The following is a 72,089-nucleotide window of genomic DNA, read 5'->3' on the forward strand; positions in this document are numbered from 1 at the left end:
TCTTATACTTGTAAGAGATGGTGAGACATATGAATGATCCCTCACTTGCTGAGAGTAAGTGTTAGTATTTTTGTAGCCACGTGAGAGATCATTCTCACCTGTGTTTTCAACCAAGGTTTCTCTGAGCATTTTTTACTTGCTGGACTAAGAGACTTCATCTTGCCTTCATTTTTTGATCGTGTTCTAAAGAAGAAGTGTTGTCCTTCTTGGGTGTCTTATTCGGTTGGATGGGTATCACGTGCTAAACTCTTTTCGGGCTGCTTATGCCTATTGATCTTTTTGTTAACCATCTTAGTTATTTCTGTCATTCTACACATGTTCCCTTCCTCAACTCTCGTATCATTTGTAATGAGCTACAATGTTTTATTTAATTCCGTCAATATGGTTTTTGCTATGGTTTGTATTAAGTGAATATCGATAATGATATGTCGTGTAATGTCTGGCATCTTAACTACGGACACCTCAGCTTGTGCAATCATCTTAGTTTGGCGAAACCCATAGCATTTTGGAGCTCTGATAAAAGGTTTACATGTAATAAGCGTGAGATATGCTACAGCATCAGTTCATGTATTAGTGGTTCTCATTTTCATTTTGTATCTGTGAGATACTCGAAGATCTCTTATATTCTGTATCTGAACAGTAAAGTGATGGAATTTCATATAATTTTGATTGATTGATTATTTAAAACCAATAATCAGAAGTTAGAGATCTATGTATTTGTTTTGACCTCTTAGTAAAAGGATCTATCTTTGGTGTGGCTGAAATTTTCCCTCGAATAGAAGGGTTTTCCCAAGAAAAATCTTTATTTCTCAGGAGGCTAATGTGTTTTGATTTTTTCCTGTTATTTATTTATACTATTCTGGTTCTCGTAAATTTAACACCCATAAGATCTCATAAATTTAACACCCATAAGATCCATCCTTCGAACAAGCTTTATCAGTTCAGTTATTCTTGAATGGAGATTAAATTCTGAATGATAAAACAATATTACCAATGTGAATTCTATTAAATAGATAAGTAATCTTTCTAGTCCCACTGTGAATTCTATTAAATAGATAAGTAATATTTTTAGTCGTCCATTTCAATTCAGCAATTTAACTTGTGCAAAAAGGTATTCAACTGTGTCTCTTACATCATCACAAATTACGCATATATGCTTAAGTGATGAATCCTTGGTAGGATGCGTTAGTTCATATATAAGGGTAAACATGGTATAAGAAGAAAAATTCAAAAGAATCTAATCAAATCTGTTATAGGAAGATACAATAAACAAACAAATATGGAATATGTAATAGACATCAAATATGGAATACAGTTTATACTCTGACAATCTCTCTTCTTTGCATACCTTTACTTTTCTCAGAACAAATATGATAGACCTCATCTTTAATACATGACTCAGAAGATGCATATCATCACAAAGGGGAATTTATACTTCTGAGACAGTCTCTCTTCTCTACATACCTTTACTCATATCATCACAAAGGAGAATTTATAATTCCGAGACAGTCAATCTTCTCTACACACCTATACTTTTCTGAGAACAAGTTTGATAGACATCTTTAATACATTACTCAGAAGATGCATATCATCACAAAGAGGAAATATAGTAATAGCTCAAATTGGAGAAATTGGCAATAAAATAGTACCCAATGTAGCCCCTCTTCCCGAGTTATTCCTCTGTTTACAACTGTATTAATTATATGTTGCTTCTTGTTTATGGCCTTAGATACCGCTTCTCACTGATTTTCCCCAGATGCTGATGTTGGTGCGTGCGGATGCACTCATGCATCTGGGTTTTGCACCGGTGCGCCGAGGAAGTGCATCCTGGGACTGTGGGTTATCTTGGGATGCGCTGAAGAGCATCCAGAGAGCATCCAGGCGCATCCGGACAGCACCTGCAGCCAAAAGGTTATTATGACCTCCAAAGTCATTTAGTAACTTTTTCACGTGTTTAATTCTTTTTTGCACTGATTTGTTCAGAAACCTTATGATTCTGAATGACTGAATTTGATCAGTGAATCTTGACTCTTGACTCTTGACTGATCAACATTGAATCATGAACTAAGTTTTGATTTTGTAATTCAAATTGCATTGGAATCTTGAAGTTGAGTAATTTACTAATTAACTATTTCAATTTGTATACTTGCCACTTTGTGTTAGTAAAATTTGAAGGTGAACTATCAATGGTGAAGTATCATGCTATAGAATGGTTTATTTTTGTATATTTCTTGTACTTCATTCCAAATATATATATATATATAAACCCATCCCAAATTTTTTTTTTAAAATCGCACATCTGCATCAGAATCAAAATCAGAATCAGTAACTTAATTTATGGCAGAATCAATCTCTATTATTTATGTGGATGTAAATGGTGTACCATGGTCTAGGTAAAGTCATACGTATTCTCTTCACTTACATTGTATCTTGAAGTAGAGTAGTTTACTAATTAGTTATTTCAATTTGTACATTGTTCCACTTTGTGTTTGTATAATTTGAAGGTGAACTATCAATGGTGAAGTATCATGCCATAGAATGGTTTATTTTTGTGTATATCTTGCATTTCTTCCCATATATATATATAGACCCATCCAAAAAAATTAATAAATAAAAAATCGCACAACCACACATCTGCATCAGAATCAGTAATTTAATTTATGGCAGAATCAATCTCTTTTATTTATGTGGATGTAAATGGTGTACCATGGTCTAGGTAAGTCATAGGCTTTCTCTTCACTTCCATTGTACTACTGTTGCAACATTTGTTAGATAATGACAACAAATAAAGAAAAGCGGAAAAACAAGATTGTGAAAACAATCTTTCTTTATGTTGGTGTTTTGAAACATCAGAGTTTCAAATTACCCTAATGAGAACAAAATACATCTAGAGGCAGCTACTTCCCATCTGCAACATATCTATTTAGACACCAGGCCAACTATAAGGCTAGACCCTTCTTCTACTTCAAGCTCTGAAAAACCTAGACGAGTATACCTATAGATTCTTCATATGGTACCAGTATTCAAAGCATACAATGAATCATTTACAAAGCAGATAAAAACCCTTAAATCTTTTGTATTTATGCAAAGATCATAGACATGAAATAACTAATAACATGACCTAAGAAATTGTAAACTAAGTGAGGGCATCCTTTCAACTCTTAGAGGGAAAGGGAAATGGATGATTATAATGTTGATTTCAGCAAATCTCCAAATATGCAACAATAAGAACAAGTTGATCCTGTAGCTGATCAGTGTCTTATCTATTGGGCAATTCCACAAATCACACACATACATCTATGATACCAGTGACATTGCATGTATCAAGATATTAGATCTATCCTCTCACTCTGTGAATTAGACATCGGTGTTCAAAAAGACCTCATTCTCATGAAATATCCTTCACAAATAACCAACAACCCTATCAAATACATCAAACATTTACTTGGCCCTTTGTTCCAACAAGACATACAACCTTAAGGAGATGCAAAAGGGTCTAAGTTCTTTGTCCCTAAGCCACAAAACATTGCAGATTACAGAGAGAGGAGATGAGAATTAGAATGAAACTAAGAAGATTTTTGCTCATTGTATTCATTTCTTTGAAACTATACATTCAAGATGCATGTAAATAACTCCTAAAACTACTAAATAGATCAGAACTATCTATATTAGCTTTATTCACTGTTGTTCATACAAGAGAAATATGTTGAAGAGAATGGTATTGTTGCTCAATTTTCACACATGTTCGAATGGAGGAAAACATATATGCTTATTACTTTCAAGCAATTCTCAGAAATGCATTAAAGGAAAGCATTTTATTTATATTGAAATAATATACAATGTTCGTATGATGGAAATAAAGTACTGAAAGTAAATTTCTACCACACATTTGACTGTGAGAGTAGTCCCTATGTGCTGACATACACCTATACTCTACTGAAATCAGTAACATGAAAGAGGAGTAAAGGAGAAAAAGGTCATGGGCACCAGTCATTGCCTGTAATGACTGGTGAAGTGGCATCGATCTGCATCCACCTTCTTGCTGTTTTGGATCTCGCCCTTTCCGTGCTTCCAATCCCTGCATTTACAAAGGAAAAATTGATTAGATCCAATGGATCTAAGCAATGCTGATAGCTCACCTCATCTCGCATTCACCATCCTACACGCTATTCATCTCAGTAAAATACAAGCATACATCAGTAGATAGAGAAGTCAATCACGAAGAATAAAAGTATTAAAAGGACAATTCATTTTGTTTTGAAACTTTTTACTTATAAAGCTGGTGAAAACAGGATAGGCGTAGCAGGTGGGATTGGTATGCATACAAATAACAGCAAATAAAGTATTAAAGGGACAAACTATTTTTAGTTTTTGAAACCTTTTGCTTTAACAGGTGTAAAAGCAATAAAAGCAAATCAAGAATTGCATGAACAGCTAAAAGAGAGCAAAGTGAACAATCTGAACATAATTCTCAAATGAAGACAACGAGCAAGCAATGCATTCAGAAGTGAAGGAAAGCACAGTATATAAGGTTTGAAATGATGCAATATCAAGAAGCAATGTGAGGATGCAGAAATGGTACTTATGAAGGTGTTATCAGCGTTTTGTTTTCTCACTTCAGTCATCATAATAAAAGTGTCATTTCAAATCAATATAACAATTACAAAGTGGAAAAGTGAAAAAAGGGAAAAAATGTGTGAGATCATTTCAAAGCAACTCCAAACAGTATTAGTACGCAGATTTTAGAGAAATATATTCATGAGTATCAGGTGTGCTACTATCTCAACAAGCAACCAGCAAAAGTGAGAGTGAAAAGTAAGTTCCAGCATTGAAAATACTTCACAAACATTTATCTCTATGTAATTCTGATATGCTACAGCAGGGTCAACAATATCTTGTTTAGTAATCCACATTGTGCATATCTGGAATTATGAAAACTACAGATGAACATGAGGGAAAAAGGATGCCATTTGATATCATATCACAAAAGAAGTATGATACTTCCAGAATAAAATAGGGGTGCTCATATTTTATAACAGCAGCAAGCAAATTACCAAGAGATCTGATACATCTTCTAAGAAGGAAACAAGCAATGTTACTTTCAGCAAAGCATGGTAAAAGCATAACAGAAATGGATCTTCAGACATAGAAATATGCAGTAGATATGATCAAGATATAACGCTAAAGCAATTTCCAACAAAGACAAAACAAGAAATCTGGTTCCTTGGTGCAATCAAATAGTATCTCTGTCTGTCACTTCTAAAGAGCAGTACATTGTCACTGACAAACTTTTTTCAACTTAACAGCTCCATCATTATGAGTTTGGTATATACTTAGAGTGAATTGAATTAAAAGTAGCATTCATGCATGGGGAGAATACAATGTTGGATTCAACAAAAAAAAATCCTAAGGAGAGAAGTTCAATAGATTATTTTACAGCAAAAGCAATGGCCACAATTATAGAGCAAAACGAGCAGAAACCCTTGTAGAAAATCACAGATATGAGGTAAATATGGCGCCCAGGTGTTACATTCTTCCAAAATAAAACCCGTATGGAGAAAAATTACCACAGCAAACTCATAGAGATATCCAAACTCATAAAATGGCACCCAGCAAATCTGAACTGTAGTCAAGGTCTAAAGTAAATGGCACACAGATTTTTATACGGCAGGAAAAATCCATGAGAAAGCAGTGTATCTTTTAGAGAAACCCTTTTCTTTTTCTTTATACCCATGAAGTAAATAAAATTTGCAAGGAAATAAGGTAAAAAGATCACTTACAACAGAGAACAACAGAGAGCCACGTTTTTCTTGATTTCAAACATGTGAAATGAGTCTCATGGCGTCCAACAAAGCCCAGCAAATGAGAAGAAACCCACAAGTCAAATGCCAAAAGGAGCAAATTTCAACTTCAGATAATAGCAAATATCAGTCGGCTCCCAGTAAAAACCCTCCATTTTTTTAAAATCCGAATCTCAAAGATTACGCCAGGCAGCTGGATACAACAGGATGCACCAAATAGTGGCGTCATGGAAGCAAAAAAAAAAATGCGGGTTCTGAGAATACTCCATGGTGGCCAATAAAACCCAATGAACAAAATGCGGATTTGGCTTTCAGATAAAACACCAAATCACCAATTGAAAGCCCAAAAATCCATGCATTTTCATGCCAGCAGTCACAAATATGCCATAACAGAGACCAGCAAAGGGCAAATACATAGCAAATGGCGTTTCTAGCAACAAGAAAATCGCAAGTTGGACTCCATGGCGGCTAGGTAACCCTATTGTGTTTAGTTTACACATGCTCTCAAAATGCATTCGAAATGACAAATAAACCTTTGCCTTCCTTTTTATCAATTCCTCAAATGTTTTGAATAAGTTTTCGGGTACGTTGCATGGTAAAGAGGTTTTTTGTTTTAATTTATTAAAATAGTAGCATGGACTTATCACATAATGTCTATGTATTATTAAATTGCATTGCATTAACATGCATTTTGTAAATATTATTATTCTTTAGTTGATAGATTATGCAATCAACTAAATGATAATAATAAATTTTAAATGCAATTTGATAATAATACCAATTAAAAAGGGAAAACTCATTCTTGACTTTCACTTTTATTTTATTTTTTCTTAATTGCATAGTATTAAAATTGTAATTATTATTTTATAATTGATACTCTATGAATCAATTATTTAATAATAACATGCATGCAATTAAGAAAAATAATAAGTCAAGAATCAAAAATGAGTTAAAGGAGGGTTGCATTATAATATCAAGTTCAACTAGGAGTATCAAGCAGTTAAAGGGGCAGTCTCAGTTGATATTTTAAGAGGCCCAATTCAGACTTATGAGTTTAGAGTGCATTATGGAGTGATTTGTGGCAATTTGAGGGTCTTTTTTAGACTTTTCTTATGCATGGATGGTAAAAGCTCAGTTAGAGATATTTGGAGCATATTTTTGGAGTTTTTAGAGGTTCTTGATGATGAGTTAACTCATTATTTCGACCCAGATTTCCTGTTTTGAGGTAGATGGTTTTGTTGTTATATACTCTCTTATTTTTGAGGAAGGGGTTCAGATTTTGAGAGAAGGATGCTTATGTGATTTTGCCCTTAGTATCTTTTTCTTCATTATTCAAAGCTATTATGCAGATGTATTATTTTTTGGGCCTTTGATTGGAATAAAGTTTTCATTCGAACCAGTTTTGGACTGAAAGATTTGGTAGTATGCTTCAAGGTGATTGATGTTATTCAAATTGTGTTTTTATTGATAGACCTTTCTGAATTATGTCTTGTCTTGCATCTTCCTTATTTAATATATGTTTCATAGGTTTTGAGTTGTGTTTCCATTGTTGATATATTTGATCATGATTAGTTTCCTTTCATATATTTTCAATTTTGTAAACCTTCTCTTAAATTATTGATATGAATTAGCAGATCTTCAAGCAGGGGTTTTTGTGATTATCTATTTAAAAAACTTTCATTGTCTCACGTATAACAATACTTTGTGTTATCAATCTTGGTGTATCACCTTATTTTAAATCTTTTAAGCTTTTCGTGTTCAAGGTTGTCTTTTTACCCTTTTCCATATAAGTTTTCATGTCTCCATTAGTACAAGTAAGGTATCAGATATATCATACAAGAACTGGCCTAGAATTCAAAGGTTCAATCAAGTCATAGGTTATTACAACTTTTGGTTGATCCAATGTTTCTCCAAAATCACTGCGAGTTTTAGGAGATAACAAGTATCACAGTCATGACAGAAATTTTCTCTAAAAACTAGAACCAACTAGTCTCACAGTAAAAACTGGAACCCTTACAATGAATCAAAAAGATAAAGATAAAGGAAAGGAATGAAATCCCGGATCTGATCTGGAAGTGACGTGTCCACTTGAATCTTCATTCCCTGTTGTTGCAAACAATCTCTCATCTTTCTACAACTGAAATCAGAATAGAATCTCATCATTATTCTGTAAGAAACTGAAAATCTCCTCTAACTAATGAGAAAACCTTGTTCTACCAAAATATCAGACAAGCATCTGAAATGCTGATAATATCTTCATTAAATTGACCATGAGAGTGAAAAACTGTTCCTAACTGCATCCCTACTGCCTCTAGCATTCACCTAGTTCACCATTTCATCAGAAATCAAATCTGAACTACCCTAATTGAACGAGGTTGAAAATGAGTATCTGGTACAAAACCCTGAATAACTTGAACCAATGGCTTCCTCTGCAAAAACAAACCACAAATATGGAAAGTTTTCTCTCTCCTAGTTCTGACGATATATAATAGTGCTATGTTGGCATATCAGGAATGCCTAGGGGATCAGTTTGAAAAACAAGCTCCTGGACTGATTCACAGGTCTACATATGCTTTTAAAACTTTATGCAAAAATTTAATCATATTCTAAAGTTTAAACTTTAGGATATCTCATGTTTGAATTTAAAATGCCTATACGCTCTTTTTAGAAGAAAATAATTAAAATATACTTTTTGTGCATTTTGAAATTTCCTTCTATCCATCCGAGTCAAACCTAGGTTTGACCATCCACGCCAAGTGGCAGCAGGCCATTAGTTGGGGTCTACCATGTCACCTGCCACCGAGCACCACATGGCACCTTCTAATTGGTCGACTAGTCCGCCACATGGCAATCTCTTATTGGTCCTCCTTACACGGTCAACTGTGCCACTTCATCTCCTATTGGGCGTCTACCACATCACCGCTACGTGATACCTTGTCATTGGCTGGAACTCTGCCCCTCCCACATCATTGTTGACCGGGGCCCACTGCCACGTGTTGGCTAGGCGCTTCCCCGCCTTGCTTAACCTCCGCACATCTTCACAATGCGGGGAAGCGCCAACTGTAATCTAGAGCTTCAAATTTGAATTGCCATGTAATCACCTCTCCTCAAAATGCGTACCAAGTGTCGTCATTTGATTTGTTCGATGGGTCCAGTCATCATTTCATTTTGCGTGTGGGCATTCAAAATTATGTTTTGCGCATCCAGCTGGCCATCATCCACGCCTATGATGGGCCCCCACGCAATCCTTTGGCTTCTAAAAGCCCGTGTCTTTTCAGACACTAACCATGTGAGTGATGGTATATTTTAAGAACTAAGTGTGTCGTCACATGACCAATGTGGGATAAATGACATCCCTCTTCCTTGCATATGTGATCCTCCTTCATTACATATGATGAACAGGTGAGCACGGGTTTCTCGCTTTAGAGTTTCTTCTTTGCATCTCTACTCTTCATAGCATCTAGCCTCGAAACCTTCTCATGGTTTAGACTACATTGATAGTGTTCTTTGGAGACCAGGCATCCGTGTTCAAACCGAAAGGATATGCATGTGAGAGGTTTGCCTTTAACTATTTTATTGCCAACATATCACGTCTTGTAGTGGTTGTATGAACATCTATCAAATTCTGGTAATCTTCATTGGTTACACATGGATCTTTTCAAACAAATAAGAGCATCTCCAATTGATTCCAATCCTCATGTTTGCTTGAAAACAAAGAAGCAATCTCATTTCAAACAATGGGCAGTGTTTACTTCCTCAATATTCATTAAAAAATGTGGCTGGGGTCATACGGCTAACAAAAAACCACTTCTTCTCATTCGATGTGACCAAACACCATTTCCCTCTATCGTGCATGTTCAAACAGATTTACTGTGGACAACAAATTTGCCATATAGTTCTATTCTTTGCCTCAACGCTTGCTCTTCTCACAAAATCCGCCACCTTTGTTAATCGTCCTCCATCCTCGATGAAACACTCCACTGCTCTCCTTCATGAATCTACATTGGCAAAATCGTTGCTTTTTGCTGACTTCCTATCCGTGGGATCGATTTGAATGGGACACCCTTACTTGTTTGGTGAATAGGAATTCAAGACCTTCCACCTGTCATTGGCTCTGATCCTCCTACTCGGCAGCGGGTCCTTCCTCACACCGTATGCTCTCTACGCTATTTCAGTGGTGTCCACTCGTCTTGAAGGCATAACACTCCTTTTATCCAATAGAAACCTATTAATTGCAATGGAAGAGAAGTCAAATGTATTGGAGGACAAGCATTAAAACAAGATCACATGGATAATCAAGCAATTGCAAACCGTTATGCTTTGAGCATGCTACAATGTTTTCACTATGTTGACCTTTTTGCATTTCTTACTCCATATGGCAGGCAGAGTTCCATTTTATTTCAAATGGTGAAAGAGCTAAAATATAAAATGCTGATTTTTTTATTCAAATTTTCTAGATACATTCGGATACAAACATAATTGATACTGAAATGATATATACATTGATGTCTGAGCATCTTTATATAGCCTTATTTTCTCTTACAAAAACTACTTATGGGAATAACTTCCCAGCAACTATATATTTAACTAATTTATTTATTTAAACTTAACTTAGAAACTGACCTAATTAATGTAATAAATCTAACATTCCCCTTTATTACATTAATCCAATAGATCTAACATTCCCCCTTATTAGAAACTAACCTAATTAATGTAATAAGTTCAACATTTCCCCCTTATTACATTAATCCAATAAAAGTGAAAGCCTTCACCAATATTATTCCTCTAAAAACTTTGATGAAGCTCCTTCACCAATCTTTGAAAGTAGATTTTCTCTCTGCAACTTCCAATTGCAAATCCTAATCCTGAAGTTTCCCTCATATCCCAACTTCAGACTACAAATCCTGAAATTGTCCTCATAATAACATTGTTTCCTCCTCCCTTACACAACAAGACATAGTTCCTCCAAAATTTCACATCTCCATGGAGTGTGCCTGATGCCTCCTCTGGTGCTGCACATGAAACACCTTTCCTCTGAAATTTCACATCTCCTCTGAGTGTATCTAACGCCTCCTTAAGTGTCATAGAAACAATTGCCACTAATATGTCTGCACATGGACGCCTTTCCTCCTAAAGCCTCTGGGTGTTTCTAACACCATTCTTCAAATCTTGCCCCCCTCACTCCATAGAAGGACAATCACGCAGCCAAGCCCCCTCTTTTCTTCAAGGACACAAATCTATCAAGTCCCCTCTTATCTTCAAGGATGAGTTTGCCAAGTCCCAACTTGACAAGGACACAAATAGGTGCTTGTCATGCAATAATCATCTCTAAGTGAGAAGCTAGCTTGAGATGATAAAAATTCTCCAACCTCCATTGCCTCTAGCCTCCTATTTTATTCACAAAAAATAGGGTCTGGACATCCAAAATCCATTAAAAGCACTCTTCTCCCCATTGATCAACTCGCTCTAATACCAAATGAAAGAGCTAAAATATAAAATGTCGATTTTCTTGATTCAAATTTTCTAGATATATTTGGATACAAACAAAATTGATACTAAAATGATATATACATTTATGTCTGAGCATCTTTATATAGCCTTATTTTCTCTTACAAAAACTACTTACGGGAATAACTTCCCAGCCACTATATTTTTAACTAATTTATTTATTTAAACTAAAATTAGAAACTGACCTAATTAATGTAATAAATCTAACATTCCCCCTTATTAAATTAATCTAACAGATCTAAAATTCCCTCTTATTAGAAACTAACCTAATTAATGTAATAAGTCCAACAAACAGAGCAGACGTGTTGAAAATGGCAACCTTTTAACACTTTTGAAAACAATTTTTTTGAGTGCAATGATATTTCAGCCCACTTGCACAAACATTCTGTCACATCTTTTATGACGTAAGCCACATAAAGTTTGAGTGCTTCTTCATGATGTCACAACTCTATTTGACCTTGAATGTGCTATGTGACATATTAAAATGATTTGAATTATCACAACATCCTTTAAAACCTTCATACCCCACCTTATCGTCCTGATGAAGTCAGTCGAGCCCCAAAGTGGGTCCGACTAAAAAAAAAATTGTTTTCAAACAACTGATATTCCAAACTGATCTATTAATCGCCTGACACTAATTGAAAACAAACTCGATCACTGAACAAAAAATTTAAACTCATTTCACCTCTTTCTGCAACTTGTCAATTTTATACAAAGGGGTCCTTTGATTGGCCTTAAAAACTGATAAAAAGACCCAACTGAAATCTGAAATCAGACATACTGATTCTCTGTTCTACTATCTCTTATTGTGTTAGATCTCATCTTATGATGACTTTGGGGTAAAAAGATATTGACAGTCAAAATCGCCTTCTCAAAACTGCGTGCAAGCAAATATGTCAAAAAACCATGAATCACATTTGGTTTTGGCTTCGGAAACAAGTCAAACTGACACTTGAGGGAATGAAAACTAGGGCATTGGTTCGCTGTCACGAGGAGAGTATAAATCTGAGATTTGAGCTTATGACGAATAACTAGGCGAATTTGGCGAGTGGTCAAAGTGGGCTACTTGGATTTGTAGAACTAGAAACACTGGCAAAAAAGTGATTTTCTCAAACAGAATGGATCTGGAAAAGTGTGCAAACGGATTTGTCAAGACTTGCAAATTGGCACACTTAACGAATTTTCAGAGTAGAACGCAATGGTACAATCTATTTAATCTCACCTATCATGAATTCAGAGTTATGACATCTTGAATAGGGGTACCGATCAATCTGCACTTCTTGACACCAATAAAACTTTACAAATTGCATATGGAATTGCATTCGAAAACTGATCAAACGAATTCATCATAAGCTCAAATCAGAAACATAACAAGTCTCTGACCTCTCAAATGTAATGCAAAAAGAATTATCTCATTTTGGTCAATTAGGTCAAAGTTATAATAGGTCAAACAGGGCCTCCCAAAATTCTGAACAATTAACATCAGCATGACAACAGCAAATAACCGACTTTGAGGGATTCAAAACCTAATCAAAATATGTCAAAATAACTTGAAATCTGAAACATAGGTTCTTTGATATGCATACTAAACATTCCCAAAGTGGCGAGTCATGAAACATAACCGGGTGCAATATATTCAATTGCAAACAAGGCCTCTTGTCGTTGTTTGACACTCGGGCAAAAATGCAGATTTAGACATTGCTCAAAATAAAACTTCACAGAATGACTCGGAATGACAATTTATCTTCATGGAACGCATGGATATGTTGAATGCAAGGTGTTAGAAACATTAAACACCTCTTAGGCATCAAAAGGACAGTTGGGTACACATGCATTAAAATGCACTCATAGGATTACAAAGCTTGGAATGGTACTCAAATCGGAAAGGCGATTTTGAGTCCCAACACTTTATTTTAGAAAAAAGAATACTTTTTTATCCTCAACGGGAAACTTTAAGTTTTTGAGGAATAAATCAATTTTTTTTGATTTTCTATGTTGAGAAGTTTTTCTCTTATCTTCAAGAGGTTATATCTTTTTTCTTTGTTAAGGCAGATCATAATATTTTCAAGAGTTCTATTGCAGCAGCAACATTGGAGTTGGACATGTAATAGAGTTTGTTCTGAGCAATAAGATTACCAATATTTACCCCGTGGATGTTTCTTTGACATATAGTCAAGGGTTTACCATGTATATCTATGTAATGTCAGTTGTGTTATTATTTCTTTGCATCTAATTTGTGTTGTAAGTTTATTGCTTCTGGTTAATGCTTTCACTTTCATAACAAGTGGTATCAGAGAAATGTCTTTTTGCAGTAGCTGTGTTAGAATTTGGTGTTGAGTTTTTTGCAGCATCAAATGGGAAAGGTTTCAAATGCAAGATTCAAGGTGGAGAAATATAATGGCAAAAATAACTTTGAGCTATGGAAGCTCAAGACACGTGATTTGTTAGTGTAGTAGAAATTGCATAAGGCATTAGCTGGAAAGTCAAAAAAACCAATAAATATGATAAACAATGATCTGGAAGATTTATATATGAGAGCCCCAAGCACAATTTGATTGTGTTTGGCAGATGAGGTTCTCTTTAATATTGTTGAAGAAGATTTAGTTGCAAGTTTATGGGGTAGAATGGAGAGTCTTTATATGAAAAAATCCTTAACAAAACGAATCTACTTGAAGAGGCAACTATATAGCCTACGAATTAAGGAAGGTATAAAAATTGTTGATCATTTAAATGTTTTCAATACTCTAATTTGTCAATTGGGTAGTATGGATGTAAAAATCGAAGATGAAAACAAAGCAAGTACACTATTATGTTCTTTGCCCGAATCATGTAATCACTTAGTTACTTCTATTAGTTTTAGTACAACTAGCTACCTTGAATTTGATTTTGTTGTGGGAGCTTTGTTGTCTGAAGAGGTGTAAAGGACGTCTAATATAGAAATCTCCACACCAGAAGTGACGATGGCTACAAGTCGTTCCACAAAAAAAGGGGAAGGTTCAAGAGACAAATCTAGATCCAAATCAAGAGGCAAAAAGAGTAAGGGAAAATATTGGTATTGCAATAAAGTAGGGCATCTCAAGAAAGATTGTTGGAAAAGAAAAGAAGAGAATGATGAACTGTAATGTTTCATTCTAGAATTGCCTTATGAAGTCCCGTAGTATGCTTCAGGTAGTCTTGTTGTTTTCTTTAGGTAGTTTGGTTGTGTGCTCCAGGTAGTATCCCTCAGTGCTTCAGGTGGCCTATGCTTCAGATAGTTCTCCCTCAGTGCTTCAAGTGGCCAGTGCTGCAGGTAGTTCTTCCTCAGTGCTTTGGGTGGCTAGTGCTTCAGGTAGTTCTCCCTCAGTGCTTCGGGTGGCCAATGCTTCAGGTAGTTCTCCCTTAGTGCTTCGGGTGCCCAGTGCTTTAGGTAATTCTCTATCAATGCTTCGGTTGGTCAGTGCTTCAGATAGTTCTCCCTCAATGCTTCGAGTGGCCAATGCTTCAAGTAGTTCTCCCTCAGTACTTTGGGTGGCCAGTGCTTTAGGTAGTTCTCCCTCAGTGCTTCGAGTGGCCAGTACTTCAGGTCAGTGCTTTAGGTAGTTCTCCCTCAGTGCTTCGAGTGGCCAGTGCTTCAAGTCAGTGTTTCAGGTAATTCTCCCTCAGTGCTTCAGGTAGTTCTCTCTCAGTGCCTCGGGTGGCCAGTGCCTCAGGTTCGTATGGTATTACCTTGATGGTCATACAGTAGTATGGTCATATGGTGTAGAGTGGAGGGTACGGAGTGAAGATCAAGTTGTGAAGCGGATGGTGTACAGATTGTAGGAAAATGACTAGTAATGCAACTAGAACTTAAAGACCCAAATTCATCAAATAAAGCCAAAACACGAATGAAAAATAGAACATATATATAATCTTCAAATAATATTTGCCACAAGATGGTGCTCTGATTTGCTAGATCCGAGCGAAGTATTACATGTAATGGAATAGGGTGAGGGTTGAATCCCACCGAAACCGAACAAGCCAAGTAAGGAAGATCTTTCACTTTCGAAATGGCGAACAATAGAGAATCCCAATAGGAATTCGCAGTACAAAGAAATATAATCCAAATCGCATAGCTAACAACTACCTACATGCCGTGCTTAAATACCCGTTAGGGAAAACCTTTCCGAGGGTGTATAAAGATAGCCGACGGTGACACTTACCAATGGAAACTAAAACGAAAATCGGTCTGAAATATACTAAATCAATCAGAACCACACATAGAAATATTAACTTGGACCCATATTGATTAATTAAACTAATTCAAGGTCCTTTTATTATATTATTTAAAATTTGGGTCTAATTAATTAATTAATTAAATTTAATTATTACATTTAAAATTGGGGACATTACAAATCCTCGCTAGCCAAAGATTGTTTGTCCTCAAGCAATACGCAAACTCGAGGATGACAAACCATGCGCAGATGTAGATTGCTATATCTGCTGAAAACTACATGCTTCTTCAGGATCGCATGTGCATAATTAAATTCAATTGAGATGAGTAGAAGGCCATTCGAGCTCTGTTGTGCCACTGATTTAAACATTGCTATATCCAAAATCACTAGGATCCCAAGGGGGCCAAACATTAAACAGATCCATAATCTTCATGTAGTCATCAATCTCCTCGAGAACTTCACAACGCATGTAGATCCTATTTTTTTTTGAGGAAGCACTTCACATGGAAAAATTGTAGTCATGCATGACTTAGGCACAACTAAAGGGTAAAATCCATATTCAACCAACTGTGGTTGCTCCTACAAGGAATCATCCATACCATCTCTAAGAAGTTGAACAACCATTGATAGAACCTTCTCATTTAGAGGGCCACTGACAGAACCCAAATTTTCATCAAGATGATCATTGGGTGTTGATTTGATAATATTTTTGTCGGTATCTTCCTCCAGAACCCATTCCTTCATCTTTGTCTCAGGTACCGAATAGATTTTGTCTTTGTAGTAGATGATGTCATCAACTAACTTGTATCCGTCATCCTAAATGTTGTCATCCATCAATTTGCATGAAAAAGTGTTCTTGGAGTACTCGACCAATAGACGTGCCTTCCAATCGGCAAGAGACCATATGGCATCATTGGGTGCCATAGTGTGATCCAAGACTAAACTCTTAATTCTCCCAACAGGCTAGCAGAATCACCAGCTCTGATACCACTGTAATATTTCATTCTAGAGTTTCCTTATGAAATCCCGTAGTATGCTTCAGGTAGTCTTGTCATTTGCTTCAGTGAATCTGGTTGTGTGCTCCAAATAGTATCCCTCAGTGCTTCGAGTGGCCCGTGCTTCAAATAGTTCTCCCTCAGTGCTTCGGGTGGAAAGTGCTTCAAGTAGTTCTCCCTCAGTGCTTTGGGTAGCCAGTGTTTTAGGTAGTTCTCCCTTAGTGCTTCGGGTGGCCAGTGCTTCAGGTAGTTCTCCCTTAGTGCTTCAGGTGGCCAATGCTCCAGGTAGTTCTCCCTCGGTGCTTTGGGTGGCCAATGCTTCAAGTAGTTCTCCCTCAGTGCTTTGAGTGGCCAGTGCTTCGAGTAGTTCTCCCTCAGTACTTCGGGTGGCTAGTGCTTAAGGTTAGTGCTTCAGGTAGTTCTCCCTCAGTTCTTCGAGTGGCCAATACTTTAGGTCAGTGCTTCAAGTAGTTCTCCCTCAGTGCTTTGGGTGGCTAGTGTTTCGGGTCAATGCTTTAGGTCAGTGCTTCAGGTAGTTCTCCCTCAGTGCTTCGGGTGTCCCATGCTTTAGATAGTTCTCCCTTAGTGCTTCGAGTGGCCAGTGCTTCAGATCAGTGCTTCAGGTAGTTCTCTCTCAGTGCTTTGAGTGGCCAGTGCTTCAGGTAGTTCTCCCTTAGTGCTTCAGGTGGCCAATGCTTCAGGTAGTTCTCTCTCAGTGCTTCGAGTGGCCAGTGCTTTAGGTAGTTCTCCCTCAGTGCTTCAGGTAGCCAATGCTTCAAGTAGTTCTCACTCAGTACTTCAAGTGGCTAGTACTTCAGGTCAGTGCTTCAAGTAGTTCTCCCTCAGTTCTTCGGGTGGCCAGTGCTTCAGGTAATTCTCCCTCAGTGCTTTGCGTGGGTGGCCAGTGCTTTCGGTCAATGCTTCAGGTAGTTCTCCCTCAGCGCTTCTGGTGGCCAGTGCCTCAGGTTTGTATGGTATTACCTTGATGGTCATATAGTAGAGTGTATGGTCGTACAGTGGAGAGTGGAGGGTATAGAGTGAAGATCAAGTCGTGAAACGGATGGTGTATGAATTATAAGAAAATGACTAGTAATGCAACTAGAACTTAAAGACCCAATTTCATCAAATAACACCAAAACACGAATGGAGATAGAACATAAATATAATCTTCAAATAATATTTGCCACAAGATGGTGCTCCTATTTGCCAAATCCGAGCGAAGTATTACATGCAAAGGAATAGGGTAAGGGTTAAATCCCACTGAAATCGGACAAGCCAAGTAGGGAAGATCTTTCACTTCCGAAATGACAAACAATAGAGAATCCCAACATGAATTCCCAGTTAAAAAAATATAGTCCAAATCGCATACCTAACAACTACCTACATGTCGTGCTTAAATACCCATCGGAGAAAACCTTTTCGAAGGTGTATAAGCAACACTTACCAATGGAAACTAAAACAAAAATGGGTCTGAGATATACTAAATCAATCGGAACCACATACAAATATCAACTTGGACCCCATATTAATTAATTAAAGTAACTAATTAAAGGTCCTTTTATTGTATTATTTAAATTCTGGGACCAGTTAATTAATTAATTTAATTTAATTATTACATTTAAAATTGGGGACATTACAGAATCCAAAAAGGAAGCGAGTCCAGCTGAGGCAAATTCAAGTACGGTTGGTGAAATGTTATCTGTTTGTAATATTTTACAAAATCAAGATGAATGTATTCTAGATTCTGGTGCTTCTGATCACATGTGTCCACATAGGAGTTGGTTTTCTTCTTACCAGCCTATTGATGGATTGGAAGTTTTAGAATCAAGATGTTTAAAGGTATTGTAAAGACATTTATAGGTGTAAGATATGTACCAAAGTTGAAAAAAAAAAATTCCATGGGTGTTTTGGATTATGGTGGTTATAAATTCTCTTGTGAAGGTGTTCTTAAAGTGTCTAAGGGAATTTTAGTGGTGATGAAGGCTACAAAAGTTGGAAATCTTTATAGGCTGGAAGGAAGTACAAATGTAAGTCATGCAATAGTGGTATCTAAGGAAAGCAATGAATCTACTCGTTTATGACATCATGATTGGGTCATATGAGCAAGAAAGGGCTAAAAGTACTAGTAAATCGTAAGTTGCTTCCAAACTTAAAATCTTTAAATTTGAATATTTGAAAGCATTGCGTCTTTGGAAAGCAATGTAAATAGAAGTTTAAATCTGGTAGTCATGCAAGCAAAGGTATTCTAGACTATATCTATTCAAATGTTTGGGGTCCATCCCTTGTAGTTTCTTTTGGAGGAGCGCCATATTCTGTGACATTTATAGATGACTACTCAAGAAAAGTATGGGTCTTTTTTATTAAAACTAAAGCTAATGTGTTTGGTGTATTCAAACAATATAGAGCTTTTGTTGAAAAGATTACAGGCAGATCAATCAAGTATTTGAGAACAGCTAATGGAGGCGAGTTCACATCTTTAGAGTTTAAGAATTATTGCAAGGAAGTTGGGATCGTAAGGAATAAAACCATAGTTTACACTCCTCAGCGAAATGTTGTTGCTGAATGCATGAATGGGATTCTTCTAAAGAGAGCAAGAAGTATGATCGGTAACACCAAATTGCAGCAAGAGTTGTGGGCAGAAGTAGTTAATACAACATGCAATTTGGTAAATCAATCACCATCAATTGCAATAGATTGCAATATTCCTGAAGAGGTATGGATAGGTCATTCATGTGATTTTCAAGTCTGAAAATATTTGGTTGTGATGCTTATGTTCTTGTTTCTAAAAGAGCATTCTAAGTTAGACCCCAAATCCAAGAAATACTCCTTTGTTAGTTGTGGTGATAGAGTTAAGGGATATAGATTGTGGGATCCTACTATCCATGAAATCATCATTAGCAGAGATGTACTATTTGATGAATCCTCTCTAACAAAATCAGATTTTGTAGAAAATAATTTGGAACTTCAATTGAAAACTCATCCTTAGGAAACTGTGGAAATACCACAACCATCTCTTAGGAGATCTACACAAGTCAAGAATCCTCCTAAAAGGTATGATGATTTTGTTTCATCAGTTGCTTTGATTTCTAACAATGGGGGACCAAGTTGTTATCAGGAAGCAATGAGTGATGCTAAATGGAAAATAGCAATGAAAGAAGAAATGGATGCCTAGAGAAGAATAAGACATAGGACTTGGAAGAACTTCCAAAGGGTAGAAAGGTTGTTGGCTGGAAGTGGGTCTACAAACTGAAGAAGGGAAAGGTGTTGATAAAATTGAAAGTACAAGGCAAGGCTGGTAGCAAAAGGATATTCTCAAAAAGAAGGTATTGATTTTCATGAGGTTTTTTCACCAATTGTTAAGCTTGTTTCTATCCGGATTGTATTACGCTATTAGCACTAGTTGCATTACTTAATCTTGAGTTAGAGCAACTAGATGTTAAAATGGCATTTCTACATGGAGATTTGGATGAGGATATATATATGGAACAACCAGAAGGGTTTGTTCAAGATCGCAACAAAAAATTTGTTTGCGAACTCAAAAAATTATTGTATGGCCTGAAACTGTCACCCAAGCAATGGTACAAGAGGTTTGATTCCTTCATAGTGACCCAAAACTTTATAAGAAGTATGACCATTGTATTTACTTTAAAAGTTTAGAAATTGGCTTATTCATTATCTCGGTATTATATGTTGGTTATATGCTTGTAGCAAGCAAGAGCATGGCTGAAATTAATAAAGCTCAATTGGCTTGGCTAAGACATTTGATATGAAGGATCTAGGAGCAGCAAAACAAATTTTGGGTATAGAGATAGAGACAGGGAACATGGTAAGCTTTGGTTATCACAGAAGAAATATGTGGAGAAGATTCTCATCATATTCGGTATGCAAAATGTTAAATCTGTTAATATTCCTTTTGCTTCCCATTTTAAGCTTTCTTCAAGTTTATGTCCTAGTACTAAGGAAGAAAAGGATTATATGACTTGTGTACCTTATGCAAATGTAGTAGGAAGTCTAATGTATGCGATGGTATGTACAAGACTACATATTTCACATGCAATGGGTGTTATTAGTAGATACATGGCAAATCCGAGTAAAGAGCATTGGGCAACAATGAAATGAGTGCTTCGGTATCTTAGAGGCACAAGTAATTATTGTATTGCTTATAACGGCTATAGCAATTCAGTGTGTGGTTATGTTGATTCTGATTTTGCAGGTGATTTGGACAAAAGGAGATCTACATTAGGTTATGTCTTTACTCTTGTAGGTGGAGCAATTAGTTGGATGTCAAAACTCCAAGTGACAGTTGCTCAATCTACAACTAAGGCAAAATATATGGCTGTCTCACATGCCTGTAAAGAGCCAATTTGGTTGAAGGGTTTTTTGGGCGAGTTTGGAAAAGTGTAGGATAATGTCATTATATTCTGTTATATAGTCAATGTGCTATCCATTTGGCTAAAAATCCAGCTTATCACAATAAAACTAAGCATACTGAAATTAAGTATCATTTTGTAAGACAGGGTATTGAAGAAAGGAGAGTATATCTTCAAAAAGTCCACACCTAAAAATTATTCAGATGTGTTCACTAAACCAACACTGGTAGAGAAGCTGAAGTAGAGTGTGGTCTCTCTTGGTTTGCAAAAGGGGTGATACATGGGCTTGGGCAAGTATTAGGTAAATTATTGTCAAGGTGAAGATTGTTAGATAATGACAACAAATGAAGAAAAGTGAAAAAAAACAAGATTGTGAAAACAATCTTTCTCTATTTTAAAAAAAAATAACAATTTTGTAACCTTGAAAGGAAACTTTTAAGTTTTTGAGGATTAAATCAAGATTTTTTTCCATGTTGAGAAGTCTTTCTCTTATCTTCAAGAGGCTATATCTTTCTTCTCTGTGAAGGCAAATCATAATGCTTTCAGGAGTTTTATTTCAGCAGCAACATTGAAGTTAGAGATGTAATAGAGTTTCTTCTGAGCAATAAGATTACCAATACTTGCCCCATGGTTTTACCATGTATATATGTGTATTGTCGGTTGTGTTGCTATTGTTCATTATTTCTCTTATTATTTCTTTGCAATTTTATTGTTTCTGATTAATGCTTCCGCTTTCATAACAACATTGTCTTTACATTCAGATCATCGGCCATGCAGTAGTTTTGAATGCCCAAGCAGGACACTACTATTAATTCCAGGTCTTTTTCATTGGACTCTCTCCCATTTTGCATGGATTGATGCGATTCTTTCTAGAAAACGCCTACAATTCAGCAAATTTTACTCATTCTGAAATCAAATTTGTGAATTTGCTTCTCTGTGGGGTTAAATTTTTGTTGGTTCTGCAAAACAGGTAATTAGGTGCATATAAGCTTTTAAATGCAAAGAATTAAGAGATGGTTATATTTTTGCAGATGTCGAGATGTGCAAGTAGAGGTGATTCTTCTTAGCAGCTCTCTGGTTTTTTATTCGGTTCAAATTAAGTAGTGTAGCCTGCCTGGTTGGTCCCTTCTCATTTGAAGATTGGCCCGTTTGGCTGCTGGCATTTGTTACTTTCGAATTAGATTTTGTTGAGCGTAAAACTTTTTTTTAAAAATTATTTGATTTAATTCCAATTCCAATTCCCACTTTTTAAGGGGAATTAACAATCATTTCAAATTAAAATGGAAAATTCCAAACCCATATTCTAATGAGGATTAAATTAAAAAAACTTTTTCTTTAGAATTTGTTCCTACCAAGCAAACTGGCCTAACCGGCTTGGTTCGTCTTCCTAACTCCGTCCTGCAGATTTCCTGTTTGATGTCAATCATCTTTGCCTCCCGATGAAAACTATTCTGCCTCAGCCTGATCATTCTTTGATGCCACATATCTATTTCCCAGAGCTCCTCAATAGCTCCAGTTCAGGCTCCATGGCGAATACCCCCAATGAAATTGTGTCTCACTCACACAAACAAGGCCCAAAAGATGTTTTTCTCTCAAACCGCTCTGCCTTTGTTCTCTCGCCGTTTTGATTTCCGATTTTCATATATCATCAAAAGATTTTTTCTTTTAAGAAACTAATTATGAATAACTAACTGCCATCAATGGGCATCAGTTAACATAACAAAACCAAACCAACGAAATAGAAATGAAAAACAGGATGATCCTGAATCAAACAGTAATTCACTCATGCATAACATTCAGATGATGGCGGAACGAAAAATATGTGCACCTGAGAAAAAATCAGTGTTCTCGCATATGGAAAGTAGCAAACCCGCGAACGCATACTCTGAACTGGTAAACAGAAACAGTTGACCCCCAAAAGAAAACCATGAACTATTTCTTATAACCAAAATTTGACAGATAACAGTTTAATACCTAATGATAAGAATTCCCTATAGACGAACAATTAACATTAATGCTTACAGCAACACTTTCACAATACATATCTTGTTTTGAATTGTGCGGGGGCCGCGCTCACGCTAGCCCCTTCTTTCACAAATTATGACATGCACTCTCCACAACGGCAGATGCTAGACAAAGCTCCCTTCCTTATGTGCAATGAAGGTGCTCTCTCTAGGCCGTCGGCCGTCTTGATCACCGATTGACCCCGCCCAGGTAAGTATGCTTTAACGATATCCATCACTTCCATCTTGTACTTCCTCTCCTCCCCTTGTTCGTCTCATGCCACGCATGTGGGATAAACAAATTTCTCCTTCCACAACGCATTTCATTGCTGAGCTGCCCTCGCCCAGTGTGCATATGATAAGCAATACTTCCACGCTGCGAATACCATCGCCAGCGCTGTCTCGATGCATTGCATATTCCAGTCCACTGTATATTTGAGTAGAATAGAATTTCAAAAGGATTGTACTGAATAGTAAACAGCTGCAAACCAGCAGATGTAGAGAATTCCTTGGCAGCTGCAATACATATATTTGTCAGACAATATCGCTAAAAGAACAAATTCATCCATACGACATGAACTTTGCAGTCACGCCATCTCTGCCCAGCCAAAGACATAGAATCCGGTTATTGGCTACACATGCATCAAAAGTGTCTTCATAAGACAATTTTTTTTTTAATGAATCAAATTATAGACTTTATTCTGATTTTAAAGTTAATTATTAATTATCAAAAGCTGTCATATCAGTTCATTTCTCTCTCTATAGCCATTTTTCAGAATTGGAAACTACTTTTGTTTCCTTTTCTTCTTTTAAAACTTTAGATTTTTTTTAATACAAGAAGTTTTCAATTTTACATCTCTTTTTATGATCTTTTAATAGTGTTATCTTAGTATCCGTTTTGTCAAGGACATTTTTGGCATGATCTTTGATTTCATTCATTTTTGGTGTTAAGTTCTTTACTTAGCAAGAGTCGATTGCTAATGGGTTTATTCAAAATTATTGAACTTACATGTAACTGGTTTTGAGCATATTATGAATCTCTTTTTGTTTTTTTTGCAACATCGAGTGTGACAATCAACATCCTCCATTAAGTTAGGGGTTTAGGATTGACAACTTGGTTGTATTATACAAGTATGATATTTGGCTCTTATTATTTACATCAAAATAAATGAGTCATTCTAACTATTCCATATGAAAAAAATCTGAAAAACAAAATGACTGTAGAATTATAACAATAAAGAAAAATAATCAAATAAATAGAAAAAATAGAAAATTTTAAAAAAAAAGAAGAAAAATGAGATAAACAATTAATATTGTTATAATAAGACATAGTATAAAAAAGGAAAGTTGTGTAATTGAGGGATGACTTGACCCTACTTTTTGAGATGATGATATAAGAGCATTTGGAGTAAACTAGATCGATGTCAACCAAAATATTTTCCTTTATGTTTGTGTTAGTTTTAATCTATTTTGTTGGGATGCTCTTTGCTTTAATGGCTTTGATAGCTAGCTTCTTTGGTGATGTTTCAGACTATGTCGGAGCAACCATGGTGGAGCTTGTGATGTAACCTTGTGGATGTTGTTGTGGAGTTTTGTGTCCACATATTGCTTTAACATTTATGTCACCAGTTTTATACTAACTAGCCTACCCGAAGGGCTATGCAAACATATCTTTGATTGGACTTGTAATCTATGAAGAGATAGCATTTTCTATCCACTCTTCTCTACCGAATCTAATGATATTGGCAGGCCCCCACAACCTTTTCCAACATGGAGAATAAGATGGTTACATAACAATTGGGAAATAAAATGTTAAAAAATGTTATTCTTCTAATGGGGTTGTGCTAGGAAGAGTAGAGGACAGTGTAATTAAGGGAAAAAGGTGACACCAAAGTAGAGAGAGGGACATAAATAATAATGAGGAGAAAGCATGAACAAGCAAGGAAAGGTGTTAATCTTTCAATTCTAATTCCTATTTATGAACTACATAATACATTCCTTTCCTTTTCCTCACACTTGGAGGCAAGGCCTAACTTCAATCATATTTTGGCTATTTCACTTAGAAAATAACATGTTCTCCATTGCCTTTATCCTTGGGGAGCAAGGTTTTCTCTTCTCTTCTAAGGATTCATTTTCCTTAGTGGGGTGGTGTTTGTTTATCATCCGAGCTCCAATCTTACACAAAAAATGTTTCTTTACATTAGTGATTCTCTCTTATACAAGAGCTGTGTATCCTTGGTCACAACCTCTTTCTTGTTTGTATTTGTATGCCCATTATAAACAAATCCCTTAGCTTAAGGTTTGCCATACTTCATCAAGAATCTTTTATTTCTACCTAGCAATAGGGGAGATAAAAATGATCTCCTCCTCCTATTTCTCTCAAATTTTATATTTTTGTTCAAAAACTACTATTGACGTAGATGTCTTGGAATGAATATATCTTATGCTTAAGGATCCTTTTATACATGTTGCAATATACTTTCGCACAAGTATAGCTCCTTGGCTTTAGAAAGAGTTAAGCCTCTCTTGCTAGGGTTATGTAGGCATTGTCTCTTAAAGAGTGTCTCCTTATTTTTGAAGGAGGATATCCTAGTTCTATATTTTTTCCTTAATACACCATCATGACTTTATGTTGTCATCTTAAAGAGGGGGCATTTTCCTCTTAAGGAAGGAACATGTTCACAACTTCTTTGTATACTATATGACAATTTCCTTTCATATGCCTTAGAGCATTCTCTTTGTGCCCAAGAGTATTCATTTTATATATCTTTGACAATTCCCTTGGTACCCCTAAGAATTTCTTTACATGCCCCTAAGTATTCCCTTTTTGCCTCTAATAATTCCTTTGTATGCCCCTAAGCATTACATTTATGCCCATGGGTGTAATTTTGACATGCTCCTAATCATTCTCATTGTGCCCATGAGCATGTATTTTGCACCCCCTAAGCATCTCCTTTGTACCCTTGAATACATTATTATAAAAGATGGGCTGACTAGCATGTTCTAGATCATCAACTCCATCTTTACATACAACTCTCTCTTTTATCGGTGGAAGTAACATTACAAAAATTTCTACACTATTTCACCCTCTTCTTTTCCTCCTCTCTTAAATCTCCTAGCATAACATAACTTGTTAGACTGTGTCACTCATGCCTTTCTCTTCATCTACTTCATCATCTCTTATCTTTGTCCATTGGATTAGACCATGGAGTCTTACATTATCATTGAGAGCTCTTTCTCTTTCTGTATAACTACTTTTGTTTTTCCAATAGATTTCCAAATATAATACTAATAGTTGAGACATTTTCTCTATCAGGGTCTCTTCAACTAGTTGATTTGGAGTTTTGTTACTGCCCCCCTTTTTGTTGGTGTATTTTTTTGTTGTCGTTTTCATTTGTCTTTATTGTGTCCATTTTTGTTCATTTTTTATTTTCCCTCGTACATGATTTTCTCAATTGAGATCCTTGATTTGAGGGCTTTTGTCTAGCCCATTATTGCATTATCAATCTATGCTAGCCCATATCCAACATATGTGGAATTTAGAACCCCAACCTTAATTTTATTCTAGGTAGATTCAATGGTGGAATGACACCATATCTCATATTGCAAGGTTCTTGCACATTTATGACATGTAACTTGCAACTTTCCAATAGAGATCTAATGAGGCTTCTGTCAAGGATCTCACCACCATTATAGAGGCTTTGACTATGAATTTGTTTGATATAGATCTTCAACTTTGACTTTCTCAAGCATAGTACTGGAAGAAAATTGATAACATTTACATTGCCAAGGGTGCTCAAATTAAGGCTTGTCTTCAATGGATTAAGGTTGGAGACCAATCCTCTAAAGAGTTTTTCCAAGCTCTTAGAGCTTGTCATACCTCAATTAAGATTTAGAAGATTAAAGAAGATTAGTTTGTTCTTACTGGACTTGCTAACATTCTTTAAGCCTTTGTTCATCATTATTAGTAGGCATTCACCACACAGGAAAAATCATTTGCTAGAGATCAAGCCTTGCAAGATTGCTTAATTATTGTTCTTTCCCATCTTGCTCCTAAGCATAGGGTGTTCTGTGATCAAAACCTTACTTTCCAGGACCTGAAAGAGGCTATCTTATTAGTGGCTACTGATAAAGCCCCAAGATGTGATATATTTCCTTGTGAATTTTACAAGGCTATGTGGGATATTGTTGGCCTTGACCTACACAAAGTCTATTTGGGGGCCTACCACACCCAATCTTTTGAAGATCTTATCAACAGAGGCAACATCAAATTTATTCTAAAAGTAGGGGATCCTAAAATATTTGTAATTAAAGAGATTTTACCTTACTTAATGTCTATTACAAGATCATTTCTAAGGCCTTTGACTAGTTTTATCAAGTCTCTTTACATCCTTGACAATATTATTGTTCTCTGGGAACCTATGAAGTGGGCTAGGAAGTCTAACTAGTCGACTATTTCTCTCAAAATAGACTTTGCAAAAGCATACGACTACATTGAATGACCTTTTGTTCTTTCTATGCTAAAAGCTCTTGGTTTTGGCCCTGCTTTTATCCAATTTGTGCAAATGATTTTGGGTGATGCCTCTACTTGCATTACCATTAATGATAGACAATCTCAAACTTTTAGGCTTTTTAGATCTATTCACCACAGGAGTCTCTTAGCTCCTACTCTTATGTCATTTTTTACATAAGGGTTTGGTTACTCACTAATACTATCTTGGCCAATTATGTCATGCATTTCCCTGCTTGAGTCACCTATGTAGTTGGTTTATGGTCATTTTGTGGATGATTTCTTCCTTACTCTTGTGGAAGATGAGGAGAATGTGAAATCTTCCCTTTAGTGTCTCGACACTGTTTTTATTGCTTCTAGGTCGATTATTTAGTGGCATAAAACCCTTTGTTACTACTAGTCCTTCCTTTTAGATTCTCTCGACTTTCCCAATTTGGTTGGAAATGGATTTAGCATGGTGAAATATTTAAATTTATTTTATTGCATTTTCCTTCTAGGAAAATCTAATGGATCTCTAGAATGTGATTCTTTCTCGAATAGCGAAGAAGCTTGAATACTGGATCACAAAGTCATTTTCATTAGCATGTAAAATCTAGGTTTTCTCCAAAGTTCTTTATGTTACTTGTGTTTATTATTCTTCTTATTGGCATCCTTCAAAATCATCTTACATGAAGCTTCAACATCTTCTTGGAGACTTCCTCTTGGCCTCTTGTGATAAGCATGGGTTTCACAAAATGGTGTGGGATTTATGTTGTTTGACCAAGCACTCTAGAGGCCTTGGTCTCTTATCCACCCAAAAGAAAGGTTTGGTTTTGTGTGCCAAATGGGTTTTCATGCTCTTACCGACAAAAAAGATTGGAAGATTATTCTTTTTCATTGTATCTCTTATGGTCTTTTGGTGCCTAGGTCAACTTGGAAGGGGATTTCTTTTCAAGCCCTTCTAGTTATGAAATAGCTAGTTCAGATCTAGGGCACTTTTGTTTCCAAAAGTATCTCGAGAGCCTGGGAAACTATCAATCCCTGGATTCATTAGGATAGGAATGGTTTTTGAGATGGACTTTTAATGAATCAATAAAACATTAGGCGATATCCTCTTTTTTGCATGCAAGGATTTCCTCTTGCCAAGCCTCTAGGGGTCAGTTCTCTGAACTTTCATAAACATGACATTCAAACTCCTTGGGATATTTTCTGGAGAGCTACTATGAGTCTTTGTTCTTGGGATGAAATGCAAGTCCAATTTTTTCTGTCTCATCCAAATCGACATATGTTTGACTTATTAGTCTTTGCCTTACCTCTACAGCTTATTCAAAAGCTTGGTGTTACTTCTGTTAAGCCTTGGTGAAAGGATTGGAAATGATATTTGTGTACTCCTCTCTCTATCTATAAACCCAATATGGGTTATAATTGGATGGTTCCTCATTATCCTATGGTTACCACCCTTAATGTATGATAATAATTGAATTCCTCACCAAAAAATTTGTGGCTTAGGTTCCTTTCTGTGTGGTCTGCTACCATGAAACCTAAAATCACCCATTTTTCCTCATGTATTTTGTACCAAGGTTTGCCTATGGGTTCCAAACTCAAGCATCTAGGGATTCATGATCCTCGATGTCCTTTTTGCAATTAGCTAGAGACTTTTATGTATATTTTTGGGTTTTTCCAAAGAGCTCAATAATTCTGGAGTTGGCTGTACATGATTTTTTTAACCCTTCAAGCCTAAGCAATTTACTTGGCATATGGTCTTGTTGGGGGACTCGAGCAATCTTCCTCACAAATATGCTCAAGTTTGGCATGCTTTTAGGATGAAGATAATTTTCAGTAAATGCTCAAGTTTGGAATGCTTTTAGGATGGAGATCCTTTTCACTAAGTAGTACATTTGGGGGTCATTTTTGACCAAAATTTTTGATGGTAGGTCAATTTGGCTTGTCAAATTCAATTTTCTTAAAAATATGATCCCAGTAACATCAAAATTTTGACGACAGTTAAGTTTAGCATCCAAATTTTGACGTTATCGGGGATATAAACAAAAAAAATAAAATTGAAACTTCATTTATTCACATGGAAAAGTGCGGGTGTGTGGGAAGGAAGCTTCACGAAGATTTTTATAGTATCATTGAAGGTAAGGATTTTTAGAAAACAATTTACTTAAGTACATTTGTCACATTCGTCAAATTATCTAGGAGGAAATCAGTATTTCATGATTCATGCTATTTGCAAGCCCAAATGGAAGGTCAAGACCATAACCAAAAATGAATGATCCATTAGAAAATGAGATAAGTCGAACAACCTGAGATGTATGAAGTTCCTTCCCCTCTATTCATCAAAATTCTATTCATTTCAATCAATTGGAATGCCTTTTAATAAATAGTAGGGGTATTCTTTGACTTAATCGACTGGCCATGGATATATAGGGGTTCAACTAATACCACTTCAATTCAATAGGTTCTTCTTATTTATTTTCTCTGTAATATGTCAGGTCTTTCACATAACAACGAGATCTACATATGGACCCTAGTGAAGAAGGAATGTCATGGACCCCATGGATATATAGGGTATTGTTGGTGATGCAAGTAGGGAACAAACCATGTTCCGGGCACAAACCCTAAGGAATCACCAATATGATTTGTAGATGTAATACAAAACATTTCTCTCAACAACATGAATGATAGGAATTAGGCAAAATAGACTCACCTTCAAGATTGAAAATGATATTCTCAGATTTCAAAAATCACTCATTACACCTCTCAGATTTTACAATACAAACTAATTATAAATCATACTTGACATCTACAATCTCTGATGCATCTGCAACCTTACTATAACACCTTACTTGGCAATAAGCCCCTTTTGTTTGATCTCTTATCAATGACTCCCATAGACTTGCATTTAAATCAATTCCGATTCTCTGAAGTACCATACTTCTGATATCTGAAGTTTGAACTTAATGCTTCTTCTGGAATATTTTACCATATAAACACAATCAACTCACATATTCTTTTCAGACACTCATACAATCTGAACAAAAATATAAAATATCATTGCTATCATATGTCTCAATCTTCATATCATTGACTCCATATACTTGGACTTTTCTAATTTGCAAAGATACATAACAAAAATATAGTAACTATCTTCCAAAATCTAGTATCTCACCTATTCTACTCTTCCAAAGGGTTCTTCAACATCACATGAATGAATGTAACCCTCCAAACACCATGCAGATTATACTCAAGCCTCTATCACATTTCTTGGATGCTGATTCATTATATTTTGCATGCAACAACATATGCTCATTAATTCTTGGTCCATTCCTTATAGGAATCAGGGTTATGGTGTAGACCCATGAGGGGACAATTTCACACAACAACAAAAACCTTTAAACCTTCCCTAATCTCTATACAAAGAAAGCATGTAGCCACTGTGGCACTTTTATCTGAAAGTGTGTAGAATTTACTATTTACATAGTGAGTATTGAGATCGACCTTGGTAATAACCCCATTGATACTAGGTATTCATTTAACATCATAATTAGTTCTAACTTCCATTTCCCTATTTATGAAACTTAATAATCATCACAACCACAAGATAAGGGAGAAGATATTAGGACTATAGTTAAATACAAGTACACAAGTAGATTTTCAAAAAAAAAACCTGACTTTTATTATACAAAACCACACACACCATACCCTTCACCTTTCTTCTCTATATCTCATTCTCTATTTTCTTCATGAAATTCATTGCTAATGTAATAGAAGAATTTTAAAATCCCCAAAGAGTTTGTCCAAGATGGTTGACCTTCCATCTTTTATAAAACTGTCATTTTGCAAAAAAGTTGACAGTAACATTTTTTTGACAACTTTACATTTTTTACACATTTTAGACAATTTGCCTCTTTTGCTAACTCATGCCTATTTGACACCATATATAGGTCCAATAGGCTTACAATTTACATGTTTAATTCATTTGTGACCTTGCATGATATTTTAATACCCCTTAGGTCCTTTGACCAAATTTGAATGATCCTTGACCAACCTTCCCTCAAAATTTTGATTGCAGAACATATTATCATTAAGACTTGGTCTAGTAAAATACAAATTTGGATTTGAGTTAATAGGAGGAAGAGCAAGATTCACATCCTTAAGTATAATTCATTCATTGTTTCTCTATTAGTTTCTAACTTCAATCCCTACTAAATTCTTGCATTTTTTTGCATGCTGGAAGAAGATAAGATATTCAAAAATAGGATTATCCATAATCCAACTGTCATCCCTAAACTTGATCCTCCTTCCATTACCAAGATTCCATCTTTTTCCTTTCTGAACATGTTCTTATCTTTATGGATACTATTCTAGATCTGGTAACCATTAATCCAAACATCTAAATAGAGGAAATTTGAAGGTTAGGAGTTGCAAAGGCATACTTTTTCTTAATTAGAGAGTTCCATTCTTTTTCCTCTTCAAATATTCTCTAAATTTGTTTAGAGAAAAGAAAGTTTTTAATCATTTTGATAGTGTTGATGAAAGTACATCCCTTCTTAATTTGTTTGCGGGCATTTTCCTAAGACACTAATAAAAATGAACCTTCTCCTCTATGTCCATCCAAAGAAACTTCCCCTAGATTTTTAAGTTATATTAGCATACTTAGCAAGAATAGAGAAAAGGCTTAATGCATACACATGCATATTTTGGTGAATAGACTTAAAAGTTGGATTTTCCTAGCTTGACTTAAAAGGGCTCCTTTCTAACCAGTCAACTTGCTATTAATTTTGTCAATAATGGAATTCCAAAAAGAATTTAAAGGCTTGATCCCTAATAGGAGACCAAGATAGGGAAAAGGAAAAAAAAACCATTTTACAATCAAGGATTTAAGATATTTTTTTTTTATCTCTCTTCTAGATTATTGATAAAGAAAATGGAACTTTTGGTCCAATTGATAAGTTGGCCCATAGAAATAAGTATAGGAAGAAAGAGAAATCTTAAATTTTTCTGCCTCTTTGACAAAATCCATTCGCATAATGTCATCAAAAAATTGCTTGTGGGAATAAGGACAAAAATTAGAAAAATGTTGGAGACCCTAATTACTATTGATCTTCCATTTGAGAAGGTTGCTTCCTTAATTATTGTTGATCTTCCATTTTTGCAAGAAAAGTTGCATGACAACTTTTTTTTGCAATTTTTGCAATTTTCTAATATTTCAAAAGAAATGACTTTAAATGCCTACAAAACCTTGAAAAATCATGCAAGAATACTAAAAAACATGAAAATGAAGAATTTTTGGTCAACTCACTATGTTGACAAACCTTTGACTTGCTTATATGCCTTATTACAATATGTAAGAAATTTGTCTAAATGCATTCTAGGGATGCTTTGAGATTGCCTAAATGTCTCGTGTCATCTTGGACACTTATTAACCTCCTACTTATCCAAAATTGGTGTTTGACCACCTTATTTAGGACCTTGGGCCCTTGCACCAACTTTGGACATTTTGCAAAATATGGCCCCACTTTTACACTATAGGGGTTCCAATATTACATGTTTTCATTTCATGTTTTGAGACTTTTGTGTAATATTTGAGAAGAGTTTAGAGACATCATACATTATGATTTTCTTTACATATTTTACTATTTGGCATGCAAAGAAACCTTACATCCATATTCAATTTTCCTTATTCTCAACAAGAGGAACATTGTTTAACATTATTGATTTTCATCATTGTTTGTTGAACATCCAACATTGATTTATTCAACTATACATTGTAGGCTTGCATACCTTCTCTTGTTCTCTCCAATGGGTGGGAACAATGACTATACATTGGTGATGGAAGTTCCTTGCAGGTTCATCCTTCTTTTTTCACTTGTACATTTTTTCTTCATCTTCTTTCTCTTTTGGAGGGGCTTTCTTCCCATGGGTTTTTCTCCTTTATGATGTTTGTGAAAGATTTCTTTATACATAGTTACCTCGCATGGTCTTGTAGCAATGACCTATCTTTGCATGTTCTTTAATTCTCCCTTAAGGTGCACTCAAAGTGATCATAGGCTGAAGTTACTCTAGGAAGAACCTTAGAATCTCTAACCTAGTTCTCATAAATAATCTTAATGGATGCCAAGTGTTATTATATGACTTAATGAATGGAAGTTAATTGAAATAAAATGGTCTGAGGAGGGTAGATCTTACCTCATAAAAACTCATGGCTTGCGTGAAAGGGCCATAGTAGTAATCGAGATGCTTAAGTTTCTCAAACTTCGTTGGTAGTTTAGAAATGTAATCTGGAATTCAGAGGTGTATGAGTTCCTTAAATGGTTTATGACATCTATCGTTGAATGTTATTTGTAATCCATATTCAAATTGTATAATTCATTTGATTTTTTTAGATGTCATCTTTATTGAAGAGATAGTAAATTTAATTATTTAATTATTATCGATTATATACAAGATACTACTAATTCTTGTATGTTTATATTTGATATAATTCTATAGCCCGAATATTTGCTAATGAAGAAAGTCCATGCCTAACAATATGAACCCAGAACAAAATAAGGAGACACTTGCTAGATTATGGTCTCAAATTAAAATAAATAGTGATGGAAAATGTTATTGTCCTTGCAAAAAATGCAAAGGATTAAAGAATTGAATAATTCCAATCACAAAAGCTTAGAGACATTGTAGGCAACATGATCACATTGAAGGGGAAAAGGATTTTCATCCTTTGGTGAATGTGGATTTTGAACTAGTGGAACATGGAGGTGTGAATATCAAAGCATAAGGTAATGCTCCCATGGAATAATATGATCCTGAGGCAAAGAACACAATTGAAGATGTTGGTATTGGTGCAACTAATAATGTGCCAGAGAACAAGATTAAAGAAGATGTTACCAACACAAGTGATGAAGATGATGATAATCATGCATCTAATGATGATGATGAAGAGAATCCTTCATGTACCTATAATTGAAAAGGCATACAAGCCCTTATACCAAGGCTCCCAAAAAACACTTCTCTCCATTGTATTGTTACTAGTAAACTTCAAGGTTATGAATGGTATATCCAATGTAGCAATCTCACATATGCTAAGGTATAGTGTCATTTTTGTCATCTTTTATGTTAGTGTACCATTAATGTTCTTTATATTAACAATATTTTTCCATAGGTTGATAGGTGAGTGTTTGTTACCACCATCAAACATTCTACCTCGCTCTTACTAAGAATTATCAACCATTATGAAAGTTATTAGAATGGAGTATCAAATAATACATGCATGTCCCAATGATCATATTATATATCATAAACAACGTGAATTCACAAAAAAATGCCTTGATTTTCACATTAGTAGATATTGATCAGATCAAATAATAAAAAAGGTGCCTCACAAGGTTCTTCGGTACATTCTCATTATTCCACATCTGGAACGATTATTCAGGTGTACTAGCTTGGCACAATTTATGGATTACCATGCACACAATAGAATTCAAGATGACATTATGTGGATGTCTACAGATGGTTTTGCATTTAAGGACATAGAAGATAGGTGGCTAGTATTTAAAGAAGAACCTCATAATTTGAAGCTTTCATTGGTAGCAGACAACGTTGATCCATTTGGAGAGATGTGATTTGTTTACTCAGTCTAGCCTATTTTTGTTATTAACAATAAAATTCCTCCTTGGATGTCTGTAAAGAGGGAACACATAATGTTGAAAATGATTGTACCGGGTATTTTTCTATTTAAAAGTCATCTAAATTAATTTATAAGCACAGTATCAAAATGGTCATAATAATTATGTTTTGTTTATGTTCATTCAACTAGGTAAGTACCAAGTGAAAGATATGAATATATATATTGAGCCCTTGATTGATGAGTCATTAGATTTATGGAATGAGGTCACTATGTATGACATCTCTAGACCAATTGGTGAAAGGCAATTTCAATTATGTGCAATGCTTGTATGGACAATACATGATGCCCCTGGACTAACACACTTTTGTGGTATGTAAAATTGATAACGCATACTTTTGGTATGTAATAGTGCTAATGCATTTTCATTGTATCTTTAAGTTGTGTGTGATAATTATAAATCTGAGTCTTATAGTACACATATCATCCAATTATACACAATCTTGTAGGTCTTTAGATAAAGGGAAAAATTTCCTGTCCATTTTTTGGTCCAAAGATGAAATCTTGTCATTCAACAAGTTTAGGAAAGCAGGTGTTCAATGAGCATAGACACTTTCTCCAAAAAAATATAAATATCGAATTACAGAATAATATCTTTTCAATGGGAAAGAAGAGACAACAATAGAATACAATAGAATGAATCGTCGAGGTAATGTCATTCCATTTGATGTAGGTTTTTGTATGACATTTCAATTTGGATATTGTATTTTGTTTACTAATGATATAATTGATGTTTGTGAAGGTTGTTAAGGCATCGATGAGAAACTTCCAAAAAGACTTAAAAGATATCCTAGACAATTAACTAGGTTGCCATACTACAAGCACCTCCCAATTGTGCATTTGTTTGATGCTATGCATATTGGAAAGAATGTAACAGCGATACTAAGGAAAATATTGGATGGAAGGTGTGATAAAGAAAAATTGATCAAAATTTGCAATGACATTGATGAATCCAATCATGAATTGAAGTTTTCCCTTGAATCAAATAACAATGGAAACCAAATTAATATGAGTGCCATTCCTTGGTTTTTAATGCAACAAAAAATAGATGCCATATATGTAGCCATAATAAAAACTAATTTCCCACAAGATTTTATGCAAACATAAGAAATCTCATATCAAAGAAAGGTGATTTTGGGTCAGGGTTGAAAACACATGATTGGCATACCTTTGTCAAGGTAAGTCATGTTATTCTTTATTTACAATAAATTTGTAAAACATCATGTACTTTTGATTATTTTATTTTATAATGTATTGAAAAGATCATTTTATTATTTTTGCAGTATGTTCTACCTCTATCTCTCCCACACAACTTCGACGACATGAGTGTCAAACACATTATATATGATCTTGGGAAATACATGAGGTTAGAAGTGTTATTTGTTAGATTTGTTGTATAGAATTGTTATTAGTCTTGTTAATATATTTTTGCATGATGAATATCTTCGAGGTATTTTCCATCTAAAGAAATTGATAAAAAAGACATAAAGCAATGGAAGAGAAAAAATCTTCAGCTTTTGTGTGAGATGAAAAAGTGTCTACCTTCAACTTTTTTCAATGCACAAGAACACTACCTCATACATCTAGTTGAGGAGATCAAATTGTGTGGACCTATACCAACTAGGTCAATGTGGATGGTTGAGAGGCTCTTGAAATTTTTGAAGGGCTTGGTTTGACAAAGAGCACATCCTAAGGATTCCATGGTCGAGGGATATATGGTCTACCAAACCATGGTGTACATTAGTGAATATCTTCCTAAGTTTGCATCAAAGATCCATGTAGATCGCATTTGGGATCCCAACTCCATGAACAAATTTGAAGGGGAGTAATTGATGGTGAGAGGTAGATTGAGGAAAGTGAGAGGTAATTATTAGATGTTACTATAGTTAATTAATTTTTATCCATCATCGATAAGTTATTTCTAACTAGTCTATTTATTTTTTACAATTGCTCGTGAGTGGGATACATTTCATTTGTATATTGCAAACAATCTTGATTGGATGATGGTATGGATTGAATGATCTAAACAAAATGGTCACTCATTAACATGGAAAGGTGTTGCTTCATTAGTTAAAGAAGCTTATCATAATGGAGATCCCAATGTTACGCCAATGGTAATTGATCTAGCAAATGATTTAAGAGGTGGAAAGGTACATATAAGTTAATCTATTATGACCCATTTATTTAATATCAACTCAAGGATGGATGTATAATTTTTACATATTTGAAAAATGACAAGTCAAGCATCATAGAGATATGTATTACAATGGCTGTAAATTTCACATAAAAAAGGTGGATGAGACTAAGAGAACTTGTGATTATGGGATAACTACAATCTTTGAGGCCACCAATATTTTATCTAGAAATGACATGAATCCTCAACAATCTGAAAACATATACTATGGTGTTTTGGATGATATAACTAAGTGTGACTTTAATTCTTTCAAACAAGTTTAATTTGGTGTCAAATGGTACAAGCTACAACTGAATCAAAATAATCCTGATAGAACTGTTATTAAACATGATAATGGATTTACAATGATTAATACAAGGTCATTTGAGCCAATTGGAAATGAGCCCTATGTTCTTCCAAGCCAATGTGAGAAAATGTTTTACTTTAGCATTTTGCATAAATTGGATTGGTCATTTGTCATTAGACATGATCCAAGAGGAAGATCGATAAAGTATAATGTGATAAAAGAAGATATCGAAGAAGTAGAAGATGAAGTAGATGATGATAATGGAAAAGATCAAGGAGATGATGATGATGATGATGAAGATGAAGAAGGAGATGATGATGATGATGATGATGATGGCGAAGATGTTCATGATGATGGTGATGACATCGATGATGATGATGATGTTGATGGTGGCGAAGATGATGATGGTGGTGATGGTGATGGTGATGGTGATGATGATGACGATGACGATGATGATGATGGTCATAGTGATGATCATGATGTTGACGATGGTCATTCTGACAATTTGGATGATGATGGCAATAATGATGATGTTCATGATGATGAGATGGATGAAGAAGATGATCAATGGCATGATCAATGAAAATGTATTAGGTGTTGATTACATATAATATGTATTTTGTAGATTTAACCAATTAAAAAAATACAATGTTATGTTTTTTTGATGATGTATGCATATTGTTCATGTTATGTTCTATGTAATTTGTAGCATAAGTATCATGTAATTTGTAACTAACTTAAGACAAATGTTTTACATATGTAGGAAACTATACCCCTATAATGAGGATCATACAAAGTGACATGGATTGGGAGGTATAAGTTTATTACATGTTTTCTTTCTCTTTACCTTCAACATTAACTTTAGGAAAACTTCATCAATATTAGCCTCATTTTATAGAAAAATATTTTACTCCTTCAACTATATCTCTCATTTGATGGGCTCTAGGTACCACCAAATAGGTATCTGTTAGATTTGTCTTCCTCAAGTGAGGGAAATGCAAGAATAGAAGAGGATAGTGAGACATGTAGTAGGTCTATCAAAGAGAGACAAACTAGAGGGCAAAAAATTAGAAGAAAATTCAATAAATGTATGCAATTTTTCCTTGCTCAAGAGGGGTCATGTTATTACGATGATGAGACAAAGGGCAACATCAAGGTTCTGTTGAGGTACACACATCTTGAGAAAGAATAGGTACCTAAAGAATTACCTCCAATTAACACTAATTTTTGTGTTAATGAGAGTATATATCACATAGCTCCATCATCATTACATGGTTTGGGCCTATTTTCCATGTATGACATAAAGGTCCTAATAACAAGGTTTTTGAATTGATGGATTATGTAGGAACTTGTCACAATTACAAAAACTAGATGCAGATAGTTCAATTAAAAAAAAGTATGCATATGTATGCACTGTCAACAAATTATCTACAATGGAAAGGAAATGATCAAAGTAAAAGACTTGTTGTGTACATTGATGGAAGGCCAAAATCAATAGGGATATTGTAGGTTTTATAAATAGTATGTGTCTTGGGTCAATTAATAAGTGACCCAATTTCATTTTTGAGGCACATGAGGGAAATCATGTTTTTGTATGTACTATAAAATCATTATGTTCAAGGAAAGAGTTGCTAATAGATTACAATTTGAATCGCATTGATACAAAGAAAGCTAGTATCATGGGACTTGCAAGTACTATAAATGTAATATTAAAACTAATTACTTCCAATTAGAACTCCAATATACAATATACCATTTTAATAATAAGTTTTTTTGCTAAGTTGACTATTCCTTTCATTATGTTGATGTTTTTATATATATTCTTTGTCACAGGGTGACATGGCTGATCCATCGGATGATAGAGGCAGGGATGTTGCTCCCACCCCTTCTACAACACAGGTAAACCTTTTGTATAAAAAATTATGCAATTGTAATTTTACAAAATTTCATATTATTATGTTACTTTTCTTAAGGTTTTGCACTTGTTTTGATTGTTTTATTGATATTTTGTTGTCACAATTTGATTCATAGGGAAATGGAAAAGAGCATATTACACAAGAGCAATTACATGTTGATATGGTGGCCATAGTATTATGCGATGATGACATCACATATAGCAATGACCTTGCAACCCGATGTAAAAATACTCTCAAGACCATCAATCTACAAATTCTTGGGCTTGTGATGGATCCAAATCCAATAATAGAGAAATAGGTCATAACAAATGAATTGGGTCATAGAGCACGATGTTTGGAAGTAAGAAACAATGAGTCTTTTGTTAGGACAATAGTTCAATAAAGCTTTATGTTTTAGACAAATTTATGGATTATGAACCACAATGTGTATGTTTTGTTATAGGATTTTTTGAAACCACACTAAGTTGTTCCACTTGACCAGGGTACTAGTGTAGGTCCTATAGGCATGTGATTTCAATTCTCAATCATTAGAAGGGACATTATTTTCTTCATGATTATTATTGACAGTTTTATATTACTCTTGTCATATTTTTGCAATCTATATTTTAAAAAGACAATACATTGTATACATATGGTTATTTTTTAGGTGCTGATGTTTTCCATATGCCTACTTCCATGAGGTTGGGCAACATTCTGAGATTGCCAACTATAGGATCGACAACAAGGAGCATGCAAACATCCACACCTGCTACAACTAGAGTTGGCAAATCCTTGTTTTTCTACATCTTGTTATGTATTAAATATGATTTGATTTATACTTTCTTGTTCATTTGAATATAGTATGACATTAATTAACTTTGTTCAAGGATAGGTACACCTTCTCATGGTGATAGAATTGATACCAACACTAGTGATAATTCACCAACCTTTCCTAGAGCAACTTGTGTTACTTGTACTGGATCGTTGGAGGCATCATTATTGATGGCCAAGAAAGATATGATTCTCTTAAAATTGCCTAAGCTTTCAGATACTTTAAAATTGTAATTATTTAGAGTGTAATTGTAGTTTACTTATTCATAACTCATTTTTGACTAATGACCTAATGATGATTTTGCATGAAACAATTTTTTTATGAAACTTTTTATGATTTAATATTGAATATATTTGGGTCCACATTATGTAAAAAGTAAGTAGCTTGATATAATTGGTTGCTAGATTTTTTCATTCATCCATTTGTTGTAAAATATTCAATGTACATAGCTTGAACTAACTTTTTCATCCAACAATTTTGTTTTTTATTAAAAGGTGGAATGAGCAAGCCCTTGAATTAAAAGATCAGCTCATAAAAACTATGGAGGAGTTCTTTGGTCAAAATATTTTGAACAGAGCCCAAATTCTTAAAAAATCTTGCAAACATCTAAAGATTGTGAGAGACTAGTACAGAAGGGCTCTAAAGCTTAATCCAAGGTATAAGCATCCTCCTATGGTGTCACTATTGGAGTGGAATGAAATCATTCAAGATGCAAAAGAGATGAGACTAAGAGATAAAGGAATTAACCCACCACCCAAAAAAACATAGGTATGTGGTAGTATTAATATAATTATGCACAAATTAGTGATCTCTAGTTAGGAGGTTGATGCATTTGCTACTTCTACCATTGATTGCTTTGATCTAAGTAATGTATTGATTAAATATCTTATAATAATTTGCATACCAAAAGCCTTTAACCCTCTCTATGGCATGATCCCAAAAACTTGGGGAGATTATAGTGCGTAAGTTTACCATTTATAATCATTTTTGAGTCATACACTTCCTGCCCTTGATTGGAATCTGGGTTCATAATTTTTGTAGCCACAACCTAGTTTGTACTTGGAAGGAATAAAGTTGGAATAAAACCATAGTGAGTAATGCTGCTAGGATCTACCATCCTAATCCAACCTCACAAATCTAAAACCAATACAACTTTAAAGGTTTCAACCCTAAGGAATCATCAAGACCCTCTCCTCATTACAACATCAACTCTTTCACAATGTAAGACACCACTTACACAAACTTAACATTAAATCCTCAACCTTATCTGAGCACCAACCCAAAGCAACTTAACAATCTCTATTTGAGCACCAACCACATTACAATTTGAGCACCAACTCAGTTACATTACAATTTATTTAAGAATCAAAATATGTCTCAGTTTACATTAAAAAAAATTCTTATAAACTATGTCCAAATAAAATGATTTGAGATTCTAATATCAATATAATAATGACAAGTTCTTTGAAATATACTCAATATTGTAAATAGATTAGTTAATTAAACCCTGAATATAATAGCTGCAATACTATATTCAATCTGAAAGATAAAACCAATCTCTTTAGCTATATGTGTGTTATCATGTAGATTTTATTTGTAACTATGCCTTTTAACAATTCTCTTATACTAGTGAACTCTGAAAAAAATCTAGAGTACTAGAAAATTAACTACATGTTCCTTTTGTTAATACAAGGCTCAAATAACATCAAATCATAATGTTGATCACCAGAATTGTATACTTGAACTTTCCTATGTATCACACATACATGTAGATCAAATCCCAATGACTAAGATGTTCAAAACCTTTCACTCCATTCAATAGCAATACAAAGTCTTCAACACTCAAACAATAGGATAGCAACACAAAGCTATAAAAATTAGATCCAAGAAAAATGTTAAAATGTACTTCCACACTATGTATGTCTATCAAGTAGTTGTACGATTGTTTTGTTTTGTGATGTTCTGCAATATCAATGAACTTATAACTACTTTCTTATGGGTAAATGCATATGGTATTTGTTATACATATCTTTCAAATTAAATTTTATCCATTCGAATATGATTGAGTCTAACATATTTCTAATATATTTCAAAGTTTACATATATAGGCTATAGGACACATCAAAGGCAACAGAAGCTAGGAAAGAGAAGGTTGGTCAACACCATCTTGGCTCTGGTGGATATGTGAAAATTCAATCATGCCTTGTAAGTTATAGTAAATAAAATTTCATATCAATTATACACTCACACACACACACACACACACATATAAAAAATTACAAATAAGAAATAAATTCAATATTGATGATATTATGCAAAAAATGCAAGGCATTAAATTTAGTGTAGTGCCCATCGAAGAGGACAAACAAATTGGCTTCAAGAAAGGCTATAAAGTAGTGATTGCCTGCCACCACATAGATTCTAGTGGCCAAGTAGATATAGAAGATCCTGATGCACCGGTTCACACATAGGTAAATAGGCCTAATGAATAATAAAAATAATTGATAACTTCATGAGAAATAATCTATTTGATATTAATTTTGAACAATGATAACAATGTGTGCATGATATTTCACTGCAACCTACTACTCTCGGCATAGATCTTACTCATGATGACGAAGACACATATCCTACACATGAAAAAGACCTTTATGTGCATCACAATGATACATGTACATGTTCAATTTCTATTGAAAATTAATCATGTAATTATTAATAAAATTTAACATCTTAAATTGCAATTGGTGTAACCTTTATGTGATAATTTTTGAGTATGCAGAGCGTGATGTCAGTGTTGAGCATGTTGAGGTTGGGGCTAAATTGTTGACATTTAGTCAAGTTTGTTATTAGTGACAACACTTATTCAGATTATGTATGGCTACCGAGCTCATTGAAAAATCTATAGTGTTTTCCATGTAATTCAGTAGCCACCAAGCTTTACAATTCCTACTGAGCATCCCAGTGGTTACCAAGTAAATTCAGGCAGTGTGAAGTCCAACAATTCAACCCGAGCAATCTAGTGGTTACCAAGCTTTGTAGTTCAAACTGAGCTAGCAGTTCATGTGAAGTGAAGTTAGTGTTAACGGAGCTATGTGATGATTAGTGTTTATTGAGTGCAGTCATAGTAAACGAGTAATTTAGTTTCTACCAAGTTACATAGTATTTACCGAGTCACTAGTGCAGACCGAGTTCGAGACTACTCTAAGATGATTAGTATGGATCGAGCTTCGACTTCTACCGAATGCATGATGATGTCGAGTAATGATAGTGGACATCGTGTATCAGAACTTCACCAAGTCAATCTTCAAAACTCGGGTGTCTTCATTTGAGCCGACTTTGTAATATTAGTGTTAACTTGTATATTGGCTGACTTTGTAGTTTTGTAAATTGGATTGATATATATATATATGTAATGTATTGTATCATATCCAATATATATGAAGGAACGAATAGATGAACGTATGTATGTATGAAAAGTGAAAGTGAAGAATATGTAAGAAGCATGCGAATGTAAATCAGTAACAAAGTGTATTGTAAGGCCATATCAGAAAAGGAGCAACATAGTCATATCTATCACACAACGGTGATTAGTACTTTAAAGAATCTCTATTAGCAAATCAGTTGTAAGTCAGAGATCAACTATTTCATTCTAACAGGTGAACTGGTTCAAATCCTCTAACAAGGTAGACTTAATAGTCTTTTATCAAATCTCTTTACTGAGTGCATACTTTATTGTATGTTTGTAAATCCTCTAACAAGGTGGACCTAGCAGTCCTAATTGCTCCTAACAGGGTAGATCATTAGAAGTGATCATTGTAAGCCTTAACAGGCCAACTTTATGATGTAGTATTGAAGTTTTGTGGGTATCATCCCCACCCCAGTTGTACTTTCTTTTTTGGAAGGTTTTTGAGTCACCAAATTATTGTGTTCATGTGCCATAAATGTTTATGTTTTCAGTTTCTCATGCATATGGTTAGATCTAATTTAATGATTTAATGGTTATTGGTTTATTACAATTAAGATCAATATTTGATAAAGTTTTTGAGGTTACTGATTCACCCCTCCCCTCTCAGTAACCTAGCATAGTCTTGAATATTTCCAACAATTGGTATTAGAGAATTTTTGGTTCTCAGGATAAAGCTTGACAACTTGAGCAAAGATCAAGGACAATGGAGATATTCAGACTTGATAAGGCAATTGACAATGAAAAGCTATATTTAGAAATGGCCATTGTACAACTCAAGAAAGCTAAGGAGCAACTTTCCCAATCCCTGAAAAGAAGGAAGGAGCTTGCAAATCAGATGAATGATCATCAGTACATTGAAGAAAAGATTGAAGACTTTTTCCCTTCAAGCAGTTCAGATGAAGCAAATAATGCAATCAAAGAACTCTTAGAGAAGAATAGTTCCCTGCAAGAAGAAATAAGAAAGCTCAAAAGAGAACAAGAAATTTAGTCAATAAGTCTATGTGAAATCTTGGAGCAAAGAAACAAGATGAAAGAAGAAATGGATGGAAGAAACAATGAGATCCAAAACCAATCCATTCAGCATGAAGATCTTATAGATCAAATCTCCAATGTAAATGAAGAAATCATGAGTCGAAGATAGATCAATGAAAGATTAAGGAATGATCTAAATTCAGAAAGACAAATCAATGAAAGAATAAGAAGTGAGATGAGATTTGAAAAGTAAATCAACGAAAGATTGAAAAATAACCTAAACACTAAAAAATAAGTCGATGAGAGAATGATGAAATCCCAAGTATACATGAATCAATTGAATCAACTAAATGAGTAGAATGTCTATAGACAAAAGGGTAAAGCAAGAATTGGATATAAAGAAGAAGGTGAATCCTCCAAACAAGGTGCTTAAAGGAATCAAAGACCTACTTGCAATCACTATGGTGAGATAGATCATACATCAAACCAATGTTGGAGTAATGGTAAAGCAAAATTCAATGGTAAATGCTACAATTGCGATCAACATGGTCATAAGGCTAATGAATGTAAAGAGAAACCAAAATTTGAAGGCAAATGTCACAAATGCAAGAAACAAGGTCACAAGACATCAAACTATAGAACTAGGTCATTCAATCCAACAAAGCAAATTGTGAAAGCAATATTTGGTTGGGACTATAACACCTACTCCAGATGTCATTGATGTGGAAAGTATGGACACATTGGCATGAACTATGTTAAACATCACACAAGAAAGAGAGATACCACCATAAGATGTTTCACTTGTACAAAACTTGGTCATCTAGCCAAGAATTGCATGAATACAAGTAGAATTGAAGATGAAAAGAAAGCTAAAGCAGATAACATCAAAAAGCAAATGAGGTAGCAATGGATTCCTAAATCCATCGACAAATTTAGTCCAAGCAATGATGGTCATGTCACACAAGAAATGGGTGACTCCACTATTTCCAATTAAGTTCTTAAGCAAGAGCTGGAATTACATTATCATGATCACATCCAAACAGTTCCAAAATTGAAAGGAAGCAAAGATCCAAATCAGTATTCAAGATACATAGGGATCACAAAAGGTTGGTATTAGTTGTCATTGATTTAATTTGTCTATCAAGTAAGGTTGGGTCATGGACTCTATCAAGCAAGGTTGGGAGTAACCAGTCACACATGTTTGGTTACCGAGTTATGAAGCATTCATCGAGCGATCCAAACAGATAATGGATGACATCTTGTCATGCATAATGATATCATCACAACTACCTTCATACCGAGCATTAATGGTGAAGTGTTAACAAAAGGGTAGGAGATTGAATTCATTTTTCATCAAAAATTTAAAAAGTATTATTGTGATCAAGTGAATTGCAGAGCGATAAAGTGATTTTGAGCAGAATTTGTAATAATTTTTTTTGAAGTTTTCCATAACCTACCAAGTAGCCATGGCATCATCAAGCAGTAGTAGCAAGGCAAATAAAGGGTCAGAAATGTTGGTCCGAGGAGTCGAATGGAAACCACTAGATTTTGAACTTGTGCCAGCAATTGCTGTAACCCTAGATCCAAATGGAGCATAATCACAGATCCCTCCTAAGGTACTACTCATTAATGATATCCGAACTCATTTTAAGTCTGCAATTGAAGAAATTGGAACCCTAGAGATAGATGATGCCCTAGGTGAATTGTGTGTGAATGGTGTTCTTAAACCTGAACATAAGCGCTTGGAAGATAAGGGTTTAACTCACATTCCCCACCAACCCCAAAGTTTCTAAATCAAATGGATTAGATACATCCTAAGGTAAGTTCACAACATTCAATTATGGCTTGAGCAACTAGTTTTGATCATCAAGAAGATGATATATCACATGAAGACCAAGCTTGAAGATGATTGAGAGTATTATTAACTTAATATATATTGCATTGGTAGCATAATTTGTATATTGTACACATCTCAAGCTAGGGAAGCCTTTCAAAGTATTTTTAAATTTTTGCTCTCCAAAGCCAAAACTACTAAAACCCTAGGTCGGGCAGAATTAGAAAAGAAAACCCTAGCCAAGATGGACGATAGAGGTATGACGATTAGTAGTGTAACAGATGCAAAACTAAAATTTGGCGTACATGTGATAATACACAAGATTTATAGTTCTAGTTATCTAAATAGTGTGTCGTGTGAAGTAGTAGACTTGGCATTCAAAGTCATGAAGAACAATCTGCCATATGATCTTGCAGACTTATTGTTGAAACAATTCAACAAGAACATGGAAAGTCTTAGGACATCCAAGAATAACCCTTGCAAATTTGGTTCATTGTTGACATGTCTATTTTTCTATGTTCAAAAGTTTTTCCCTTCTAAAGGTACAATCATAAGGAGAAAGGATGTGCTAGTTTTGTATTAGATTAATGAATATATTGCAGAAATGGGTGAAAATTTTGTCAGTGTAATGGATAATTACTTTGATGTCTTCAAGGATAAAATGAATAATAGATTCAAGATTCCCAAGAACTTGGTTGAAGATTACAAAGATGATGTTTGTTTCATGGTAGATAGTGACAAAGTCTACATTTAGGTAGTAATTCCAAGAGTTGTATGGGTAAAACCTCTTCCCTATGAGGTGAACATTGATGAAGCAAAAGGCATAATTGAGGACTTGATAAAAAAACCTGTTGATCCAAAGGCACCACGCTTTGGAACATATGATGAGGCCAAGGCAAGAATAGAGCTTGAAATCAAGCTTCCACATGTGATTAACAAAGGCAAGAGAAGAATAGAAAAACTCAAATCCAACACACCTCTTATGTTGATTGAGGGTAAGGGAGAAGATGACGATGATGTAGAGGATGAAGAAGAGTTAGAGAAGGAAGAAGAGCTAGTAAAGAAGAAAGGCAAGGTGATCATCACCAAGCCACCCAAGCCATCCACTATAGTGTTTACTAGGAGATCCAGGAAGAAAGGTAGGAAAGTTGTGTTTAGCAAGCCTCCTCCCACCTTCCAAGAAAAACTAAAAAAATTGGAGGATAGTGTAGGCATAACCAACTTCAAATTATTGAAGTATGAGATTAGGACAGAGGCTGAGAATAAATAGATTGAAGAGTTGGTGCTAACCAAGTTGGGCTAATGGAAGCATTCCCTTGATCAGATAGCCTCTCAAATCTCTAATGAGCTATTAGAGAAACTAAAGCCAAGATGGGATTCAACTATGTAGACAAAAAAAGATATCTATGAACAAACCCTGAGGTAGTTGTTACCGAGCATTACCAATGCTAAGGTAAAAGAGTTTATGAAGAAAAATGAAGATAAGATGACTCTTAGAGTCAATACTTGTTTAATTTTGTTAAAAGATATATAGCATATAGTCAAGAATGCTACAGGTATGTGGAAGAATATTTATCACTTGCATAAACAAAGTGATTTTCCAGTAGAAGTCAAGGATGATGACAATGATGATGAGGAAGAAGGAACATACTTTGAGACAATAAAATTTGACAATGAAGAAGTTGAAGAAGATAAAGAGGAAGACACTACTAAGGAAGACAAAGAAGATGATGAGGATACTAATCCTATGAAGATAGCAGTATCAGTCATTGCCTCACTTCCTCATTCTCCAAGCAAATTAGTAACTACATCAAGTTCGGAGACAACTTCAACAAGTTTGATTTTGACCACAACAGATACATCAAATGTCCAATCACTCTTTGCTCCCTCACAACTCATCACATCACTAACAAAAGTGTCTACCACATCATCTACTAAGTTGCAACCTCCCTCTTCTTCAATTTATGAGTCAAGTTCATCAACAGTGAGTATAACATGTTCTACAATTTTTTGTTCTTCAGTAGTGAGTATAGTTTCGAGTTCTACAATTTTGGATTCTACAGTTTTGTTTTCTACAAATTTAGATACTTCTACAAGTATATCAGTTTTGGATTTAGTAAGCATATCAACCAGTATTCCTTCTATTGGTACTATATCACTTTTTACAACTAGTCCTACTATCTCTACTATTGTTTCCATTTTGGATTCTAAGGCATTAAGTACAAAGGCAATTGAACCTAAGGCTCAACCAAGTATAAGACTTTTGAGTGGAAAGGAGATAGAGGAGGAAATTGATTTAGATGAGGAGATTGAGATTCCAAAGTGGGATTTTGATAATGCCACTACAAATCAAATGCAAATAGCTAGTCAGCTCCTCCAAAAGAAAGCTAAGCAAAAGAAATTAAGAGAGGAAAGAGACAGAGAATATAAAATCATAGAAAGTGCTAAGAATATTTTGACTAAGGTAATAGGTGTTGAAGTTGACACTTCTCAACACATTTTGTTTCAATTAGAAGAAGAAATCTATAAGTTCAATGAGGACTCTAGTGGTGAAGACAAATTGATTGAGAAAGCAAAGAAGAAATTTGATAACAAAGTGCTTGAACACATTGCTCAACAAATTGCCATCCAACAAGTGGAGCTTTCCTCAATTTTGACCAATCTTGAAAACTCTTGCACAAATGTAACAACACTTTTTGAGAAATTATGTAATTTTACCGAGTTCACAAAAGAAATAAAGAGCAAAATGACAAAGATTGATGAAGATCTCAAAGCTAGTGCACATCAATTGCAACTTGACCCTAGTTCAAGCTTTGCACATCATATGAGAATTAGATTCTTGTCAGATATGTAGGCAGAGTTGTTGAGAGAGGAAGCAAGGATTTGGTCTTCACTTATAGATATTCAGAACATGATCCTTCCCATCATGGACACAATGCAGAAGCACATTGTTTACTCAAAAACATTGATCCATGACAATAATTTCTCAATTGCAAATCACATGATAGAACTCTTTATAGAAGTCCAAGTTGCTCTACATACGTGCAAAGTTTTGCAAGAAAATTGGGATAAGAATTTAGCACTCATACTTAAGGTACATTTTGAGTTTCTTTCTTATATTGGTGTCTTTATATAAATAAGTTTTGAATAAATCTTTGGCATTATTGTCAAAAAGGGGGAGAAATAGTATGTATTGGAGAAGTAGTATGTGTATATAAGAAATAGTATGCATATTTTATGGGGGAGAATCATGCAAAGGACATGAAAGTATATTGTATATACTTACAAAGACAAATTTTGAAAAAAAATCTCAAAAATAGTATACTAGTCTCGAGCCAGTATCACACTATGATGTATATAAGTTTTGGCTGATAAGTGTTTTTGTCACTAATGCTAAAGGGGGAGATTGTTGACATTTAGTAAAGTTTGTTATTAGTGACAACACTTATTCAAATTTTGTATGGCTACTGAACTCATTGAATAGTCTACAGTGTTTTCCATGTAATTCAATAGCCACCGAGCTTTACAATTCCTACTGAGCATCCTAGTGGTTACCAAGTGAATTCAGGCAATGTGAAGTCTAGAAGTTCAACCCAAGTAGTTCAGTGGTTACCAAGCTTCATAGTTCAAACTGAGCCAACAGTTCATGTTAAGTGAAGTTAGTGTTAACCAAGCTATGTGATGATTAGTGTTTATAGAGTGCAGTCATGGTAAATGAGTAATTCAGTTTCTACCAAGTTACACAGTATCTACCAAGTCACTATTGTAGACCGAGTTCGAGACTACTCTTAGATGATTAGTATGGACCAAGCTTCTACTTCTACTGAATGCATGATGATTCCAAGTAATGACAGTGGATGCCATGTATCAGAACTTCACCAAGTCAGTCTTCAGAACCCGAGTGTCTTCATTTGAACCAATTTTGTAATATTGGTGTTAACTTGTATATTGACTGACTTTGTAGTTTTGTAAATTGGATGTGTGTGTGTGTGTGTGTGTGTGTGTGTAATGTATTGTATCATATCCAATATATATGAAGGAATGAATAGATGAACGTATGTATGTATGAAAAGTGAAAGTGAAGAATATGTAAGAAACATGTGAATGTGAATAAAAAAAAAAGTATAATGTAAGGCCATATCAACAAAGGAGTAGCAGAGTCATATCTATCACACAAAGGTGATTAGTACTTCAAAGAATTTCTATCAAAAAATTAGTTGTAAGTCATAGATCAATTATTTCATTCTAATAGGTGAACCGGTTAAAATCCTCTAACAAGGTAGACTTAACAGTCTTTTGTCAAATCGCTTTACCGAGTGCATACTTCATTGTATGTTTGTAAATCCTCTAACAAGGTGGAACTAGTAGTCCTAATTGCTCCTAATAGGGTAGATCATCAGACGTGATCATTGTAAGCCTTAAAGGCCAACTTTATGCTATAGTGTTGAAGTTTTGTGGGTATCATCGCCACCCCAGTTTTACTTTCTTTTTGGAAGGTTTCTGGGTCACCAAATTATTGTGTTCACGTGCCATGAATGTTTATGTTTTCAGTTTCTCATGCATATAGTTAGATCTAATTTAATGATTTAATGGTTACTGGATTATTGCAATTAAGATCAGTATTTGATAAAGTTTTTGAGGTTACCGATTCACCCCTCCCCTCTCAGTAACCTAGCATAGTATTGAATATTTCCAACACTAAACAAAATGTGAGAGTAGATGATGTGGCACTATTAGGTAAAGAAAAATCCCTTTTCTGTTCTTTAGATTAATAAAATATTTATAACATTAAAAAAATGTTTAGAATTAAACCCATTTATTTCTTATTGTAGGGGTGCATCAACCTTGTCCTTGAAAAAAGAAAAGGAAGCCTCATGTCATAAGATCATAACCACAAGAGCCATAAGAGAATGCCAAAGATAGCCATGATGTGCCTATTATCCTTTATCTCTAAAAAAAAGAAAAAAGAAAAAGAATAAATGAATGTTAAACAACTTGTTTGATGATGAATGTGTTGATAAATTTATATGAATGTTGCTTATTAATGAATTTAATGTCATATTATTGAATATTGTTATGTGATTATAATGATTGGCATGTTCAGGAATTATTGATGAATGCTTATAGGTATTAACGAATTATATGTCGTGTTAATGGATGATATGTGAATATAATGTTTGATGTGTTCACAAATTATTGATGAATGTTTATACATATTAATTAATTGTATGTCATGTTAATGAATGTTTCTTGATAATGAATTTTATGTAATGTTATTTAATATTGTTATGTGATTATAATGATCGACGTGTTCATGAATTATTGATGAATGTTTATAGGTATTATTGAATTATATGTCATGTTAATGAATGTTATGTGAATATAATGATTGATGTGTTCACAAATTATTGATGAATGTTTATACGTATTAAATAACTATATTTCATGTTAATGAATGTTGTGTGATTATAATGATTCAATGATATACTTCTAAAATGAATGAATAAAATATTTACTTAGTTTTTGATTAGATAAACAAGTTTTACAGGGAACCTGAAACCCGAAAGTTAGTACATAAGAAGGCTGATAATAAGTGTGACAGCCTAGCCAAAAAAGTATAAGTTCAAAGGCTGATAATAAACATTAAGCCCAGCCAAAGGAAAGAGTTCTGAGAAAAGACTAGGAAGGGAAACAAGCAAAGCCACGGCCTAAAGCTAGAACAAAAAGCCAAAAGACAACGATAAACAAAAGAATAGGCGAGAGTTATTCCTCATTCTTTCCCTCCAGATCATGCATCACCTGAGCAGCCTCAAAGGCCAGTTGATTCTCCTCCGTTTCCATCTGTTGCACCCTTTGATTCCCCTGGTCCTGAGTAGGAGTGGAGTTGTCCTTTACAGGGTCGTCCTCCATTCTGGCCTCATCCCTATCATTACCATCCTCATCATCGTGCATTTCTCTGTCTTTGATCCAGCCCATGAGAGAGATGATGTTGTTGTTGATGGATCTTAACAAGGAAAACATTTGATTCGAAAGGTTGTGATTGTAGTTTTCCAGGTTGTGTATCCTTTGTTCCGCCAAACTGAGCCTGTCAGCCGAATTCGTCCTCCTGTTGGCATCCATTCCTTTCCTTGTTACCTCAATATGTTTCACCTGATCTTTAACCTCCTCAAGCTCATGGAAAAGCCATTTGATTGATCTAAACTTATCAATCATGCTGTTGCGAGCATTAAATAGCCACAATCACCAGATCAATTAATTCTTCTAGCCGTTGCTCTTCTTGATTATCCACGAGGATTTGGGGATTCATGGCCTCCCTAAAGATTCCCATTTTGGCAGTCTTGACATTGAAGTTGATCCACGCTTTCCTCCTATCATTGGTCTGCACTTCCCCTTCCACATACCCAACTTTCTCCTCTTTCTGCTCCTCAGGGTGGAGATGGACAGGAGAAAGGGGCAACACAGATACCTCAAATTGAGAGCACACATCCTCTAGACTCTCCCTCTTGCGCTTCTTCCTTCCACTTTCCTCTTGCGTCTCCTTAACCACCTCCTCAGACTCCAGATCCTCCTCATCGATGCTACCTGCCTCCTCAGCCTTCTCAGCCTACTTCTGCCTGAGATCCCTAGGGCTTTTTCTACTTGGGGTTATGGGGGGGGGGGATTTTTTAGCATGGTAAGTTGCTGCTTTCCCTGAAGAAGAGATCCCGCCTTTCTCAGAACCGAGGCTCTGAATATCATCCGAGTCAGAGGAGTAACTGGAACTTCCAAACTCCACAATCTCTATCTGAGGGGGGGCATTGCTAATAGTCTGAGCTTTGAAGTGCTCATGGATAAGTAGCAGCAGCCCCTCATGTAGAGCCAGGTTAGCAATGGGCTTGTTTTTGAAGCTATCCATTGCCTTACTCATAGAGGTTAACAGATAAAAAGTGAAAGAAATTCTGGCTTTCTTTCGGAAATGATTTAAAATAACAAAGTGGTGGGTGCGGGCTCTATCAAACCTTGGGTCCAAAGTGATGTACTCAATAACAGCTTTCAAAACATACCTCCACCGCTTCTTCATGGAGTCAGGGACATAGTAGGTGTCAATTTTTTTCAATGCCTTCAATTCCTTCTCACTCTCCACAAAGTACCTAACCACATTGGCTGAGAGCTTCTTATCCCTAAAGAATTTGAAACCCTCAATAGGGATCTCGGTGATAGTCGCAATCACCTCCTCTATTATTCGAAAGTTGATGCCATTCACCTTAACCCTGCCATCCTTCTAGGACCCCACCATACTGTTGGTCACCTCCTAATCAAAACCATGTAGCTTCATGAAATACTTGGTTATCCCACCCTCTTCAAGCTTTTCCCATACTTTCGGCCTACTTCTCCATTTCTTAAAGTCCCCCACTGGCTCCTTTCTACATCTCTCGCCCACCATCTTCGCACACTGCACACCCACTTTATTCATGTGCTCTTCACTCTGAGAGTGGAATGGACCACTGAGAGTAAGCAAAGAGCAGAGAAAAATAACTTTGTTGTTGCCTCTAAAACGATTGTAATAAACAACCCACAAAGCATGGCAATTAATCAATAAAGGATATCTGAATTTACAAATTCCCAAGCTTCTATTATGAAAAGTACCCTTATATCTTAACCCTTTCATATTCATAATTACAACTTGATATCCTTCGTACTTCCTTGGATTTTATCCAAGTCAATCAGACACTTGATGTTCACTAGCAAACAAGTTCCGAGAAGCCAAGTCATTTTTTGGTCTGTGCCGACCCCTATATTTGCCAATCTGTTGGTAATCGGGTTTGCTTCCTGGAAAGTATGGGTGACGTGGAATTTATTGAATTTGGCAAGGGTCTCTCTAGTCTCATTAATGAGATTTGTAATCGTCCAAGATGGATACAAATTGCCATTGATGCACTTAATAATGTTATTCAGGTCCCGTTCAAGCCATAAATTGGTGACCCCAATTTCAAAAGCCAGTTTAATAGCATTGCATGCTGCGTTGGCTTCCGCAAAATGATTTGTTTAGAAACCCAACAGGAGAGCAAAAGCCACAATGCTGTCTCTATTTTCATTTCTAACCAAACCTCCACCACTCGAGGATCTAGGGTTACCCTTGGAGGCTTCATCGAAGTTGGCTTTGTGCCAGCCTTCACGGGGGAGGAGCCACTTGGCTTCTTATCTTTTCCTTATTTTGTCTTTTACCTTCTCCTTTTTCTTGCCTCCTGTCTCAAAAGCTCCCCCCTTCATCGCAAATTTTTTTTCCTTCATGTTATTGAAGATCTTCCTTCCAACAACCAAAGCTAGCTCCTCCCTGTCTGTGAAAATCTGATTGTTTCTCTCCTTCCATATGCTCCAACAAAAATGGGGCAGGAGCTAGGAGTTGATTTCCTACAAGGAAGACCCGTTGAACATACCTTGCCATTGGAAAAAAAAGTCCAGAAGGTTGGAAGGAATGCATCAGCTATGGCCAAGGTCCTGGGTGAGGAAGTCCCAGACTGTCCTAGAGTAAGAGAAAAGAATGAACAAATGATTACCTGTCTCTGACTCTTCTTTGCATAAAACACATCTGCTGGGCATGATATGACCTCTTTTAATGAGATTTTCCTGGGTGAGATTTTTGTCTTGAAGAGACAACCCAAAAAACATGTTGACTTTTGGCATTAGGCCCAAGATCCAGGCCCTCGACCAAGGGGGGGACACTTTTGTACTCCATAAAGCAGAGTACCCAGAGGAAACCAAATAGAGCCCATTGGCATTATCCCTCCAAACCAGTTCATCCTTGTTGATGCTGAGGGATAAGGAATTAAGCATGATCATAATTGGTTTAAGGTCCTCTGAGATAATAGAAAGGTCCTTCCATCCCTGTTCAATCCTATAATTGCTGACTTTGTGCCCAAAAATGTTGATGCAATCATTAGCCCAAACACCATAGCTAGGGTTATTAATGAGGGGGCCCTGAGAAAGCCAGCAGTCCGACTAGAATAGAATGTTCTCCCCATTTCCTAGCTTCCAGGAGACCTTAGAGTTAGCCAAATCCCTAGATTTTAAGAAACCATTCCAAACAACTGAGCCTCTAGGGATATCCTCACTGAAAAGAGTGAACTAAAAAGAGGGCCTTTTTATATACTTGTTCACCATAGTGTCTCTCCATTCCCCCGTGCTACTAAAGATGCACCAGATTTGCTTTGCTGGGAGGGCCTTGTTGATATGAGTGAGCTTCCTGATTCTAGACCTCCATTCTTTTTAGGGAATTTAGAGTGATTATGGAGGGGGGGGAGAGGCCAAATGAGCTTCCACCTTCACATGGTTGGCCTTGTTAAGTAGAGAATATGAAAGGATTCTCAAAACCAAGTGAAGCTCAAACTAAACCTATTGAGTTGGGAGTAAACAAGATTTTCAGCTTGGAGGCAAGTGACATCTTATAGTGGACTGGGCTGAAACTAAAATAGACACTTTTTTCTTTGCGTTAACTTTTATCTTAATTGATTTTTCTATAAATCACCACATTGTGACTTAGGGATTCCACCACCAATCCATTGTGTTAGAAAAAAATGGGGATTGCAATAGAAAGTGGGAGTTGCATTGTGGTCATAATGTTCTTGGTTTTTTCAATCATAGCAAAAGCCAACTATTATAATAATATGTGCTATGTATATGCCAGACAAGGCTCTTCTTTGTCTCATAACTACAGAGATGCTCTCACTAAATCTCTTCTTTTCTTTGAAGGCCAACATTCTAGAAAACTTCCAACTAATCAGAGAATGAGATGGCGAGGAGATTTTGGCCTTTTTGACGGGTCTGCTAAAAAGGTACATTCAAATTCTTTAAAAGCTTAAGTATACTAAGTTTTGATAGTTTTTATTCAACAATAATGAAGTAGGTAAGCCTTGTAAGTGATAGTGGTCTAATACTATGTCCCATACCACATCTCTTTAGCTTGAGGTGCTTTATTCTATTAAAAATAAAGTAGTTTTGATATTTTTATATAGTTTATTGCCATTATTGGTGTGATAGGTGGATCTGATAGGAGGATATTATGATGTAGGAGATAATGTGAAATTTGGGTTGCTAATGGCATTCACCATCACAATGCTATCATGGAGTGTTTTGGAGTTTGGAGGATGAATGGGAGACAATCTACCACATGTGAGGAATGCCATTCATTGGGTGACTGATTACTTGCTCAAAGCCACAGCTCACCCAAAGACTATTTTAATCAACCAATTTTTTCAACACCTTGCTTACTATTTGAAGAGGACCTCAATTTAACTCATTGCCCCACTGTAATATTGTAAGTAATGAGGTGAGAATAGTTATTTGTTCTATTTGAGATGCTTAAATGTCTTGTTAGAATTAAAATTAACAATGATATATCATTGTATTCCATTTATTTGGGATATCATAATCTAAATTGCTTTCTTATGAATCCAATTTAATTGTCAACCTTACTTTTTAAATCCACATTATTTCAAGTACAAGACAACGAAACATCTATAATGATTTGTACTTATTTGATTCCTTTCTATAATGAAGTTAAATCTATAATCAAGAATCCATGAAATCAACCATTGCTATAAATTTGAAGAGTACATTAAATTTTTTTTATCCTTATTAAAAAGGAAAAACAACTTAATAGCATATTACTTCCTTCTTATTCTCAAATTCAAAGCCCCACCCATAAACTCCAAAATCATTCTTGGTTGCATGCAACATTGACATTTCTAACCGCAAGTCCACTTTCAACAAACTTGCAAATAACTGTATGTGTTTCAAGAATTTCAGGATAGTAGATTTTCCCATATCCAAAAGATCTTTCCTTCTATTGACTTTTATTCTTTTCATATCTCTCCTTTTTAGAAATTTTCATATCTTGATATAAATTTGGTATATTTTCCATCATGTGGCTTTCATTTTACCAATTCTTTACATTTTTTGAATCAGATGCATATTCATGTGGTCAGTCAAAATCTCTAATATTAGGTGAATTCCAATCAATTACAATAAATGCATCTAGATTAGCTTCTGGTATGTGACAAGGAGTGCCATTTAATCTTTGCAAAATACCTCCTCTTGGCTTTATGAAAAGCCTCTTCTATTGCTAAATCATCCCACTTTTCTATTCATGGGAAGAAAATTGTGTATTTATTTCCCTCGAAAAATTCTTTCCATGGAAGTAAGACAATAAAACATAAATAAAAAATCATAACCATGTACATTATTATCTATAGATTGTGTGCTTTCAACATATGTTCATACAATGCACATGCGTGATGATGAAGTCCAACTAGCTATTCTTCATAATCTTTTGTGTTGTTATTCAAGAGACTATCTTTTTAATCAATGACATGTTTCATGCCTTTTGATCAAGTTTTCAATCAATATTTTGCACATTGACCACTTTCTAATGATTATATTGAGTGCGAAAGGAAAAACCCATAATACTAGTATCATTTTTATTATGAAGAATTTGTGTATGGTGATAGATATGATTATTAAAGAGAATTTTCTTTATACTCTAGCATTTTTTTATATAGGTTTTTAAATTTTAAATTTTTTTTTGTTACAACAACCATTATATATAATACTTGTCTGCATAAAAATTTCCTATAATAAATTATATACAATTGATTTCTAAAGAAACCATATCAATATTGATTGATTCTCTCAGTTCTTATTGTGACAATAGGATGGTTTATGTGGATGGCTAGGTTTTTGAGTTTGCTGACAAATAGAGAGGCACATATAGTGATTCATTAAAGTTTGACATTTGCCCATTTTATTGCTCTTATTCCGGATATCATGTAAGTATATCCTGTCATAAACCTTCTAAATTAACTAATAGTAAAAAAATTGGAATATGCTTGATATAAATTCATTAAATGTATGTAGGAAAAATTACTTTGGGGAGAAACATGTTAGTTTGTGGTGACTGATCAGGGAAGTACTATACATACTTCATAAATTCTTTGGGAATTTCTTTTTGGGCTACTATTCACCAAGGGTGAGCTACTATTTGCCAATGGCTAATATTCGCCAGTTGGCTATTGTTTATATTCCCCAATTTATGGTTGACATGTTGTAACTAATTTTAACCCTAAAGTGGCAAAAATACTTGTATAAAATAGCTTAGGGGTAGGGATTTTTTCATAAAGTGTGATGGGAAAATTACTTCTTGCAGTGGTATTGAGCTGTAAGGGATTATAGATTGTAATCGGGTTGTAATCACTTGATCGTAATAATATTGGACTTGTTGTTTGGTGGACGTAGCCTAGGGTTTGGGTGAACCACATTAAATCTTGGTGTCTTGTGTTCTTTTCTATGTGATCTATTATTTTTTGATATTATTTATATTTTCATGTAATTGTTATTTCTATCTGAGGTTTAATCCTAACACAACATGGTTGTAGAGAGCCATTGCAAATGAATCTTACTTGAACTACATTCAAGTAAATGGCCATATATTTCCAAGCCTTTTCTTCTGATTGGTTCGTTGTTGAATGGGTAGCATCTATTTTTAATAGGACCTTGATAAAGCAATCAAAGAACTTGATGGAAAAACTATTGATGGTCCTAATAAAGGTCCTAAGTTCAAGATATAGGTTATTCTTAAAATTACCATTCAAATAATTTTGTTCTTATGCACCCTTCCATTGAATATCAGTTTTTTTGTTTGTACATGATAGTTTTGTTTCTGTTTTAAAGCTCGTATGTTTGTAGTATTGACCTAATATTTGATCATCGGAACACAACTTATCCATGTGGAAAAGAAGAAAATGGATATGCGAGAAATGTTATTTACTCCAAGAAAATGAAATGTTTTATTTTACACATCAACTACTCTAATTCTAAAATTAGTAGAATACATAATATAGTCTACAAACTTGAAAAATGAATATCTCATAAAGTTTTACATGAGTCTTCTGGATTAAAACTCTGCATATCTTTTTGGATCAAACTCCATGATCCATCATAATGATTGTAAGCATGTAATTTTTATCCAGAAGCTGAACAACATTACAAACTATAAAGATCTCTACCCTAGCTATAATCTTCAACAATAACATCTCTATTTTTTGTTACTCCATTTTGAGAATGGTGTGCAAATATTTATGGGTCTCTCAACTATGATGAGTGTGTGTGATGTCTTTCATTAGATATTGACTATTACTACTTGTAAAATACCATATCGTTTGAAGCTCTTGAAGCATTGTATCTAAGACTATTTTTTGCAAGAAGCAGCGAATTGAAAGGTGGAAACCAACAAATTAGGTTTTAAATTATTAAATTTTTTTTTTATGACAATCATCGATATTTTGATGTAGCTTGTTGTCGAGGGTTTGAGAAGACTATCAAATCATCTTTGGGAGTGGTCAATATTTTGATGTAGCCTATAGTCAACGATATGAAAAATCTATCAAATATTCTCTGGTGTGAGTCAATATTTCAATGTGGCCTGCCATCGATGGTATGACAAACTGTCAAATCATTCATGGATTTCATTGATATTTTGACATTTCAAACTAGTATTCTGAAGCCACCATGTTGCATTGATGGGGATGATTTTCAACAGAGTATCCCATCAATAAATTGACAATCATGGATTCTGTCAAACTTTTGATGAAATTCTAGTGATGTTATTTTTTGATGTGGAATTGAACTTTTGACCTCAAAGCCTTGAAAAATAGGTCCAAATCTATTAGTGACCATATGCTTAAGTTTGACATGTTTTTTGGATAGTTGATTGTTCTAGGTTTCTAGCCTTGGTACCAAGTGACTCTCTTGGGGTGATCCTATATCCCCGAGCTCTATTTTTGTGAATATTTAAATATATATTTCAAATTAATAGAAAGGGACTATTCATAATTTTTGTTGTTGTAATCCTTGGTTTAGCTTGATAGTGATTTTTATGAAAAGGAAAGAGAATGTGACCTTATAAAATTTGCAATATGGACCCTTAAAATTCTTAGCTTAAAAGAGCCTCATGTAATCTATACAAATTCCCTTGTTTACCATGCAATCTTTTTATATCAAGAAAAGCATTTATAGGACCCTATAATTTGATTAGGACTGAGGAAATGGATATTAGTTAGATATATGGTCATAACATGTTTATAGTTTAGGCATATCTCTAATCATAAATTAACATGTGATATTTGGGTCATTCTTTTGTATCATGCTTTATATAGTACTCATTTGATGCTTTAACAATACTCTTATGAGATTAAATATATGGTTAACATTTATGTTATAAGATCATGCCTTGCATATTATTTAGATTTCTATTCAATATAATGTTAGTTACATTATGCTTACACTATCTTGGTTGGAGATATTTGGGTGTTATAATTTTAGATATGATTTCTTTAGGGATTAAAGCTAACCCTGCTAACCCATCATGTATTATGTATATTTATTTTCTATTTGGTGTATCTTCTAGATGAGGGGAGGTAGTTGTAGTCACTTCTATGAGATATCTACAATATGTTTCACTCCTCCTTCCTTGCCTATTAGTATTTGTATATAGATGTATATGTATTGTATCTTGTTTGTTGGTGATACAGGTGTGTGTAGGTACAAGGCACCAATTCCACCTGACTATAAAGGTCTAAATGTGGCTTAAAATCCTTGAACTAGTAGTTGTTAAAAAAGGGAGATGGAACCATGATCCATGTAGAAATCATTGTATCCTTATAAATCTAATAGGAAGTCAGTGACCTAGTATCACTCTTTTGATGGTTTTATTGGTGGATGCTAATGTTCAAAATTATGTGTTCATGATTTGGATATTTGTATTTTCATGTTATTTGTCTATGATATTTGTTTGGTATATTTACATAAGCATCTATGGGTGCACACATATGTACCTATAGAAATATACATAGTTGCATAGTTAATGTATTTAGTTATTTGTGTATGTTATAAATTGTACATGAGTGATTAATTAATACACTCAAATATAAAGAGAAATTTAATAGAAAATACAAATAAATAAATTAAAAGGGTTAAAATAAAAATCATAAGTATTTACAAGAGAAGTAAATTTCATAACATACAAAGGATGGTTATAACACACATTCAAGAGAAAAAGGTAAAAATATTATGTGTTACCCAATGTGAAAGAATATGATACCAGAACATAGATACAATGAAAATAATAAAAAATGGGCTATAAAGTACCAAAGAGGGTATTTACTTCATTTTTGGACCATTTATTTGTTATATACCCCTAAAATAGCCTTAATTTACCTCTAAAAAAATTAAACAACACGTAAAATTATAATTAATGTTAGCATGAATGCTGATGATATTCTTATGGGGGAGTATATTATCATTGTGAAAGACATGATTCAGTGATTTTGTGTTGTATTTATGACAATGTTTGTTATTGATGTCAACATACTAGTCATTCTGTGAAGACTGACAGAGTTACAAAGGAAGAAGCATTTGGTGTAGTTCAAGGATTAAATATAAGATTATGCACACTTGAGCATATGTTTAAGAGTATGTATAGATACTATAGCTATGACAATGTATGGAAATATGAGGAATGGTTTGATTTATGAAGGATTTACTGAAGGTTGGTTTCATACAATGTTTTTGGAAAATGAGTACTATTGTTTTGATTCTATCTCCTCACATGGATGAAATTAGCTTAAATAGACTGAGAAAGAGGTTGAATAGTTACCAACAATGCCTTTATTTTGAGGGCATTATATGAAGATCATCATGTGGAAAGTTATGAAGACTGTGAGCTAACAAAATTCTTGTAATCTTAAAAAGATGTAAAATTGTAATGTAACATGTATTGTAATATCTTAGGAGTATCCTATATTATTATTATAAACTGGGAAAGCCTCAAGGCAAAATAAATACTTATTCTTTAGGTATTGGTATAAAGGAAAGATCATTTCCTTGTGGAAGAGAGTGGTTTGTGATTAGTGAGATCATTTGTATTGATATGCAAACTTGAAAGTGAAATCCAATGTGGATGGTTATTGTGTGAGTGAACTTGATTGTGAATATCTTTTGATCAAAATAAATATTAATGAGGATTTATGTCTTATGACCTTAAAAGGAACTATATTGGAAAAGGACTTGTTGTTTATTCATTTCATAAATCTTGAATATGCTTATCTGAAAGATTGTCTATTGCAGACATTTTATGAGGCTATTTCGATAGTGGGTTCAGTTGTCCTCATTTCAACTCCTAACAAGGTTGAAATCTCCTAATAATGATTCAAAATCTCCTAATAGGGACTCACATGTACTGATGATATTTCATTGAATCCTAATAGGGTCTATCCTTTCACAAGGACCTTTTATATTAGTACATAATCTTGTGGGCATCATTCCTACTGGGGTTTTCCCTCTAATAAAGGGTTTCCCTAGTTAACATATATGGTGTTATTGTGCATGGTTATATTTCTATAGTTTTGGCATCTACTATTTACATATTTTAGAATTAATAAAGGCATTGAGAGTTGTTTTAAATGCATAATTGATTCACCCCCTACTCCCGTTATCTTGGTGGAATTTACCTTCTAATAATTAATTACATCACCTAAGGTAATTTTGGGTTTTGGAATATTTTTTATTTAAAAGGGTGGTGTCTTTTCAACTAAAGGGGCATGAAAGAAATTCAAATATATATGTGTGTGTGTGTGTGTGTGTGTGTGTGTGTGTGGTGTAAAATGTGAATATGAAGGGGGAGGATGGCTAAAGGGTAGAAGAGACATTGGTTGTACTTTTTATGGATATTTTTATAGAGAAAAATTAATGATATGCAAGGAAACGTTTGTGAGTATAATTCTTTAAGAATTTGTAAGTTTATTTCCTATTAGGGAGAGAATCATATATGACAATTTAAAGGGTTGAGAGAGGGATTTATTACTATAGAATTTCTTTTCTTCCATGGATATTTTGAAAGTGGAGAGGGTTTGAATGATGTGTCTCAAGTTGGATTTATTTTCCTCTCTGTCTCCTTGCTCTTGCTTTTGTTGAATCTTTGTGAGACTTGAGCTATGTATTGAACTTATTGATTGAATTATTTATTTGATAAAATATAGATCTATTTATATTTTATCATGTTGTATTGTATTTGTACATTCAATTCCTAGATTTATTTAAAAGTTTTGAGCTCCTTTTTGTGAAAATTATATTTATTTTTGAATGGTAAGTAGCCACTAGTTTTTGCAGATATATTATTTTTTGTTAGAGAGTTTTGGTAACTAGAGGCTTGTAATATTGCATTATGATATCTTTCATTTTTTTCTCCATGTTTTCTTTTACATACTACATATTTTGATTACAAGTTTTGAAACAATATATGATTGGTTTAGGGGGTTTTAACTAGTTTGACATTCTTCTTAGCTTTTTCATGCTCCCAATTATTGTTTTAGATACCAAAAACATGATAATTTGTTATTTGATGTATAAAATGTATATTTGGCATTAAAAATTCTTGTAAATACATATGCGTATAGTCTTTTTACTTTATGATTATTTATGTTTTTTTATGCATTGTGACACTTATATGATGAGCTAGGGTTTTATTTAAACTAAGGGTATGTGACTCTAGGAATGTTGCACCCTAGGTGAGTGACTCACCATAGTTTTTGGGGCCTGAAAGTTTCTACTAGAGGATCCTATATGTTAGAGACCATCGCCTAGTGAGGTTGGCTCTACATGTGAGTTTTTGTAATCAAGCATAAATATTAATAAATTAATGGTATATTGGGGTTTGGGAATTTATATTAATAAAGATAGTTAGATATCATGCATGTTGGAGTACTTAAGGAGAAGACATTATATGTGACATGATAGTCTTCAACTTAGGGGGTTGATCCTAACATTACATAATATACTATGGAATATCATACATGTCCTCATTGGAGTACTTAGAGTAAGGACATTCTATGCGGAAGGATGGTCCTTAGCTCAAGGGGTTGATCCCAAGATACATGTGTTCATAAAAATTATTCAATTATATTTTGTCATTGATGTTATACAAATTTTATACTATAACTGAGCACTACTAGTTATAACCGAGCTTAGAAGATTCTAGTATCAGTCGAGCTAAAGTTTAGAAGAAGCCAAGCTCAGTGATCAAGTGCAAACTGAGCTAGGTCAGTTACCAAAGGGATTCTTATGTAAATCGAGTTAGGTTGTTACCAAAGGGGTTCAGTGTAAGCCAAGTCAAGTCGGTTACCAAGGAACTCAATGGTAACTGAGTGACCCAGTTTTAGTGTTAGCTAACCTACAACATAATAAATTTGTTTATTATTTGATTTACTCAAGCTAACTTAGTGGATGTTATTGTTATATTAATTAGATATTTCCTAATTAACTCTAGTTTTCTGAAGCTAAACTTTAGGCATCTAATAATTAATTCTTTAATGAATTATTATGAGGCAACCTAGGCTAGACTTTTTTGGGATTTCGATCTCCTTTATAAGGAGGATCTCTCAATATAAACATTAATTCACTTTTGATTATAGAAATCTCTCTTTTTGTTCATCAAGAATGTCTTATCTATGGATCTAGGAATTCCAGCCTCCATAGCTTTTGCTTCTCTCTTTTTGTGACAGGTGTCTGCATGTAGGTGATTCTTGGGAGCTATGGGGTTGATCTTTCATCAACTTCAACTTGGTATCAAAGCTCTAGAACTTCATACCCTAATTTGTTCTTGAGTTATTTGGAATTGGTTTTCAGATCTGTGTCTTTTAGAGGATTTTGTATTAGATTTTTTTTTTCTTTTGCGGGGAGGGGGGGGGGGCATGTATTTTTTGGAGTACTATAGCCCAAACAGACATCACTGTTGAGCTCAGAGTGCTCAAAAACCCCCATTTATATATAAAATAATTTAGTTTGGATGTTGTTGAAATTTGAGCCAATTTTTTTTTGCACCCAGGCCATTTTGACCTGGGCATGCAAATCAAGGTGGTGATATTTTTTGATTTTTTTCAAATATTCTATTGTAAATTTATTTTTTGCAAAATCACATGTATGATGGAGTGCTCTTTTTTTCACAAAAAATTATGGTGGGTGAAGTTATTGGGCATGCCTTTTCCAAGCTACCGCACATTGTATCTTGTGCAAACATATCTGTCTTGGGGCCCCATCCATAGTGCCTTGGTCCACATTTTTAAAAGAATGATGGCACATTTTTTCACTGGTCACATTTCTCTAACACCCCTATCAATGCAGATCTAACAGTTTAATCTGTTACCTTGACCCTCAATTTGTATGCGATTTGGGTCAACTTGGCACAATTTTATTGGCTCATTCAAGCTCTAATTTCCACGTCATCAACATAGGCATCCTTGACTTGCGACTCGCTAGAGTTCCACTCAAAATTTTTTGTGTGCATGCATGTTGGAAAGAGGTACATACATTTTTTATTTTATTTTTATTTTACAAAAAATTGGAGGCAATTTAAAGTTTTGGGACCCTTGCCTACTTTAACCACATGGACATTCTACAATCAATCATTAGCGATGTTTATTAAGGAATCCATTTTGTTTTGGAGTTCACATTTTTTGTGTCAACCAACCCCACTTAAGCCTTGGAATTTCTTTATGCATCTTAGGAATTTTGGAGGCAATGATTTCTTCAAGGGCATGATTTCTCTTAGTGTCACGTGTCCTAGCACTGTCAATTTTTGAAGTCTACAAGATTTGGGAAGTGCCAGTTTATCCACTATTGAAACTTATGCCATGTATATTTTTGACCTAGTCCCCTTCCTCTGCCACTGACTATCGTGCTCTCTTCATACCATGCTGATTTAGTGTTGTGGGCCTTTATGCCTATCTACTACGGAATTAATTGCAACTTGGTGTACTTTTTTCATGCACGTATGCTCATTCTCACTTCCACACTACCAATCTCCATGTGCCACATGGAGGAATTTCCCTCCACTTGAAGTTTGGGTTTTGTTGATTTGCAGTTTCAACCAAGCAGTTTGTGGTTTTTCTTAGCCATTTTTTTTTGGCTTTGTTGAGTGATTTGGTCAGTTTTTATGGGGTCTCATGATTACCACTAGTGGTTTCTAAAACCCCTTAATAGTTTCATGGAAAAGGTGGTCTTACAATTTTGTGGACTGGTCCAACAGTTTCATCTTTTTTTGTCCCACCTATTTTTGGATGCATGTGAATGTTGTTTGATTTTATGGTCTGCAGTTTGGTTTTTTGGGTAGTTTTTACACCCATCCACAGGCAGATTTCTAGGCTATTGGATGAAGCACCTTCTTTTATAGTGCGTGCATGATTTTCAAACAAGTGGTTTTCTAGAGTTTGAATCACCTTTAAAGGTGTGGTTCTTGTTCTCTACACCCATGTGTGGCACCACCTCAAAGACTTTTTAACTTCCTTGGACTTGGAGTCATCAACACTCAATGAGATTTAATCGGGAGGTTGGAGTTGCGATCCATGTGGTGGGCATTCTTTATATGCCATGTTTTTTGAATAAGCACAAGCTTGGGAAAGGTTCTCTTACCCAACACAACCACCATTATGTTTGGAGACTACATCATCAGTACTGTAGATCTATGTGGGTCGCCTAACTCGTGCCACATGGCATTCATCAATGCCATCAATTTTGATGGATCCATTTGTTTTGGTGTGGCAATTTATTTAATAGGACCATGACCATGCCTTTGATTGCACACATTTGAATGGATTCTTTGATATTTGCTTAGTGGATTTTGATTACATGGCTAATTTTTTCCACCAAAAAAATCTTTATTTGGCACATGTTTATTATGACCATTGGACTTTGTTTCTAGCACCGACTCATCTCTTGGCTATTGTTCTCTACTAGACTAGGATATTTTTTTCCAGCGAGTATTTCAGGAAAATTGGTCATTTTTTTGCCTCAATGACCGTTTGATTGTCAAATTTGGGCTTGTCACTTTCTAATGTCATGCCATGTCAACACTACATCATCACTCCTGCCACCCCTTTAGGCCTTGTTTGGAACTAAATTCACATTTTTGCTCATATCTCAAGCATATGAACTCCATTTTCCAAAAATGAGATATCATCAGAAAGCTAGTTCCGAGCCTATCATAGTGGTATAGGTGATTTTCAGTTTTGATGATTTTTTATGCCTTTTTCTTCTATCAAAGTTAGGGGTACAATTTTTCACTCCAGGAGACATATCTTGAACATCCAATCTTCGATTTGGGAATTATTTATATCATTGGAAAGGTCTTTCTGAGCTCTTTTTAGTGATGCTAGTTATTTTTTTAGATTATACTCTAGGCACATTCTATTCAACCTTTTGCATTTTTGCATTTTGGTGGATATCTTGGTTGTTTCAGGTCCAGGGATCGATTTTGTTGCTTCATATGATTCATCATGACTTGTACTATCTATTGTATTGATCTTATGTCTTTTATGATCTATTTAGACATTATTTTTATGCATTCTTACAAATGCACTGAGATAAAGTGTTATATTCCATCTGTATTTTTTTTCAATTGTTTTGCCTTATTTTTCCTTATGATTTGAGTAGTGTCATAGGAGGACACTCATGTAGATTATTGTATTCTTGAGATTCATTATATCTTCTACCTTATTGTACATGCACTACTCATAATTAAAGTGCCATGGGGGGTTGATGTTTTGCCTTTGTTTTCCATTTTCCTTTGTCCAAAAAGTTTCCCTTCTGAGTTGTTATCCACAAGACGTATCTGAAATTGATCACCTTTATACACACATATGTATTCTTTTGTGCATCTTGATCATGGTTCCTTGACATGCAAATCTTTTGGCCCACTTTTCCAGTTGTTTGCCACCTCACCCTTGTCTACATTAGGGGGGTTATTCTATTGTTTCTCATGCTTCCTTGGTTTTGTGGAGTGAGCTATGTACTAGTTGGATTCCTTGGTTCAATGGAGTGAGCTATGTATTTAGTATTTTTTCGTATGTACTAGGTGGATGCAATGGCTAGGTACCTATGCATTTTAGTGAGATGGATCATTTACCATATAGACACTTTTCTTTTCATTCCTAATTTGGTTGTAGCCTTCGATGTTCGATTGATCAACTCTTCAGGCTTTGGTGTTTCTTGCCATCTATATCTTAAAGTTTAGTTGTTTTCCTTTGTGTGCCTTATGATTCAATGTAGATTATAGACTTCTCCACCTAGTTAGGTTCTATTTCAGTGGAGGATCTTTAGATCAATAATTTCTTTTGATAGCTTTTTTAATCCTTCACTAGTTCTTTTTAGCATTATTTCCATCTCTTTTGGAGTAGGGTTTTTCCTATGTGGTTTTCTCTATTTCCCCTCTTTCCAAAGATTTGGTTGTGCTTGGGTACCTCTTAGACTTTGTTTCCAGGACCCAAATTTACTTTTCAATAGTGGTTTCTACATTTTTAGCTACTCCCTAAGTTTATCTTAAGGGGGGTGTTAGAGTAATTCAATATTTCCTAATTAACTCTAGTTTTCTTAAGCTAAACTTTAGGCATCTAATAATTCATTCTTTTATTAATTATTATGATGCAACCTAGGTTAGATATTTTTAGGGTTTTGACCTCCTTTATAAGGAGTATCTCTCATTGTAAATATTAATTCACTTTTGATTATAACAATCTCTCTTTTTGCTCATCAAGAATGTCTCATCTATGGATCTAGAAATTCCAACCTCCATAGCTTTTGCTTCTCTCTTTCTGTGATAGGTTTTTGCATGTAGGTGATTCTCGGGAGTTGTGGGGTTGATCTTCCATTAGCTTCAACTATTATTTTTTAATTTGTAAGGATATTCAAGCCAACTTGACATTGGATTTCATATATACGAAAGGTCAAGTTGTGGATTGAAATATGGAAGTAGTGAAAATAGAAGAAGATGTGAATAAAGAAGGATATTTGATTAAGGGAAGAACAACGAAGGAGATGTAAAGAATATTATCATTAGGAAGGATCTAGAGGATAAACTAGAATAGTGATATGAATCTATAAACTATCTACTTCATCAATCATGTCAATTAGTGTTACTCTCTAACAATTATAATAATGAAAAAATATCTTAATAGAGTTGACTTAATAATTAGTTTGTAAATCCTCTAACAAGGTGAGATTTCTAGATTGAAGTGTCTTAATATATCTAACAAGAACACTCCTAAAAGGGTGATTCAAATCCTTTAACAAGGTCACACCTAATAGTGTGCTTTGTAACTTGTAACAAGGTTTGCTCCTAACATGGCTCACGTTAGAAGAGTGAAAAGTTGTAACTAGTTCCATTCGTGGTTTTCCCAAATTGGGTTTCCATGTTAAAATTTGGTGTCTCTTGTGTTCATGTTATTTGCTTATTACTTTGTCTTTTTGCAACTAATTTACTAAAGGTTAATATACATTAATATCTCAAGATTTCTTTGTTAACAGAGTTACAATAAATATCTAGTTCTAATCGAGCTGTGAAAAGATTTGAATTAAAAGGACATTGGTATTGACATCTAAGAGATCTAGATTTTTTTTAGTGGAAAATGATTCACCCCTCCCCTCTTAGTTACTCTTATATTTCCAACAATTGGTATCAGAGCTATTGCTACTTATAGGAAAGGTTTCAAGAACCTTAGATAAAGATCAAGATGTCTTACAGAAGAGAGATTCCTAAGTTGAACAAAGATAACTTCAAAGCATGGAAGGAACTCATGAAGGTACATGTGGGAACCATTGGAGATAAAGGCCTAAAATTCCTAGAGAACTAGTATGTGGTACCTCCTGATCCTTTCACTGTGGATCAGATGGTGGATAAAAAGAATCGCAACACAATGATTATTGACATTGCTTCTGCTCTCAATTATTCTGAATTTGATGAAGTCAAAGATTGTCCTACTGCTCATAAAATGTTGAACAAGTTGCAAAATATCTATGGAGGAGATGACAATGTGAGAAGAGGCAAAGAAGAAAGTCTAAGAGGCCAATTTGATTAGATGAAAATCAGAGAAGATAAAAATATTGCTAAATACAGTGAAAGAATCAAAGCAAGTGTGAGTGCAATTAGAGATGTAGGAGGAACAATAGATGATGTGATAGTAGTCAACAAGGTATTAAGAACTCTTCTTCCTATTTATGTAATTAGAGTTTTAGCTATTGAAGAGATGAGATGTGACCCGAAAAATGATATAATTTTGGATGCACTAGTGGGAAGGTTAACAACTTTTGAGTTGGATAATTTTGATAACTATCTTCCTAGCTCTTAGAATATAGAATCAACATTCAAAGCTAAACTAACTCTTGGTAGAAAAGGAGGAAACTCAAAAGGAAAATAGTCTGACAGTGAAGAAGAAGAAGAATTTGATGATGACCTTGAAGTTATTGAAGCCCTACTTGCAAGAAGGTTACCAAAAGGAAAAGGTAATTATAAAGGAAAAATTCCATTAATTTGTTTCTCTTGTGAAGAATTTGGTCACATTGTTGCAAGTTGTTTGTTGTCACAAAATCCTACACCCTTGTCCAAATTTTTTTACCTAAGGACAACCTTGTGAAACATGGAAACAATCTCCAAGCTGTGGGACTTAAACTATGAAGTTAAGTCTCCAGAGAAGGCCGACTTCCTTTACTATCAAGATGCACCTAACTTCTCTTGGAGAGGAAAAGAGGAGAAGGCATGCACACAACACTAACCTAATCTATCCTAAGGAGGTGATGCACCAAAATAGAGTGTTCAAATTAATCTCTGTCCATACATGCACACTTGAACTGCCATGACACCAAAGACATATAAATTTAGACTTGTTTAAGTCTAAAAATCACATGTAGATCAGACAACCAAAATGAATAATAGAAGGAAGAAGAAAGTTCACTTATATATCATTCATAGGTCAATAGAGATACAATCACGCAAATTGTAGATAGCCACAAAATATTGAAGAGAGGCAAATAGATCTTGCACAATCATCAATGGATGAAAGAGATAAGATGAAATTTCATTAGGTCAAAAGGCAAAGGGGATTTATAGTGAACTTGTAGATAAATATCAAAGAAATAGAGAAGAGTCAACCATAAGAAAGAATCACAACTTTTCTTTTATAGTTCAAGCATAACTAAGATATTTCTTGCTGAAGTTACTCCACAACTATTATCATCAAGTACTCAGAGAACAATCAAGATGATCCAAACAATAGATTTGATTTGGTATACTTGTAGAGGCATGAAAATCATGGAAACCCTGACTAAAGTAACCCTAAAGTGATAGAAATAGTGCCAATCAATGCCAGAATTCCTCAAAATGGACAATCAGGATGTGAAAGGAATGCCTCTGCATCATTTCCAGTACAACTATAAGTTTGTGGTGGTTGAGATCAATTAGAAGATCAGATCACACAAGAAAAACCCTATCTTTCTCCTTCCTAGCTCAATAAATCAACAAAATCAACAGGTCCACCTAGTCAAGCAACCAAGATGAGCCATATGGACCAACCATGCTATTTCTTTTCACCACCTCATGAGGTCTTTACGAGTTTGACCATTTTAACCAACTAACTGCTCTAGCCTAAAAACTTAATTGTGATGGCTCACAACACTATTAACCTTAACTGTAATGTGATTGTAGTCGTTA

At 34.7% G+C, this 72,089-nt stretch overlaps 1 protein-coding gene and 1 non-coding gene across 6 annotated transcripts; both read right to left on the bottom strand.

Annotated features, from left to right (window-relative positions):
- Window positions 1-1,266: 1,266 nt before the first annotated feature.
- LOC149527870 (uncharacterized) lies at window positions 1,267-23,360 on the bottom strand. 5 transcript variants are annotated; one of them, XM_089812061.1, is made up of 3 exons: window positions 22,693-23,090; window positions 3,998-4,078; window positions 1,267-1,898 (listed from the first exon to the last, which is right to left on the bottom strand). In XM_089812061.1, exons 1-3 carry the CDS (start codon window positions 22,744-22,746, stop codon window positions 1,785-1,787), a joined length of 249 nt encoding a protein of 82 aa, XP_089668187.1. In that variant the 5' UTR covers window positions 22,747-23,090; the 3' UTR covers window positions 1,267-1,784. The 5 variants fall into 5 exon arrangements, 4 of the variants coding, with proteins under 4 accessions (XP_089668187.1, XP_089668186.1, XP_089668185.1 ...); XM_089812060.1 differs by lacking the exon at window positions 22,693-23,090 and adding an exon at window positions 22,217-22,685; XM_089812059.1 differs by lacking the exon at window positions 1,267-1,898 and having other exon boundaries at window positions 3,703-4,078; window positions 22,693-22,754; window positions 22,887-23,360.
- Window positions 22,925-23,086, bottom strand: LOC149527871 (U1 spliceosomal RNA). The gene has a single exon (XR_016359626.1). It is a non-coding gene; the product is annotated as a U1 spliceosomal RNA (small nuclear RNA).
- Window positions 23,361-72,089: the final 48,729 nt, after the last annotated feature.

This window comes from Cupressus sempervirens, unplaced genomic scaffold, assembly GCF_028749045.1.
Source record: "Cupressus sempervirens isolate cs-2001-9-10 unplaced genomic scaffold, ASM2874904v1 CseChr00s100001_01, whole genome shotgun sequence".
In the NCBI taxonomy this organism is placed as follows: Eukaryota; Viridiplantae; Streptophyta; class Pinopsida; order Cupressales; family Cupressaceae; genus Cupressus; species Cupressus sempervirens.

Coding starts and splice junctions, on each gene's coding strand:
- LOC149527870 (XM_089812058.1), bottom strand. CDS start 22,348: ATGTGGCATCAAAGAATGATCAGGCTGAGGCAGAATAGTTTTCATCGG. Junction 4,079..22,216: donor CGGTTAGGCCAGTTTGCTTG/GTAGGAACAAAT, acceptor TTGTAAATGCAG/GGATTGGAAGCACGGAAAGG.